This window comes from Nelumbo nucifera, chromosome 1 (assembly GCF_055504915.1).
Source record: "Nelumbo nucifera cultivar China Antique chromosome 1, China Antique-T2T, whole genome shotgun sequence".
NCBI classification, from domain to species: domain Eukaryota; kingdom Viridiplantae; phylum Streptophyta; class Magnoliopsida; order Proteales; family Nelumbonaceae; genus Nelumbo; species Nelumbo nucifera.
In genome coordinates this window covers 37553698-37625786 of record NC_142649.1, presented here as the reverse complement: position 1 = coordinate 37625786, position 72089 = coordinate 37553698, and the positions used below count along the sequence as shown (strand labels likewise).

The 72089-nt window shown below is 43.3% G+C and overlaps 1 protein-coding gene across 1 annotated transcript; it reads left to right on the top strand.

Annotated features, from left to right (window-relative positions):
• Positions 1-24765: 24765 nt before the first annotated feature.
• LOC104608309 (uncharacterized) lies at positions 24766-62249 on the top strand. Its single transcript, XM_010274258.3, has 3 exons — positions 24766-26853; positions 26956-27099; positions 61774-62249. The coding sequence occupies exons 1-3, from the start codon at positions 26677-26679 to the stop codon at positions 61912-61914; spliced, it is 462 nt and encodes a 153-aa protein (XP_010272560.1). The 5' UTR covers positions 24766-26676; the 3' UTR covers positions 61915-62249.
• Positions 62250-72089: the final 9840 nt, after the last annotated feature.

Here is a 72089-nt window from a genome sequence, read left to right as displayed (position 1 = left end):
ATGGTCAGATGGGGCAATAATATGTCTCATTTGGACATGTATATGGTTAAAAACTTTTCTTGGTTTTTCAAAAACAAAAGAAAAGTTCTTGACCCTACGAGTGTCTTGTACAAAAATGAACAATATCTCTAAACATGGTCAGATGAAAGCTTATCTTAATACTTGGGCTACTATAATGTATAATTGGACATTGATGGCCAAATTGATCAAAATTGGATCTAAGATTTTGATGGCTAACGACAAAGTTTGGAGGAGATCGCCTGCGCGAGAGATGAGTGGTTCAAGGAATAAGAATTTGATGTACCTCTATGTTACGTAAAGTTGTATGACTTTTTTAAATGAAAGGAGAATTTTGTTCATATCTGTGTGTTTCTTTGAATTTCTTGTGGTTGTTGTCCCCCTTGTCTTTGCGCGAAACATGAGAAGAAGAGAAATGGTGATGGTGGGTTTGTTAGGCTAATCGCGGCACTACTAAGCTTTATTGGGTTGAGCATGATGCCAATAAGATGTTCAGGCCTAATGTATCATTAGATGGTTTGGGTTCTTGTTTAGTGGTGATAGGGCCCATGGATTCGCATTGTGTGTGAGATTGAGACATTTTTTCTTTGCGATGAGTAAAGTGCACACAGTCAATGTAATGCGTAGTATCTTTAAGGTAGTGGCTAGGCGTCTCTGCCCAGTCCATATTTATTTAACTGTGGTAGTAAGTTGAGTACTAAACCTATCTTGTAATAGATTGTTACTTGGAGTATTGCCACTTTGTTGTTGACAAATTACTACCTTGGCGTAGCAGGTAGTTTATCATCGCAATTGCGAGTATTTTGTCGTAATCAAGTCACTTTTGTCACATTTCAGGAATGTTGGTTTTGTAACATTACATCTCCCTTGGATTTGCCGAGGGCTTTCAAGGTCCGTTAGTGTGGTTGAGATTGTCAATGCCTTCTTAGTCCAGCCAGGATAGTTCATTACACATGATTATTCCAAGTGCTAGGATCAATCGGCGTGCTTGTTGTCACCACGATTTTTCTGTTTAACAATGTCTTCCATTGTCCTCGAGATTTCCATGGTCTTTATTTGCCAAGATATTTCATCGCATCTGAGCGAGTTAAGTGACATGGCATAAGAGAAAGCTAAGTTTCATCGCATATGAGAAAATTGAGTGCCATCGCATACAAGAAAGTTAAGTTTCATTGCATATGAGAAAGTTAAATTTCATCGCACCTGGTGTTGCTAGGGTAGTTCGTTGTACTTCAGAAAGCTAAGTGTCAACATATCTCATCGCACCTGTTGTTGCCAGGGTAACGATATGTATTTAAAGAGATAATGTATCGAGGTTTTGTCATCGCACCTGGTAGCTGCCACGTCCCTCCTGGGACTGCCAAGGTAACTTATCACTCCTGGTGTCGCTAAGGTATACACTGTTGCACTTGGGGTTGCCAAGGCCTTCCTAGGAGTTCCAGGTATATATACACTGTTGCACTTGGGGTTGCCAAGGCCTTCCTGGGAGTTCCAGGGAAATATTTCATCGCACTTGGGGTTTCTAGGGCCTTCTTGGGGTTGCCAAAGTATGTATGTATGTATGTATGTATGTATGTATGTATGTATGTATGTATGTATGTATGTATGTATGTATGTATGTATGTATAGTAGACACAGTTAGGAAAAAAACTTCATACAATTTGAGAGTAATGATATGTACAAAAAATAACATGCTTTTATTCAAGATTAAGAATATGTTCAAAGAATCCATAGCATGATCTATTTTGAGTACAACATACTTCGTACGAAAGTACAAAAAACATATGATATGCTTTTTCTTCACAGTTACAATTTAAATCACTAATCATTATAGGGTTTCAACCAGTGACAATTCATTGTCTCATCCTATTCATTTGTATCTACACTCTTTAGTACATAATATCCAGTTGGGTGAGCTTCTTGGATTATGTATGGTCTGACCCAGTTAGGTGCAAATTTTCCAGTTGATTTACCCTGCCTGACATGGAGTGTTGTTTTTAGTACCTTGTCGCCCTCTTTGAATTTTCTGGGCTTTACTAGTTTGTTGAAGTTAGAAGCCATGATTTGTTTGTATTTGATTTGTTTCTGCAATGACTTCTCTCTTGCCTCTTCTATGCATTCTAGTTTGTCGCTGAGCAATTGGTCAATCTCCTTTGTTCGAAAGTTTTTTCCCATTACGTACGCTACTCAAGCGAACACTGTCTATATCTCCATCGGTAGAACAGCTTCCTGGTCGTATACCAAAGAATAGGGTGTTGCCTACAAGCTTTTTCTGATTGTTGTGTGATAAGCCCAAAGCGTTTCGAACAACTTCTCTGCCCAATCCTTTTGGTGATCTACTACCATATTACTCAGGATTTTCAAAAAGGTCTTATTAGTTGCCTCTACTTGCCCATTCCCTTGTGGGTAATAGGTTGTAAATGTGCCTAGTCTTGCCCCACACTGTCCCAACAGGGTTCCAAACTTCCTAATTCTTTATGGATAACCCATTGTCTGTCAAAATCCTCACGGGGACCCCGAACCGGTAGACTATGTGCTGCCTTTGGAAGTTTGCAATGTTTGTTGCACAAATTCTTCTTAGGGATATGGCATCTGCCCACTTTTTGAAATAATCTATGGCTACTATGATGAAATAGTATCCCTAGGAAGGTGGGTGTATTTTTCCTATCAGATCTACCTCCAGGTGTGGAAAGGCCATAGTGTGATAATGGGGTGGAGTAGAGGTGTAAACTAGAACATGTCAGGCCAGCACGACATGGCTTGCAGGCGGCCCGTGCCACGCAAAGTGTGGGTTGTGCCGTGTTGGCTCGCAGGTTGTCATGAGCCATGCAGCCCTCCCCTGTGAAAAGTTTGGGGGTCGGTCCGACACGGCCCACGGCCCAAGCCTGTGCGAGCCCGTGCCGTGGTTTCACCCGAAACTAACGTCGCCGCCGGATGAGCTGGGGAAGATGATGAACGCCGGACGAGATGGGGAAGAAGAAGGTTTCGGATTTTGAACAGAGCTTCCGCGTCGAGAGTTCAACGGCTAGACTAATTTCGAACAGAGGGGAGCGTCAATGGCCATGGCTTCACTTGAAAATAACATCGCCGCCAGATGAGCTGGGAAGAAGACGAACGCCGAATGAGATGGGGAAGAAGAAGGTTTCGGATTTCAAATAGAGCTTCCACGCCGAGAGTTCAATAGCTAGATTAATTTCAAACAGAGGGCAGATTCAACGGCTAAAGCTTCACCCGAAAATAATGTAATCGCTGGACAAACTGGGGAAAAGACGAACGTTGAACAAGAAGGGGAAGAAGAAGGTTTCGGTTTTCGAACAGAGCTTCCATGTCGAGAGTTCAATGGCCAGATTAATTTCCCTTTCGAAGACATCTATTTCTTGGATCTAGGGGTATAACGGGTATAATGTTTAAATTAGAGGGAGGAGTCAAAACAAATAGAGCTTCCTGTCGATAAGGGCAACTTTTTGCCCTTAATATCAATAAAAATAAGGGTAAATTTCTTAAACTACCCTTATGGTATAGATAATTGACTAAGTATACCTTTACCGTTTGAAAATTGACTAATGCTACCTATAATTGTCCTTATCGGCTATAATTTAACATCCGTTAGTATTCCGTCAAAACCCATATACACGTAAGACCATGTGACCATTAAAATCCTTTTAAAACCCTGTAGGTGTGTATAACCCGCTTAGACCCTTAAAGAGTACCAGGCACCAAGAATAACACCACAAAAACATTTACAAGCAGTCCACAGTCAATCCCCACGCTATGATTAACCTACGGTCCATTATAACCATCACGATAAACCCGCAGCATACTGAACAGGACCACGATAAGCCCGCGAACCCACTATGGACAGCGGGTCGGGAAGGACAATGGGTCGAGGCCATGGTGAGACCCAAGCGTGTGTGCCCAAACACACGTGAACCCATTACAGAGAAGCACTTTATGGATCACCACATGGCATTAGCGAATATTGACCTCTTGATGGTGATGTCATGGCGCACAAAAGGTAGTAGAACACGAGAGTAATGAGGATCTCGGGAATAAGGAAAGCTAATCCTCGAGAATATCTTCATGGACCACATGGCGACGCTTGGCAGCACGCCCAATAATTGTCGGCAAACAATATATTCCCTTTCCCGGTACAGAGCAAAGACCTTTGTCTCCTACCTTTTAGGATCTCGGTATCTTCTCCATAAATAGAGGATCCTATTCACGTTGGGGATCATCGAGTCCCAAGCATTTTCACTACTGATACCCTCAAACCCCTGCAACCCTCTCATATTTCCCTAATTCCATATCAAAAGTCTTCTATTCTCTTTGGAGGCACTGCTTCGCCTTTCAAAGGGAGACCACTTCCAATCCACTAAAATCCTCCAGTCTTCACCACAAACCACTAAACACTCCTTGTTATATCTCTATGGAATGCATTTACCGCACTCTCGTTGTATTCTAATCGAATCCCACTTCATTGTGGGCCACAAATACCCCAATCGTTGTAATTTGAGGAATAGGAAACTCATGATTGCTCCATAGGTAACCTTGTGAATCTTCTCCAACCTGGCCTTCGCTGCTTCCATATGACAGTGCATATCTGCTATAGACCGCCCGAAAACCAACAGCGAATCCCCGAGACCTGCCCTCCAAAACATGTGCACCAGTCGAATGATGCGTTCCTCGACCTCCGCGACATGAAAACTGATTGTGGAGAGACAATCATAGGCCCTTAACCATTGCACGAGAGTCGGCCACAAAATCTGGTCACAGGGGAGGTTCATAATCTAGGACATCACCGACACGAGTGTATTCAGCGCTGAACTAACAATAGCTGAAGGTAGCCACCCAACCCACACGGCCGCTTCTGCAAAACTCACAATTTGCCTTGACACTACAAACTTGTCCCGCGGACGAGAACCACGGACATACACTCCATCGACAACATCATACCCCAAAGGGGCTGTACCATTCTCCTTACAGTGCCACCTAAGCAGCTGGCGAACAATGGCGTGTTCCAAAGATAACACCGACCCCACCGGAGACAGCAAATTAGAACCCATAGATTCACCGACATGCATGTGCACATCATTTTGATTAAGAGCCATTCTCAATCGCGAATAAAATGATCGAAGATGAATTGTTGCAATACTAAACAAGACACTTCGCACCTTTTTTATAGGCAGCCTACACATCAAAAAGAGGACTAATCGGGCACATCCAGACGAATCGTTGCGAGAGGCACAATAGCACGCCTCACTAGTACATCCACAAGAAGACAGGACACCATGACACACATACCTAGGCGTAATGATACACCTAGCACCGTTACTCAGTCAGCGGAGACCCGAGCGACACACATGGCACTTGTCACATTGGCACAAGGAAAATAATGACTGTCGTTGCCACAACCTAGTCACCAATACATCTACAATGGAAGTAGTCGAATAGTCACACCATCAATCATAAATTTGGTTGTCTTTTGGTGATTTCCTTCCTGACAACATTCAGGGGGGGACCAGAACATGCGGTTTACATAACACTAATTGTTGCTAGAAAACAAATCACCAAAAGACAGGGGGGCAAAACCTTAGGCCGTGATAAATTACCAAGCACGAACACGGGGTATGTGTGATTTATACAAAACCATAAGGCAAGCAAAAACACCAGACCCAATGAAACTGCCACATATTCCAAAAACAAAGGCAACATGCTTATTGATAAGCTCCCACTTATCGATAAGCAGGGGGACTAATGTAGGTGTGTGTAACCCGCTTAGACCCTTAAAGAGTACCCAAGCACCAAGAATAACACCACAGAAACATTTACAAGCAGTCTACAGTCAATCCCCACGCCGCGATTAACCTATGGTCCGTTATAATCATTGTGATGAGCTCGCAGCATACTGAACAGCACCACGATAAGCCCGCAAACCCACTTCGGATAGCGGGTCGGGAAGGACAATGGGTCAAGCCCATGGCGAGACCTGGGCGTGTGTGCCCAAACACGCGAATCCATTACAGAGAAGCACTTTACGGATCGCCACATGGCATTAACGAATACTGACCTCTGGATGGTAACGTCATCGCCTCCACGTAGGATTAGTCACAGTGCACAAAATGTAGTAGCACACATGAGTAATGAGGATCTCGGGGATAAGGAAAGCTAATCCTCGATGATATCTTCAGGGACCACGTGGTGACGCCTCCCAGCACGCCCAATAATTGCCAATGAACAATATATTCCCTTTCCCGGTATGGAGCGAAGACCCTTGTCTCCTACTTTTTAGGATCTCGGTATCTTCTCCATAAATAGAGGATCCTATTCACATTGGGAATCATCAACTCCCAAGCATTTTCACTACTAATACCCTCAAACCACTGCAACCCTCTCATCTTTCCCTAATACCATATCAAAAGTCTTCTATTCTCTTTGGAGGCACTCCTTCATCTTTTGAAGAGAGACCACTGCTAATCCAGCCTAAAATCCCCCCATACAAACCCAATACTACCCCTCTCCCTCGAACCAGCAACCCCTTCCTCCTCAGTGGTCTCCTCTCTCTTACCTATACAACTGCAAGTGCTACAGAGGAGGCAGCTCTAGCTCCACAAGTGCTGTAAGAGGAGAGCCTCCGGCTCCATCACCTGGAAGTGCTCCAATTTCTATCGTCCATTCGAAGCCAAAGTTGTGTCGAGCTGCTTCTGTCCTTTTTTTTCTCCCTCTGTTGATTTCCATGGAAGTAGAAGTCGACGATGACGATGAGGAAAATATGGAGAATTATTTTTCTTTGATTGCAAATTCTCACAACGTTCGTGATCAGTTGAGGGAGAAAAAAGACCAGGCTAAATTTTTCGGCTCCGATGATTCGATTCTTCTTCTTCAGTGCTTCTGGGGCCTTCTTCCAAGCACCATGAACAAGAAAAATCATCAAAAGAGATTGGAAGCTCCGCTAGTTTTGCAATGGCGTCCAAACCCTGCAACACGACTGTCTTCGGTCTAGTTTTCGCATGAGATTTTGAAACTATGTAAATCAACTAATGGGAGTCATTAGTGGATAGCTTCCCACCTGTTTTGCTAAGCCGCCGATGCTTATCTACCACACGAAGATGGGAATTATCTACATGTTTCAAGTTCTTTGATTGATCAGAGGCATTCTTCCCACTAAGGGAGGTCCTTTTCCTCTTAGGTTTGGCTGATCTATGGGCCCGAAGGTTCGGCTGTATCTGAGCAACATTTGTGCGTCAAAACAACAAAGCTGGAGCAACGAGCATGGTTAATGAGCTTCTACTAACTCCTGAACAGAGTACGGGAGCAGTGAGCGTGGTTAACGAGCGAGCGAGGAAACACCTCCATCTTAATATGATTCCTATTCAACTCACGACAGGCGTCCTGGCGGTGAAAGCGGATTCCGATGGGTTTCGATTGTTAGACAGTGTATGCCCTTAGCTCCAATCAGAATGATGTACCTTATGACATTTAATGTAAATGAATAAAATACATATTTAATTCGTGTTATTATGGTGTGTTTCTGTATAATACCCTTAAACTGGACACATATGAGACTCGTGTTAGTTTAGAATCTTCAAAGCCGTTGGATTGATCTAGGGACATTTATCATGCCAAAGCTGACATTGATGTGCCTTCAAGTTGGTTGGGGTGGCTTGTCTCAGCTGCCAGGGTGAGACCTGAGGTACATGCAGTGTAGGTTTTCTTGAAACCCTGAACTGGACCAGAATTCTAGTATTGCCCTGGACCTTGGTGATAGATGGGCAAAACTGAAATGTTACACCTAACCCCTAGACTCGATTATGATACTGCACTAAGTGTCGGATTGGGTTGTCTTTGATATGCCAATAAGTGAGATCCTTAGAGGGGGTCAAAACCTGGGTATGTTGGGACAGTCCGATAATTCATCTAAGTGGATGATCATAGTGATAGGATCAGCCCCTTTGTCGAACAAAGTGAATGATCAAGGATGCACTCTCTTTGATGAAAACCAAAGCTACCAACAGCCGATTTCAACCGTTGAAATTTGTTTTGCAAAATATATTTATATAGAGATATACATATATATTATGGTTTCAAAATGTTTGCAAAAGGTTTTAATTCCTGGGATCCATGTGAGTAGAGAGTGCAGCACTGTACCTTGCAGCCGAGGGAGAGGTCATCTCTTGTCGGGCAGTGTTTAATCATTTTGGGCTGAAAGGTTAAGTGTAGGACCATTGAGGATAATACCTGATGGGCTAACCTTGCATCTACCCACAGTCCTTGTGTTTTTATAAGGTGGCTTGACCCAATGACCATTTAGTGTAAATATTGGGCCCATTAATAGACCATGGTGATGGGCTCAGGGGTTCATTGTCACCTACAGTGAATTCGGCCAGGACTTGTAACAGAGGCTAGGCTGAACCCATGTGGCTGATGTGTTGATCAATGTTTGGGTCCCACGCCATACAAGGATATCCAACTGGGCAGCAGTTTGGAGGATAAGTGAGCACATGGACTTAATGGGCCTAAAGCCCAATTCGAACTGGCTTAATTAGATTAATTAATGAGGGGCGGTTCTAGGATTTAGATCAGCAGATAGTATAAAAGATTGTCCCTATCCACTCAGAGAGTCCAGATCCAAAAGATTTGGATCAAGAAACTCCTAATTGGATTAGGAGGGTTGATCTTTATCTGTAGATAAGATAAGGGATTACCCTTATCTCTTAAAAATAGTCCAGATCCAAATAAAAGATTTGGATTAGGAAACTCCTAATGGGATTAGGAGAACCTCTCTTTAAGGCTATAAATAGAGGAGAAGGGCGAACCCCAAATCATCCTTCAGTTTTACTGATACAACAGAGAAGACAACATACAGTTTGACTGACGTCATCTTCTGCTCTTGCCTTCTCCTACTATTGCCGCCATTACCAGTTCGATCTCCATCTGTAGGAGAGATCAAGAAAGGGTTCTTGTCCTCCATCAGAAAAGGTGATATGAGGTCGTGTTCACTTGTCCTCCATCAGATTTTTGGTGAAGAATCAGGTTCTTGATGAAGAGTCATCCTACTGATTCTGCTCCACCCTATGCTGTGTCATTTTCAGTGGGAACAGTCTTTGGTAATCTCCTTGGGTGTGAACACTTTCATTGGGGGTTACTAATACTTCGTATCAGGTATATCCCTCTCCTATCTTTTGGTTTCAGATCCGGTCTGGTTTTAGTTCAAAGATTGATCCTTGAAAATGCAGTTTTCTAAAATAGGGAATGTGATTCCCACATGGGAGAGGGAGAAATTTTGTGAAATTTCACCCAACCAACTTGCAGGGTTTGGCCATCCATATGATGGATCTCTCATCACTTCAGTGGTATTAGAGCCAGGTTCAAATCTTGAACCAAAATTGGTCAGATCTGAAACTACTCAAATGGGAAGAAGGCGTTCTACCCGATTTGCGTAGATTATTGATTTTTCTAGGAAATCGATTACCAGATTAAGGGCGATTAACCTGAAGTTAAATCTTCTAAATCTGATATATATTTAGAATTGTTCTTTATATTTATCTTGATTTATGGGTTGTTCGTACGGTGAAGATCGTAATCTTGATTGGCGCAAGAAATCTGCGTTTTGTATTTCTTTTACATTCTTGTCTGTAATTAATTTTTTTTTAATTTTTAGACAGAATGTATATGAATTCGATTTGATGTAATATTAAAAGGAATTAGGGTTTTCTATTTTATTCCATTCAAAATCGATGCTGATTGCATAGAAGAAGGATCTTCGCAGATTAGGGTTCGGCTATCTACGATTTGCAGTTGAGAAACTACAAACTGTGAACTAACATCTGTTTTGCAGGTAGCAGATCTACGAACAGCCACTGTACTGATTCTTGAGTGTCTTTTATCAGTAATTTAATTTCAGATCATAATCTTGAATTAAATCTTGAATTAAAGATCAACCCCTAGACCCATTCGAACCAGATTGGACCAAACTGGTTGGACCGAATCTATGGTTCGGTGGGGGCTGTTCTCAGCCCTAATTTTTTCATTCTTGGGTCCAAGGGTTGATGGTTAATTACAAGATGTAATTCGGCCCACATCTGTAAAACTCAGTTTTAATGTGTTAAAACTGCTTTAGCCCATTAACTGCATAAAAGCTATATGGGCTGAACTGCTCTTTGCAATTCAGCCCATATACCTAGATAATATTAATCAGTAATATGATGGATTATTATGGGCTTTAATAATGGCTTTTACAGATATTAATTGATTGGATCAATTTTGTTTCTGCATGTGATGTGCAACGCTCATGGGCCATAAGTACTTGGCCCATGCTGATACGATAGTGGCTCTTGCGCTCACTCACCATGGCTGAATGCACATCATTGCCATGGTGTCCTTAAGATCATTGGATGATCCTTCCTTTGTGGTGGGCCCCACATCATCTTTTTCCTCAAGAGGAACCGTGCGGAACCCTAGCTGTTTAGGGCCCATCGAAATCTGGCTTTATGAAAGTCAGTGGGAGCCACTTTGGTTTGACCTAAATTAAACTAGGCCATAATTTTTGTTCCCTCTGCTGAAATATGACTGCATGTGATAGGGAGATTCATATTATGAACTCTCTAAAGGCCTTCCATCATTAGCATGAAGATGGGTCATTCAGTAATGAGGAAACACACCATAAAATTGGGCTATCCATTTACTATTGGATCTGTTGAATTGTTTCATGAGATGATAGGGGTGTCATAGACCGATGTGAGGGGCCTATCCTAAAATGGAAGATTCTCTCATGGTACATTGACGTTCACGAACATGATGGGTGAGCACTCACTGGACAGAAAGGTTTAACCTAAAATAGCAATGAACCTTGTCTGACAGATGCCAAAGGGAAATCTCATAAGATGAGTGGATATGATCCTTTACAGAAAGGTGGTGGGATTATGCAGTTAAAACAGTTGGCTCCATGCACCCTATGTGATTTCCCACATTTTCAGAGACATAATTCGTAGTCTCTGTCACTGAGATAGAAGGGAAATCTTAGAGATGAACAAATGGGAATGGAATATAGATTAAAAGCCATATCTATGTAGATAACATGAATCAAATAAGGTTGTTTACTCGTCAAAAGGTCTTCAAACAGTTCATGACTGCGCAGATGTCCAAGAACCAGCAGGTTCATGACCATTGTCTTAAGATGATGGGATATATCAATGAACTTGAGGCTCTTGGATCCAGGCTTGACCATGTTACTAAGGTGGATGCCATCCTAAATTCTTTGTCTCCTTCCTTCAATCAGTTCATCATGAACTATAACATGAACAAGCTAAATGTTAGCACCTAGGAACTCAGCAATATGTTGTAGAGGGCTAAGGAACTGATCAAGAAGGATGAGCCCATTGCCATGCTTGTTGAAGCTGGTAAATCGAGCAAGAAGAAGAGGAAGGCAAAGAGAAAGCCTCAGAAGAAAGCTGCTAGGTCCAAAAGATAGAGGAAAGACAAAGCAGTTCGAGGACATCAAATTTCATGAATGGTGCCAAGATATGGGGATTCGGTAGAACTTCACAGCGGTCGCGTACTCGCAGGCAAACGGACAAGAAGAAGTTATGAACAGAGCTATCCTCCGCGGGCTGAAAGCACGACTAGACTGAGTTAAAGGGTTGTGGGCGGACGAGCTACCAAGTGTTCTATGGGCTCACCGAACTACGAAAAAAATCGTCACGGGAGAGACCCCCTTTAACCTCACCTACGGCACTGAAGCGGTAATCCCGACGGAGATCGAAGTACCTTCACTGCGACTAGAAGCACACGACGATCAGACAAACAGAGACGAGCTACGTGCCAACCTCGATCTACTCGACGAGGTAAGAAACCACGCGTACATCCAGACCACAGCTTACCAGCAAAGAGTAGCTCGATACTACAATGACAGAGTAAAAAAGCGGAACTTCCGCGTCAGCAACCCGGTTCTCCATAAGATCATGGCACCCGAGCCCGGCGTGGACAAACTTGGACCGAATTGGGAAGGGCCCTACCGAGTAAAGAGAGTGCTCGGGGGAGCATATGTGCTCGAAACCTTAGAGGGCAAACAAGTACCCCGAGCGTGGAACATCGTTAACTTGAGACAATACTACCTATAAATCACCGAGCGAGGTGGACTAAGTCACTACCAAGAACCTCGGCGTGGGCAAGCAAAGGCAAAATGCTAGCACCAAGCTGACGAGGCAAAGCGCTAACAGCGAGCTGATAAGGACCTTGGTATCTCATCATCGGGGGCCAAGTGTTGATGCCGAAAGCGGCCATACGGGTATGGTTCTCAACAGAACAATATAGTCAGTTCAGGCATATAGCCATATTATGTTAATCTGCCCTAGGCCCTAATTCCAGCAATCCGACAATATAATCAGTTTGGCAAAGAAGGAGAAGACGACAACACTTAACCAAAAGAACATGTCATAACAAAATACTCTGTTTACATTCCAAAAAAAAAACAACAACAGAAGCGAGCTCACAGGTCCGGAACATCTTTCTCAGCCTCGGAAGGCACTTCAACGATACCCGAGGGTCCTGCCTCGTCCTCAGAATCCGGTTCACCGTCAGCCGCGTTGGTCATCCCCTGAGTAATGCACGAAGTGGTTATGGCGCTGATGTCGAGCTCGAGGTACGTGTTCCTGATCATCCACCGGCTCAGATTAAAACCCCTTCTGTACGAGCCCACCATCAGGTCGTCAAAGCGCGGTGAGGCGATATAGTCATCAACGACCTTCTTCTTGGCATCCTCGATGCCCTGAGAAAAGATCTCAGTCCTCTCCTTAATATCCTCCTGAAGATATTCGACCTGATGCTGCAAGTACAGCCTCAGGTCCGCCAAGTGCTTCACCACCACTACTAGGGCCACGGTGTCTCTCTGAGACCTCGCCAGCCTGGCCTGTGCAGCGCGAGAAGCCGCTTCGGCAGTGCGGGAAGCCTCTTCGGCAGCTCGTGCCCGCCTCGAGCTCCTTTCCGCTTGGGCCGCTAAAGCATGGATGGAGGAGTTCACCTGCCAAAAGGAAAAATAACGACAATGTTAAAAGAGTAATAGTGAGAAAGGTAATGACAAGGAGCCCGACAAGAAGTTGCTGACTTACCACCATGGCATAAGAGGCAGCACGCCCAGCTACGTGGTTCAAAGGAAGCACGGCCCACGCCGCGACCTCCTCAGGGTAAACGGCCTCCCTACTTTTTTGAAGAGCGTGGTTCGGCAACAGCACACTCCTGAACTCGCCTTGGCCTCCCGAGCTTGAAGGCCCAGCCCGGGTATAAGCAACCTCAGCGTAAGGGGCCCCTGCCGCTTCTTGTACTGGAGGGGACATCTCGGGCTCCCTAGGCAGACCCATTGGTGGAGAGCTCGGTACCTCAGGCTCCGCATCTTGGGGTAGTTCGGCACGAGTCCGTTTGGCAACTCACTTCCTCCTCTTCATAGCATGAAACAGGTTCCCACCGTGAGTCTTTTCTACGTCCATCACACCTGCAAAAACAGCTCGGCATCAGGAAAACGAAAGAATGGAAAGCAAGACAAAGGCAAGCCTCTGAGCAAGGAACCTACCCGAACTCAGGCCGGCCTGGATGAGCTTGGCCTCCGTCAGATAATGGTGGCATTTTAGCCCGAGCTGGGCCCAGTCCCGGAGGCCCTTTGCCGTCTCCTTATCTAGCGTAACACCGGGGTCAAGGGCAGCCAACCCCCACCCGGTTTGGAACGCCACCCCGTTGCACTTCGTACCTCGAAATAGTCCCGTTTCCACGCCGGGACCTTGTTGGGAAGATCGTGTAAAAGCTTGAACCCCAGGCGAGGAGACAGGTAGTACGCCCGCTTGCTTCTTAAGCATGAGAATAGAAGAGAAGATCTTTAAGTCTAAAGGCAGAATGTGTTCGCAAAAGAGGGAGATAGTCCCAACCAAATTGCGGATAGAATTCGGGTGGAGCTGACCGACGGTGACGCCGAAGTGGTTCATAACCTCGACAATAAGGGGGTGGAAAGGTAGGCGCAGCCCGGCGACGAGCTGCTCCCAGAATATCACAATTTCGTCAGGACTGTGTTCCCAAGGGAAGTCGCCCGAGGGTATAAAGTAAGTATACTCCCCGGGCATGTTGAATTGAGTGAAAAGGGAGTAAAGCCCCTCAGGCGTCATGGTTGAGGACCCGAACTTGTCTAACGTCCGACCTTGACGGGAGGAGGACGCCAAACTACCCGAGACGACTTGGCCTACGGGTTCGAACTCTTCCTCGAGCTCTACCTCGGGCTCACTAAGGCTGTCGGGGGATGCAGCTCGGTTCGTGGAACTAGCATCTGACCCCCTCAAGAAGTTGTCTAAGCTGTCCGAGCTAAACATCAGGAGGAAAGGAAAACTAGGAAGAAAGTACTGACTCACCCGAAAAAAGCTAACGAACTACGGAAGGTTGACGCGAGCTAAAACTTGGACGTGAGCTCAAGAAGCGAACGCAGGAGAATGACGATGGAAAGCGACTGGGGGTCCTCCACTATTTATACTCACAGTGGCCGAAAACCGACGGCTCTGATCGAGGCAAATCCAACGGCCCACGATCAAGCTAACCGCACGCCTCCTAAGACCAAGACGTGACTGGCCGCACGTCTCTGGAAAGTGAAGCATCACCGGCGCACGTCTCCCAACATTGAAGGCAACTGTGGCGCGTTTTTCAAATTTGAAATAACACCTGATGATGGCAGATTTGGCCCTCCAGTGAAATTGCGACACGTGGCACCTCGTGACAACTAGGCAAGCCCCCAGGCAACAACTTACCAAGTTGGTCCCCCCCCCCGGGCACCGGTATGGCTGGCCTGCGCGCGACTTGGAGCGACCTACGCGTGACCTGCGCGGCCTGCGCACGACCTGGCCGGATCGGGCCCGGACACAGGCGCCGACCTGGCAATCTGGCCCAGACACAGGAGCCAACCTGACAACATGACCCGGACACAGGCGCCAACCTGATGACCTGGCCGGACACCGACCCGTCGACTGACACAGGCGCCGACCTGGCAACCTGGCCGGACATCGACCCGCCGACTGACACAGGCGCCGACCTGGCAACCTGGCCCAGACACCGACCCGCCGACTGACACAAGCGCCGACCTGGCAACTTGGCCCGGACACCGACCCGCCGACAGACACAGGCGCCGGCCTGGCAACCTGGCCTGGACACCGACCCGTCGACTGACAGGCGCCGACCTGACAACCTCGAGGAGTTCATCACCGTACCCCAGTTCTGACGGGATATGACGTCTTACCATTTGAAGGCTTTTTACCCACCTAACCGCGAGGGCACCACTATATAAGGACTCCGACCCCCAAAGCCAAGGGAAGAAAAAAGAGTATGGTAACCCCCGCTCTCTAGCTCTCTCATTTCTCTCCAAGCCCTCTGTAATCAGAATGCTAACTTAGGCATCGGAGAGTCCCCGCCGGGAAAATACCCCCAGGTCCTCTGATTCAGTTCCCGCAGGTCCCTCAGCTCCCGCCGTCTACAAAAGAGAGAAAATCACCTCACGCGGGGGGTAGTCGGGTAGCGCTGCACCAGGGAGCTCCACCATCCCCTGAGTTGCAGACCGCCTAAGAGCAAGTCAAGTGACGAGTTCGCCATCAGGGAGCACTACCAGGTAGTTCGCCACCAGGCAGTTCGCCATCAGGCAGTTCACCACCAGGGAGCACTGCCGGGCAGTTCGCCACCAGGCAGTTCGCCATCAGGCAGTTCGTCACCAGGCAGTTCGTCACCAAGTAGTTCACCACCAGGCAGTTCGCCATCAGGCAGTTCGCCATCAGGCTGTTCGTCACCAGGCAGTTCGCCATCAGGCAGTTCGCCACCAGGGAGCTCTGCCGGGCAATTCGCCACCAGGCAGTTCGCCATCAGGCAGTTCGTCACCAGGCAGTTCGCCATCAGGCAGTTCGCCACCAGGCAGTTCGCCATCAGGCAGTTCGCCACCGGGCAGTTCGCCACCAGGCAGTTCGCCATCGGGCAGTTCACCACCGGGCAGTTCGCCACTAGGCAGTTCGCCACCAGGGAGCATCACCAGGCAGTTCGCCACCAGGCAGTTCGCCACCAGGCAGTTCTCCCCCGGGAAGTTCGCCACCAAGTAGCTCATCACCAAGGCACGTCACCACCAGGTCAAATACGAGGTACTTAGCCAAAAAATTTTACACATCCCAAAAAATGGTACGTGACAAAAAACGGTTACATCAATTGGCGCCGTGTGTGGGAATACGCTACGAAAAGCTAAGTTCTCATCCTACAAAAGCTAAGTTCTCATCCTACCAAAGCTAAGTCCTCACGTTTTTGAAGATATCACTTTATAGTTTACATTTTTTATGAACTCAAAAACTATGCAGGGGGCTAACAGACTAAGTAGCTCTACCAACCTTACTTTCGATTCGATGATGCCTCATCAGTCCTCTCCGCAAGGTACTCCTACAAAGATGAGCTCTTCGTGGCTTCTGCGGGAATTGACGGCCAACAGACTACATAGGCGCCCTTACCGGTTGAGCCTTCCAAGGCTCCCGTGTGAGCTGGCAACCTAAAGTTAGTAGTGCTGCCCCCGAAGGTCGAGCCCCTAGTAGCTTCTTGTAGGAGTGGGTGACCGGCATTATGAAGCTGATGCAGCACAATCATAGCTCGACACCTCACAGGCAAAGCCTACGGGCCACATTACTGCTTAAGACCCGGTCGCCTCTCCGGCACGGGCAAAGTCAAAAAAGAGTAGACCACGAGTCACTCCCAAAAGCCTACGGGCCACATTACTGCTTAAGACCCGGTCGCCCCTCTGGCACGGGCAAAAGTCAAAAAAGAGTAGACTACAAGTCACTCTCAAAAGCCTACGGGCCACATTACTGCTTAAGACCCGATCGCCTCTCCGGCACGGGCGAAAATCAAAAAGAGTAGACTATGAGTCACTCCCAAAGCCTGCGGGCCACACTATTGCTAAATATCCAATCGCTTTCTCAACAGGAACAAAATCAGCAAAAGTGAACTATAAGTTGCCCCAGAGCCTAAGGGCTACACTACTGAAACCAGCGGAGACCCCCTCGTCTTACTGGCAGCTCGCCACATACAGACAGCTCCCAAAGCCTAAGGAATTGGATCAAAACTTACTAGCTCGTCGACTTACGGGCCAAAAGAAATCTACTCCCTTCGCTGAGTTACTCTCAGCTCGGGAGTGGGGGGCAATTGATGAGGGCAGATTTGGCCCTCCAGTGAAATTGCGACACGTGGCACCTCGTGACAACTAGGCAAGCCCCCAGGCAACTGAAGGGATGAGAGATCCATCCTATGGATGCCCAAAGATTGCGGAATAAGGGGCGAATTTCAAAAAATTTATCTCTCCCTTCAACTGGGAATCGTATTCCCTATTTAGAAAATCATATTTTCAAGGATCAATCTTGAACCATAAACTGAACCAGATCTGAACCAAAAGGAGTGGGAGAGGATTATACCTGATACGGAGAAATACTATCTCCCAATGGAGGTGTTCACGCCCAAGGAAGGATCCAAAATCTGCTCCCACTGAAGATGGCGCAGTGAAGGATGGAGCAGAATCAGCAATGTTCTTCAAAAGAACTTGACCCTTCGCAAGAATCAACTGGACGGCTTGTGAGTACAGTTCCAATCAATCTTTTCCCAAAAGATTGAAATCAAGATCCAATCTTGATTGCTCCCAAGAACTGGAGATCGAACTGAAGGAATGGCAATGGCAGGAAGGTGGTGGCAGAAGAGAATTCGCAGTATGCAGGAAATCTCTTAATCTCTCTTTCTTAAAGAGAATAATGCTATTGATGTTATTGTGTTTTTTCAAGGCTGCCGCCCCCTTCCCCTTTTATAATTTTAAAGGGATCAGCTCCTAATCAGATTAGGAGTTGCTAATTCCAAATCATATTTGGGTTAGAAGTCCCTTGGTGATAAGGGATAATCCTTATCTTATCTGCAGATCAGATCAGCTGTCTTCTAATCTAATTAGGAGGTTTCCATATCTAAATCTTATTTAGATCTTGGACTCTCTGAGTGGATAGGGTCTAAGCCCAATCCTTTTAGCTGACCCACTTCAGAATTCGCCCCCTTTAGATGACTGATCAAATCATCCCAGTTCGAAATGGGCTTAAGGCCCATTAAGGTTATGTACTCAAAAAAACTTCCAAATTGCTGCCCAGTTGGGCTTCCTTGTATGGCGTGGGACCCAAGCATTGATCTACACATCAGCCACATGGGTTCAGCCCAGCCTTTGTTACAAGGCCTGGCCGAACATTCTAAACTAACACGAGTCTCATTAAGTGTCCAGTTTAAGGGTATTACACAGAAACATACCAAGGGAACATGAATCAAATATGTATCTTTATTCATTTACAATAAACTCATAAAGTACATCATTCTGATTGAAGCTAAGGGCATACAAAACTGGCCCACCCCAGGGCAGTTCGGCCCACACTCCTATCCGAACTCAAGACCACCTTGCACACCACTCCGACACTTCGTCTCCAGGCCACCGAACTTAACAACCGTACCTAACAGCAAAGGAGTCTGTATCCTGAGGCGGCACACCTGACTGACTTAGGATATGAAGCTTAACAGCCGCACTTCAACAGCCACCTGCCACTGCCACATCCAGTTACAGAGACGGCTCTGGCAAAGAGAGCAATGGCGGTTGTCTGCCTCAGCAGAGGTGATGACACCCAAACTGGCAGAAGTGCAGAGGTGACGACACCCGAACTGGTAGAAGTGCAGAGGTAATGATACCCGACCTGACAGAAGCTTGGGAGTGAGTGCGCGAAGTGGTTATAAAAAGCACTCTTCCCCCCAATAATGGAGGTACGTGATAACTTTGCGCCATCTGGTTTTTTATCTTGCCTTTGAGAAAATACTAACTTGAGCTTTGGAGCACTCTCACCGGGTTCCTCCCAGGAAATACTCGCTTTCTTCCCCGTTTCAGACACCTTTTGCTCCAGTCAGAGGCAAGATCGTTGACAGCTAGGACTGACCGGATTGCACTCCATCATAATGGAAACGGATTTGCACTCTGGTTCAATGTTGCAGGTGATTGGTAAGAGTATGTTTTTGTACTGACGATGAAAGTAAATTTCTATTTTTTTCAACTGCTTTTGCATTCAAAATGGGAACGAATTGGAAGAAAACTTTGCACTCAAAGTTCACCAATGTAAAATAGGCTGGCTTCTATCACAACCAAGCATGGCACTGCAAATTTATCAGTGCAAAACCAAATCAAGTTTGCATCCTTCTATTTGAACAAATTTGCATTCAGGCCAACATATTTACTACTTAAACTCTTACCAAACACAACCTAATATACCCAGCAATAACCCTTCCACAAAATGACAGAGAGGGTGAGAGACCAAAGGAACTCTCAAGCAAAGCAACCATGATAATAAGGAAACTGGAACAACTAAGAATTTAAGAAGGTATTTTCCAGTATGAATAATTATGAATTAAATTGATGTCTGAAATAGAACCATTAAAAATAGGTGAAGCCAAATTTGGACCTGGCTCTGAGCTCTCAAGAACAAAAGAAAAAATCAATGCAGGATAAACTTCCATGCATTTCTCCAGAGTTGCATAACCAAAAATAGGAATCATTGATTAGTAGTTTCCTAAGTTAGCTGATGAAAGTTAAGCGCTATTTTGCAATTGTTATACCATTCAAGATTGTGCAAAAACAGATGATACATTTTAATTATTCTAGAAGATACAATCTTCCATATACTTCATGCCACGGAGACACCCTCTCTGCTTTCAAGAGCTCTATTGCCACTATTAATAGTCTTTTGAAAAGATCACCAAGCTCCAATATTAGCAATAGGAAATCAATTAAGGGTTTGCTTTTGCCTAGCACGTCAAGAATGTGATAACACTTTATTATCATCGCTTTAAAAAATGACCTAGAAACTGAAGTGTTCTGGTCACCAGTTTTCAGGTCAATGGTTCAACTGTCCAGTTTGAATGCATGGCCCGTTCTTACAAATAAATTAAACATAAAAATAGTCAAAAACCATTGAACAGAATAATTAACCAATGAAAAACAAAGGATGAAAATGTATGTAAAAAAACAAAAGATGGCAACGTGTATGTAAGTACCCTTTTATCATGGATAGATAAAGTAAATAGTAATTTTTCTTTGGGTTAGACTTTAGATTTATTACGCAATGTTGTCAACATGGTTTTTAAAAACAAACTGGTGATCGAATCGGTCAGGGGTCTGGTTACCGGTTCGAACGATCTGACGTTCGACCAGAACGACTGGTCCATTCTGACATAAAAAATTAAAAAAATTGAGAAATGGTCAAAACCGTTCAAATGATTAACCAGCCAGCTCAGTGGTTTACTGACCAAAATCAACGGTTTTAAAGAAAAAAACAGGTTTGGGGGAAAACGGAACCGGTTCTCAGTTTTTCCAATTCAACCATCCAGCCCGATCCGATTTTGAAAACCATGGTTGTCAAAGCAGATTAAACAAGCTTAGTATAAAGTAAGAATAACTCACAATCTTTCAAAGTTACAACAAACAACCAGGTCCATTTCAAAGCATCTGGAAATTGCATTCGGCATTTTTTTTTGTCAACATTGGAACATATCTTAACATGTCATAGTCCCAAAAATTTTCTATTGTAAATCTCATGTCATCTTTTTTTGTCTATTTACTTATATTTAATAGTGAAAATGTGTAAGCATCATAAAAGATGCCCATTGGGGTCTCGGGTTTCCTATTTGAAATATTTCCATTCAACTTGTCAAGAATATTTTTCCTTTGTTAATGCCATTTGTTTAGCGGTGTAAAGTGGGCGCGGTGGCCGTGCGGTCCGCCCTAAAGGTGGGCCGTGTCGTGCTAGCCCACGGGCCACCATGGGCCGTGCTGTCTTTTTTGGTGGAAATTTTGGGGGTCGGCCCGGCATGGCCCACGACCTAGGCCTAGGTGGGCCTGTGTCGTATCGCGGGTCAGGCTGGCTTGTGGGTCAAGCCTTGGCCCAAGTCAGGCCATGGACCGAGCCAAAGCTATTTTTTTTATTTATTTAAAAAAATTAAAAAAACTTAAAATTTTAATTTTATATGAATTTTGATGTATACAATTACTTATATATACAAAAATTAAATAAATCAATATAATAAAATTGAAAAAAATATTTATTTTATTAATATATTATATACTATATATTATTATATATTTATAATTTATATAATATATTATATATTATATATTATATATAAATATTATGTATATATATATACAAATATATAAATAACATATATAAAATATATATAAATAGCATATATGGGCTGTGCTAGGCTATGCCGGCACACGGGCCATAGGCGGCACAGCCCAACGTACTGGCACGTGGACTTCAAACCCCAGGCCCAGCACGGCATGGACCATCGTGCCGGGCCTGGCACGACCCGTGAGCTATCGTGCCATGCCGGGCTGGTCCAAAATCGTGTCGGGCCGTGCTGGGTGGCCCGACTCGATTTACACCTCTGCATTTATTTGAACTTAGAAATCTATTTCTCTACAGTACAGCACACCCATGACCTATCATCAGATATTTTAAGATGCTGATGTGTTTGTGGGAGTGGGGCCAAATTCTATGACCATATGACATGTTGTCACGGGGGTAATCGTTGGGGCCCCGTGTAGCACTCGAAATGGGCGAGTAAGCCTACGAAACAAAGCAAACACACACAAAAAGGCAACAAGATGGCACACGAATTAGCAAAAGGCTATTTGTATTGCATCAATCAGTGGTAAGCACAAGCACACAGTACAGTGTCAAGGGGATCTCGTGCTTGACCTTTACATGCTTATGAGCTCACTCGACTACCTATATCCCCTCAAAGAGTACGTTAAGCTTTTGGGGGAGTGACAAAAGGAAACATCAAAAGGATGGAAAAACATACTAAGTAATTACAATAACGCCATTGGCGGTCCCCCCTTACAAAATACAAGCAAAGCGCACCCATGACACACATGTTGACACCATGAAGGCACGCGGTTGGCACTCTGATGGCTCACTGTAGGTGCTTGATGGCGCGGCGAAGGAGTCACCTGTGACATTCTTCCCCACTCAATTCGATCTACGTCCTCGGAGATCGGCTTCGGCTGATCCCTTAGAGTCACTATTGTGGAAGGAGGGTTTTTCTGCTGCTCCCCGAACCGGCTGTCGTCCAAGGCCGAGGTTTATATTTTGGTGGCATGGTTGAGTTGGCTCATTCTATTGGGGTTTCCTATGGCTAAGTCCTTTCTTGGCAGCCTTAAGGTATGTTAGTGGCTGGTTTAGTTTGGCTGAGGGGTAGGTTTGGGCCAGGTAAGGATCAAAATGGTGTTTTGGATTATTAAGGTGTGGATTCCCATGCATTTTTCCCCAAGGGTAACTCACAGGGCTACTACGAGAACTAGCCTTAGGGATGATGTGAATGTGGCCCCGATATGGCTTGGGTGGCACTCGCTCTCCCCGGTGGTTGTGGTAGTAGATGTGGGCAAGGTTTGACACGGCCTTGGGTCTTCTTCTATTGGGCCCACCAATTGTGGGCGCTTGCGGTTTCTGCTGCGAAGTCGACTTCCGCTAATGTGGTTGGTGTTGAAGCTGATGTTGCTGTTGATGTTGACTTGGGCGCTGGCATTGGCGTTGGCGCTGGCATTGGCGTTGGCGCTGGCATTGGAATTGTCTTGGGGGTGACTTCTTCCTGGTGACGACTTCGCAACCAGTTCCAGTGTCGATGTGAGGTACTTGACAGGGGTTCTTCCTTGTTGACGCAGCACTGTCTTCATGGTTGCTGGTTTCTTGGTACAACTGCAAGGCTGAAAGCTGCTTCCCAAGTATCTGCAAGGCTTATGAGACAGGAACCATGCAAGGGGAGTGTTCGTCCAGAATAAGCAAACTGTTGATGTGTGGCATAAGTGTTGCTTCCGCCTGCTTGAGGAACTCCACTCCAAGAACAACCTGAAAATCATCAAAGGGAACCACAGATAGATTGATGGGTCATTTCCATGGTCCAACTCGAAGTTCTACTCCACGGGTCGTGCCCTCTACTGCTTTGGCCCCAGAGTTGACAGCCTTGACCCACCTAGTTTGTTTGGTGGTGGTCAAGCCGAGTCGCTTTGCCTCCGCAAGTGAAATGAAGTTGTGGGTGGCCCCAATGTCCACCAAGGCTTGGGTCGGCCTCCTGCCGAGGGTGATGTCAACATAATTCAGCCCCTTGTGGGCTATGGTGGGCCGCTTTGATGTGGCATCTTTCTTGACCATGGCGTTGATGAGTTGGAGGGCGCCTACTCTTGGCGCCGCTGTGGGTTTCTCCTCATCGTTCTCTTCACTATCGCTGAGTTTGGCGATGGGGGCAATTATTTTCTTTCGGGTTGGACAATCACTCGTCCAATGCTTCCCGTTACAAAGGTAACAAGGCGCAGGAGGAGGTCTCCTAGTGGATTGGTAGCCCTGATAGCTTGGGCCTCCTTGTGGCTTCTTCCCTTGTTGGTAATTGTAGGGCTTGTCCGCGGGAACTGGCTTCTCCTTTGTAGGAGTTGATTGTGGATCTCCCCCACTCAGACTCATGGTACCTGGGCTAGGTGGTCTTTGCACATCTTCCTTAGGTGTTCTCAGATCAACAAGCTGCTCAGCTACGACCATGGCAGTGGCGAGGTCCTCAACCCCGCGTCGCTGGAGTTCGAGCTCGGCCCATGGCTTGAGACCGTCCATAAAATTGAACAGAAGATCCTTGTCTGACATGTCAGTGATCTCCAGCGTCAAGGCCGAAAACTCCTTGACATAGTCATGTAGTGATTCTTGATGTCTGAGATTCTTCATTCTTCGGCGCGCCAAGTACTCCACATTTTCTGGGTAGAACTGCCGCTTGATCTCACGCTTGAATCCAACCCAAGTGTCGATGGTGCGGGTTCCACGTTGAATGTCTTGGCAACACCTACGCCACCATAACATTGCGATATCAGTCAAACACATAGCAGTTGTACGTACCTGAGTTTGGTTGTCAATGATGCCAGTGGTGAAGAAATATTGCTCCAATTGCCACAAGAAGTTGTCAAGCTCCCTAGCATCCCGAGCACCCGAGTAAGGTGTTGGCTCTCGGATCTTGATGTTCATGGAAGCTAGGGTGGAGGGAGTGCTAGGTGCATTGGTCACTGCCCTCTTTAGGAGAGTCATCTCATCTCTCATCTCATCTAATTGCGCTTGAAATCTGTCTAGCAAGCCTTGTAGGCTGTTTTGGGAAGGCCTAACTCCCGAATTCTGTATGGTGGTGTGCATGTCTCTGAAGGCGCCATTGAAACGTCATTCTAGTTCCACCACTGCATTCTCAACCGTCTCTAGGTTGAGGTGGAGTTCATCAACCCGATCTCGGGTTTCTCCCACTATCACCTCGCAACGTAGGAGGCACATGTCCACGGTAGCTAGTTGGTCGACTGATTTGTCGTGCTTGCTAGCCTTAGTTGTACGCCCCTTTGGGGCTTGTGTCTTGGTATGTTCGTCAAGTGGAGCGTCATCAGAGTCGTGGGCTTGAAGCCGCCCATGCGATGTGTCATCGGCAATACCTCGATTGCTCTTCATTGTGTTGATGTAGGGACGAAGACAAGGTTCAGAGTGTGTGTAGGAGTTCCTGCTCTGATATCAACTGTCACAGGGGTAATCATTGGGGCTCGTGCGGCACTCGAAATGGGCGAATAAGCCTACGAAACAAAGCAAACACACACAAAAAGGCAACAAGATGATATACAAATTAACAAAAGGCTATTTGTATTGCATCAATCAGTGGTAAGCACAAGCACACAGTACAGTGTCGAGGAGATTTCGTGCTTAACCTTTACACACTTATGAGTTCACTCAACTACCTACTTCCCCTCAAAGAGTACGTTAAGCTTTTGGGAGAATGAGAAAAGGAAACATCAAAAGAATGGAAAAACATATTAAGTAATTACAACAATACCATTGGTGGTCCCCCTTACAAAATATAAGCAAAGCAAAGCCCACTCATAACACACATGTTGACACCGTGAAGGCATGCGATTGGCACTCTGTAGCAAGTTGGCAAGTTAAGAGAGTAAGGAGGAAGTAGTTCCAATTAGTCAAGATAAACAAACCGATCTAAACCAAGATTTATTTTGTTTGAGAATGATGCAGGAAAGGAGAAGAGCTTGCGTCTTTGTGAGCTGAACGTCAAGAAGACGTCTCTTCTCTGCTGCTGCTGCTACCACCCATCAAATCCACACGTTCTGAAAACGATGGCTGATCTGCTTTCTGTTGTTTATCTCCTTCCTCCGCCTCTCGTTCATTCGTCCACCAATTTGCGCGAGAATTGAGGGCAGACCAGACCAGACAGTGATGGGGCCGCCTGCAGACCTAACCAACTACCTTCCTGTTGACGCTTTATCTCTCCCTTTTCTTGTTTTTTGTTTTATCATCTTCCTCATGTGGATGTGGGGAGCCCGAGCTCCGGAGAGTAGATGAAAGAAAGATAGAATGAGGCGAGAGAGACTCTCTGAGTTTGAGCGTGACAGGCTTCAACTTTCCGCCATGCTTCCTGCTCCCTCTTAAATGCACCCTCATCATCACTATCACCTCGTTTTTCTCCACGAGTCCCGATCCAACGGGTCCAGTCACGTCGGCACGAAAGCCAACGTCAGTAGTCAAGACTTTGCTCTCTCTCTACTCTACCTCCATTCTTCATCAACCCATCAGTCCGGCAGACAGAAGAAAGGAAAAGAGTAAGAAGGAAGGAGAGAGAAAGACATTCAGATTCAGTCATACGCAATAAGGAGAGAAGAACTGAATGTAACCGAAAGAGATCCTCACCCAACTGAAACCAAACCAGATAGTTCGTTTTGGTTCCTCATTTCACCATAATGACCAACCTGCCCTTAGTCTTTGAGTGGGGCGCATACCAATGTGAGAAGCATCGCAGTCTCTAGAGCTGAGAAACGGTGATCGAAAGAGCCGAGAATAGCGACCATGTTGTCTGTAATGGTCTGGCTCTTCTGGAGTGTCTCTCTGGTCTGGTTCTTCTGGAATGTTTCTCTCATGAAGGCCGTTCGTTTTTTTAGGGTTTTATGGGCAGAGGAACACCTATCTGATCTCCATCTTTCTCCTCCTCCTCTTCTTCTTCTTCTTGTATCAAGACTCCATTGCTTTGAACCGATGAAAACTATGAGATCTACGAGGCAGCATGTATTACACGGCCAGGATCGTCTGCTTTTGCTTCTCCACGCCGTTGAAAGGTTTTGCCGCAGTAGTTTTCTGAGCGTGAAGAAGAGGATGGAGAAGGCGGGGTTTCAGAGCTAATGACACGCGTGTCATAATCTCGATGGTGTATAGTCTGTATTGGCACGCGTGTCATTATAAGTAAGATTCCGATTTGCGAACTTTAATATATATATATAAGATAAGATATAAATTATTATTTTATTGATATTAAGGACAAAAAGTTTTCTTATCGGCTTGAGCAAACAAATATTCAGTTCATTGGCTGCGACTGGCGGGGTTTCATATTCGGCCCATTGAAATTTCGATTTCGTAGGGGGAGCTGGCCGAAGAAATCCTTTATTATTATTATTGTCCACGGAATGTCGGAATGAGCTGATTTTCTGTGAAGCTTTGCTCGAGGAGAAGCAGCCAACTCCTCGGTGGTTAACAGAGAGAAATGGACTTGGAGTCAGTGAAGAAGTTTTTAGAGAGAGGAGGCTACGAGAGCGAGAATGCTTCAGTCGATGGTTTGCCTCTCCGATTCTTCGACCTATTTATCATGCAAGGTATTAAAGTTGATCTCATCGAACCAGGTCGAATTATCTGCACCATGGAAGTCCCTCCTCGTCTTCTGGTGAGTCTCATCCGTCTATACATATGCGTGATAAAATTTTCGAGCTCTTAACAATTTTTGAGTTTGACGTTCTGTGTTGTTTCGTTTGCTTGTTGGATTAAGAATTCTGGTAATATTCTGCACGGTGGTGCGACGGCATCTATAGTGGATTTGGTGAGCTCGGCCGTAATCTTTACAGTTGGCCGTGTAAACACGGGTGTTTCAATAGAGATTAACATCTCCTACTTGGATGCTGCGTTTGTCAATGTGGGTACCAACTAATCCGATTCTTTATCTTGATTAATTCTATCTCCCTCCCTCCTCTAATTTTAGTCTTTGTGTTTGATTGATTGTTTGTTATTACTAATTGAATTTGGGAAGAAAATGAGTTTTTCTCCGTTCAATGTTTATTTGATCCCCAAGAGCTTTCAATTTGACAGTGGCAAAAATTGTTATATCTAGTAGCCAAAAATCCCTAGCTGAAAAATGATTCTTGTTGTTCAAGAATGTTTAATTCTGGTATAAGAATTGGGGGGGGGGGGGGGGGGTTGATAAATACACCCTACCGGCTGCTTCTTGTTTGGAATATGGGATTCTTCGTCGGAGCTGGATGGATCATGCAAATTGGGTCATGTGGAAATTACTTCTATTCTAGTGACACTGTTTTAAAGTGTTCTTTGGGTATTTGGGAGGGGGGGCAGTATGCATTATGATAACATGCTAATGAATACAATACTGATATTGTGGATTGTGACTGAAGGGAAGGGAAAGAGGGTTATGGCATCTTTCTTTACTTGAAGGAAGAGATTAGAAGGATGAGAAATGTTATTTTCAACAAATTCAGTGGTAGGTTATCTTTGAAATAGATGTCTCTTTTGATTTCCTGTTTATCATGTCTACCATACATTCTGGATGAGTTAAGCTTGATGGTTTTAGTTTGGAGTGAGATGAACCAGTGAGAATTGGATTTGGTAGTACTTTTATTATAATGATAACACTTTGAAATTGAGAAGTAATTCGTTGCAAGTTGAAGGGGCTGGAAGAGCTAGGGACAAGCTTTAAGGACATGAGTTGAACTAGTAAGAAATGATTTAAATGCATATAATTTAGCGATGGATATGGCACTAAATAGAATGGAACTTTGAATTAGGATTCATGTAGCCAACCCCATATAGTGGGGACAAGACTGATGGGGATCGGTCTATGCATAAGGCCTATTCTCGTAAGAAGAAGGCCAACAAACAGGTTCTGATTTGGCATGGAGAAGACTCTTGGGAATTGGACTGATCTGGTCAGGGGTATTTTCGTCATTTTGACCATCTCAATGTGGACTTGGGCTATAGCATCTTGTTCTTATAGCTTAGTAGTGCTTGTCTTTCAATTTTCAGTTTATTTGCATTAGTAGATATAAAGTTATTGTGTTTCTTGATGCACAAGACAAAGAGTGGCACTTTTTGTAATTATGCTGAACAGTGTTTCGGGCCACACAAGTCACTCTATAAATAGATGTATTCTCTTCTTTTTGAGGCTAATGAATGAATGAAGATTTCCTAAGAGCTCTCTTGCTGTATGGAGTGATTCCTACAAACCCTAGAGTGATTCTAGGACCCCTTGGAGTGATTCCTTGGGATTTCTCTATCTTTTCTCTTTCTCTACCCTTTCTACTCTCTCTTCCTCTCTCTTTCTGTCTTGTGTTAGTTTGTTCCAACCCTATTGCATTAGTTTTGGTATCAGAGCATCAGGTTTCAAATGGCTCATTACCATGGTAGAAACATGAGAGGAAGATTAAGTGAACAAGCTAAAGAAGAGTTGTTGCTTGCACTTATTAATCGAGTGGACATCCTAGAAGCTCAAGTCAAAGTGTTGATGGAAGAACAAGAAGAGAAAAACAGCACTGGTGTTCCACATAGAGGAGCTGAAGTAGAGGGTTCTAACAACAATAACCCTATTGGTCCACATGTGAACCACCCACTAAGGATTGCCATCAAGCCCCTAAGGTCTCGAACTCTACAAACTCAAGGTACTTTAAGTGATTTATATGATGAGTTGGTGGAGCATTCTAAGACTAATATAGATGAATATCGGGATGATATTACTAGTAAAGTGAAGATAAAAGTTCCTAGTTTTAGAGGTGACATCAATCCACCAGTTTTCTCCAATTGGTTGGCAGAACTAGAGGAATACTTTGATTGGTTCGATATGTCAGATGAAAAACGGGTTAGATTTGCTAAACTTAAACTTGTAGACCATGCAAAAGTATGGTGGAGGAGTGTGGAGAATAGCTTACAGAATATGGGTAAGCATCCTATTACCTGTTGGGAAGATATGATGCATTACTTGGAGGAGAAATATATGCCTAATGACTTCCTAGATGCTCTTCATGTTATGGGCCCGGGAATAGGATCTTGTCACGGGTTGATCTGCGGGGAAAGCCTCCTATTTTCCCTTGTTCCTCCCTGCTCTTGATGAACCTATCTTGGCGCCTTAATGGTGATTTGTCCAAGAGATCACCTAACTCTCTCCTTGCTCTCTTTCTTGACTGAAATTTTCGATGATCTTATTCAATATTCTCAGCTCCTTAAATAGGAGATTACAAGAGATAAGAGTCCTCCTTGTGGGAAGACTCCCTGCTAATCTATACTACTTACAAATAAGATAGATAAGACTCCTTACTTAAGATAGATAAGACTCCCTAAGATAGATCAGACTTCCTACTAATCCTTACTGAAACAGATAAGATAAGATAAGGATAATAAGATAAGAATAAATAAGATAAGAATAAGATAACATGGACTGATCACTGCTGCTGCCGGCAGCAATAAGTCTTCCCAATAAATGCGTCCATATCATTACTCCCCTCCTGGACTAAGAGCTTGTCCTCAAGCTCGAAACTCGGATATGTGTCTTGGAACTCCGTCAAGGGGATCCAGGTGGCCTCGGCTGCTGGCAAGCCATCCCATTCCACAAAGACTTTGAGAACACCCCGATTGATTCTAGAGCGAACAAGAGCCCGAGGTTGGGGGATGAGTCTGCCATCCTTCAAGGATGGTAAGGGGGGAACTCGGTCAGGAGGAATACTCGTGAACGGCTTGAGCAAGGAAATGTGGAACACATCATGGATTCTGTTGTGCTCTGGCAGTTCCAGCTGGTATGCAACCTTACCGATCCGCCGCAAGACCTTGAAGGGTCCATAGAATTTAGGAGCAGCCCTGTATCTCAAGGAGTGTTGCCGATAGGGCTGAAGCTTCAACCACACAAACTGTTCCGGTTCAAATGACAATTCCCGATGATGCTGGTCATAGGCGTGCTTCATGCGTAGTTGTTCTTGTTGTAGGCAAAGAGAAACTTCAGCGAGAAGGGCATTGCGCTCTTGTAGGGAGCGATCAATCTTCAAACGAGTGGAACTGGGTTCATAGGATAACAAACGAGGAGGGTTACGGCCATAGACGACCCAGAATGGTGTCATTCCGAGGGAAGAATGATAGGCAGTGTTATAACAATACTCGGCCCAAGGGAGCCAATCAGTCCACCGTATCGGTTGATCTCCAACAAAACAACGGAGGTACATTTTGATCGTACGGTTCACCACCTCCGTTTGGCCGTCTGTTTGAGGATGATACGCGGAGGAAAAAGCTAAGGCGGTACCATGTAACCAAAACAATTCCTTCCAGAAGGCACTAGTAAAAACTGGGTCCCTGTCGCTGACAATAGATTCCGACAGTCCATGTAAACGGAAAACATGCGTAAAGAAAACGTGGGCGACCGATGTAGCACTGTACCGATGTGACAGAGGGATGAAATGGGCGTACTTGGAGAAGCGATCCACAACCACGTAAAGAACTGATTTTCCACCAATCTTGGGTAGGCCCTCAATAAAATCCATGGAGATATCAGCCCAGATTTGTGCTGGAATCGAGAGGGGCTGAAGAAGGCCAGCTGGGTGAAGATTCTCCCATTTGTGCTGTTGACACGTGGAGCAGTTATGGATAAAGTCCCGAATGGAAGTTCTCATACCTTGCCAGTGGAAATCCGCTTGGACGCGATGCAGTGTCTTCTGAACGCCTTCATGGGTGGAGTAATGGATACTGGAGATAATGGAAGGAATTAAAGAGGAATCTGCTGGAAGATGTACCTGTCCTTTGTATAGCACCAGCCCGTCCTGAAAGGACCAAGTGGAGTCGGCGGCTCCAGACTGAATTTTCTGAACAAGGACTGTCCACTCTAGTGATTGTGGCAGCTCCTTCTTGATGTCGTCTAACAAGGTGATTCGGGGTTGGGAAATCCCACAGAGGAGCATAGTGTCTTCGTCACGCCCAGACAAAGCATCCGCGGTGCGATTTAAGGATCCCGCCTTGTAGTCTACCCGGAAATCAAAACCTAGCAACTTGCTAACCCAATGTTGTTGAGGTGAAGTGGTAAATCGCTGCTCCAACAAGTACTGGAGGCTATAATGATCGGTTTTGACGACGAATGACCGTCCCCACAAGTATGGTCTCCAGTGTTGGACTGCTCTAGCCAACCCAATCAGTTCGCATTCATAGGCAGGTAATTTTAAATGTCAGTCAGCAAGTTTGCAGCTAAAGAAGGCAATCGGGTGCCCTTGTTGCTGTAATACGGCTCCAATACCTATTCTGGATGCATCACACTCGACTGTAAACTCGAGGTCAAAGTTTGGCAATTGCAGAACTGGGGTGGAGGAGAGGGCATCCCTTAAACTTGCAAAAGCTACATCGGCTGCGTCATCCCAATGAAAGGCATTCTTCTTTAGCAGATTGGTTAATGGGGCAGCCAACAGGCCATAATTTTGTACAAATTTGCGGTAGTATCCTGTCAGACCCAGGAACTCGCAGAGAGCCTTGGCGGATTGGGGTTTGGGCCATTCCTTGATATGCTTGGATTTTGGAACCATCCACCGTGACACCTTGCCCATCGATGACATGCCCCAAGTAAAGAACCTGACGTTCCCCAAAAGAGCACTTGGACCGTTTAAGGAAGAGCTTGTGTTGGCGTAGGAGTTCAAAAACAGTCCGTAGATGATGCACGTGTTCTATCCATGATTTGTTGTAAACTAAAATGTCATCAAAGAACACTAAAACAAATTTGTGAAGGTGGGACTGAAATACCTCGTTCATTAGAGACTGGAATGTGGATGGGGCGTTGGTGAGACCGAATGACAACTAAAAATTCGAAGTGGCCATGATGAGTTCTGAAGGCAGTTTTCACTACGTCCTCGGAAGCCATTCGGACCTGAAAGTATCCTGACCTGAGGTCTAATTTGGAGAAGTACTGGGCACCATGAAGCTCATCCAACAGCTCGTCCACAACGGGAATAGGGAATTTATCCTTGATAGTCTGGTTATTGAGCTCTCTGTAGTCCACACAAAACCTCCAAGTCCCATCTCGCTTTGCCACCAACAGAACTGACGAGGAGAAGGGAGAACGGCTAAGGCGGATGATCCCTTGTTTCATCATTTCAGCACATTGCTTCTCTATCTCATCTTTTTGCAGATGTGGGTAGCGATAGGGCCGAACCACGACTGGTTCTGAACCCGTCACCAGAGGGATCCGATGATCGCATGTTCAGGAAGGAGGAAGCCCCTTGGGTTCTTGGAACACATCGGAAAAATCGGTGAGGAGTCTTTCCATATTCGCTACTTGCGTCGATTCGCCCTGAAGCGCATGAACCTGTGGTTTTTTTGCCTTTACCTTGGTTCCCTGCCAAGTAACTTGTTTCCCATTCAAGCGGAATGTCATCCTCAGGGCGCTGAAATCCCATAGGATTGGGCCTAGGGTGATCAACCATTTTACCCCAAGGACTATATCAAATTCATCCAAGGATAGCACAAATAAATCAGCAAAGAAGGATTCAGATTCGACCTGTATTTGGATGTCCTTACAGATTCCGGGACTGTGAACCTTTTCACCGTTTGCTACGGCTACCTGCAGTCTTGGTCTGATTTCCGTAGGTAATTCCAATTGGAGGGCAGCTTGCTCACTTACAAAGTTGTGTGTGCTTCCTGAGTCAACGAGGATCCGTACTGGTTTTCCTGTCTCCCGTACCCGCAACTGCATAGTCTGAGAGGTCTTTATTCCGGTGATTGCGTGGAGGGAGATCTCGGGTTCAAACGTTGCGGGTTCATCCTCGTCGTCCTCTTGTTCGTCCACCAGGAGGCAGAAAAACCTCTTGCATCTGTGACCTGCCGAATAAAGATCGTCGCAGTTGAAGCACTGCCCCCTTGCCCGGCGATCTGCCATCTCGGCTCTGGACAGGCGTTTAATGGGGGGTGCCACCATGCTGCTTCCCGTACTGGATGCCGACCTAGGAGCGTTACTTGTTGGAGGCTTCTGTTCTCGGCTGGTTGCAGTAGAAGGGGCCATTCCGGTTATTTTCGGGGGTGCCCATGATGTCGGCGACCACCCCATGCTGAAGGTTCGGTTGAGCTATAACTTGCGTTCGAAGGCGCGAGCTAGATTCATGGCTGTAACCAGGTTGGGGGGTGTTGCATCTCCACATCCACCCTCAAGGGTTCTGCTAACCCTGCGGTGAACATGTCTACCTGCTAGTCCGGTCGTACCGAAGCTGCTCTGGCAAGGAGGGTCTAGAATTGGCGCTGGTATTCAGCCACCGTTCCCGTCTGTTTGAGGTTGATCAGTTCACCTAACGGGTTGCTCGTCAATGGGGGCCCAAACTGAGTAGGCAGGAGGACTTGAATTGGGTCCAGTTGAGCCTGGGTTCCTCTTGTTCCAGTCGATACAACCAGAGCTGCGCCTCCTTCGTCAGGTGGAATGCGGCTAGGCTTACCTTGTCTCTGTCCTCCGTCCGCTGGTTGCGAAAGAACTGCTCACATCGATATTGCCACCCCAAAGGATCTCCGGTGCCGTTGTAAGGAGGGAACTCCAGCCTGCTGTACTTGGGAACGACCGTGGATGTCGGGGCGACGACCTGCTGTTCGCCGGGCGACTCTGTCAAATTTGGTCGAAGGCTGTTTGTGGTTGCAGCCCCTTCCGGATTCCTTTCCTTGTTGGAGAAATACAACTTCATCAAGCGTCGTAACCCTCGGACATCGTCCTTGATTTCGCGCACCTCCGTGCTGTTCTCCACAAGCCTGTGCTCCAGTTCGTGGACCCTAGACGTCAATTGCTCCAGATCACCCATGACGTTTGGCTTTGATACCAAAATGTTATGGGCCCGGGAATAGGATCTCGTCACGGGTCGGTTCACGCGGAAAACCTCTTGTTTTCCCTTGTTCCTCCTTGCTCTTGATGAACCTATCTTGGCGCCTTGATGGTGATTTGTCCAAGAGATCACCTAACTCTCCTTGCTCTCTTTCTTGACTGAAATTTTCGATGATCTTATTCAATATTCCCAGCTCCTTAAATAGGAGATTACAAGAGATAAGAGTCCTCATTGTGGGAAGACTCCCTGCTAATCTATACTACTTACAGATAAGATAGATAAGACTCCCAAGATAAGACTCCCAAGATAAGACTCCTTACTTAAGATATATAAGACTCCCTAAGATAGATCAGATTTCCTACTAATCCTTACTGAAACAGATAAGATAAGATAAGGATAATAAGATAAGAACAAATAAGATAAGAATAAGATAAGATGGACTGATCACTGCTGCTGCCGGCGGCGATAAGTCTTCCCAATAAACGCGTCCATATCACTTCATGATGAGATGATGACATTGAGGCAAGGCAGCTTATCTGTGTCTAAGTACATGCAGAAGTTTAATGAGCTTACTATTAGATGTCAGTCTACAGAAAGTGAGAAGCAAAAATTAGCCCGATTTTGGAATGGTTTAAGGGCTGATATTCCAAGGGAAATGATGACTACATGAGTTTATGATGTAGATGATACTTTTCAAATAGCTCTTAAAATAGAGATGAGCTTGAAGCAAGTGAATAGTAGGAGGTTTGGTATTCAAGTTGGGGTGGCAGCAGCATGTAAAAGTTTAGATGAGGGTAGAGTCACTAGACCTACATCTCATAATGTGGTTCCAGTAAGGTCTAATGGTTCCAAGTATCAGGGAGCTGATAACAAGGGGAAGAACATCATGATTGATGCGAATAAAAGGGGAACAACAGAAAATACTTGTTTCAAGTGTGGTGGAAAGGGCCATTATGCATTTCATTGCCCTAATAAAAATCTACACATAGGGTGTGAGAAGGAAGGACAAGTGGAAGATGATGAAGGAGGCCTTGGTGAAGAGGAGTACACTAGGTCTGAACATGAAGAAGATGACAACAATCTTGTTGGAGTTGTTTGACACATTTTAACATCCTCTAAAGAAGAAAAGAAAGAAGATTGGCTTTGTACAACGATCTTCCTCACCTTTGTCAGGAGCGGAGACAAGCTTTGCAAGCTAATAATTGATGGTGGTAGCAACATGAATGTGGTTTCTACAACAACTATTGAAAGGCTCAATCTAGTTGCACAACCTCATCCTCAACCATACAAGATTGCTTGGTTAAACAAGATGACTCTTCAGGTAGAACAAAGAGCTCTTGTTTTTATTTCCTCTGGGTCTTATATTTGGTGTGATGTTGTTCCTATGAATGTTGCACATATTCTATTAGGCTAACCATGGCTTTACGATAGGGATGTATACCATTGTGGGAAAGAGAATACATATTACTTTCTATTTAATGGAAAGAGAATTGTTATGATACCTATGTCACTTGATGAGATCAATAAGCAAACTAAGACCCCTCAAAAAGCAGCTCTAGCCCAAAAACAAGTAGTTGAACAAAAGAAGCAACCTTCTTGCTGTCCAAGAAGCAATTTGAGGAGGAAAGCAAAGAATCATGCCTTGTTTATGCCCTAATAGTGAAAGAAGTGAATAAACCAGCAATGTCTTCGACATTGGCGTTGTTGTGCAATTGAAGGGGTGAGAGATCCATCATATGGATAGCCGAACCCTGCAGGAAGGTAGGGCGAAATTTCAAAAATTTCTCTCTCCCATATGAGAATCGCATTCCCTGTTTTAGAAAAACTGCATTTTTCAAGGATCAATCTTGAACCAAGAACTGAACCAGATCTGAACCAAAACAGTAGGAGAGGGATATACTTGATACGAAGATGCAATATCTCCCAACGAAGGTGTTCACGCCCAAAGAAAGACTCCAAAGACTGCTCCCATTGAAGATGACACAGTGAATGGTGGAGCAGAATCAGCAGGGTCCGTCCAACGAACCGAATTCTTCAGCAAGAATCTAATGGAGGCAGTGAGCACGACTTCTGATCAACCTTTCTCCAAAGACTGATGTCAAGACTCTTCTTCATCGCTTCTACAATGGATGGAGATCGAACTGGTTGTGGCGGCAACTGGAGGAAATCGCAGGGAGAAGATGGCGCAATCACACTGTTGTTGTCTTTTCTCTGGGTGCTCTGAGATCTGATCTCTGAGAAGCTTGGGATGCTGAGGATGATCTGAATGGTTTGCCCCCTTCCTCCATTTATAGCCTTAAAGAGAGTTCCTAATCTCATTAGGATTTTCTTAATCCAAATTTGTATTTGGATAAGGAGTTCTCTTTAAGAGATAAGGATAAGCCCTTATCTTATTTGCAGATTAGATCAACTCTCTCCTAACCTCATTAGGAGGTTTCAGATTTGGACTCTCTGAGTGGATAGGGTAAGACCCTATTCTATTTTCTGATTTAATCCCAGATTCGCCCCCTTATTTAACTAGTCATACTAGGCCAGTTCGAAATGGGCTTTAGGCCCAATAAGTCTAAGTGCTCAAACTGCTTCCAACCTGTTGCCTAGTTGGGCTTTTTTGTATGGCGTGGGACCCAAACATTGATCTACACATCAGTCACATGGGTTCGGCCCAGCCTTTGTTACAAGGCCTAGCCGAATTCACTGAAAAGACAGTGAACCCCCTGAAGCCCATCACATATACTCTTAATGGGCCCAACACTTAAACTAAGTGGTCCCTGGGCCAAGTCACCTTATAAAAACCTAGGGACTGCGGGCAGATGCAAGATTAGCCCATCAGGTATTACCCTCAATGGTCTTACACTTAACCTCTCAGCCCATAATGATCATACACTGCCTGACAAGAGAGGACCTCTTCCTCGGCTGCAAGGAACAGTGCTGCACTCTCTACTCACATGGATTCTGGAAATTAAAACCTTTTGCAAACATTTTGAAACCATAATATATATATATATATATATATATATATATTTATATCCGCATATAAAATATATTTTGCAAAACAAATTTCAACGATTGAAATCGGCTGTCGGTAGTCTTGGTTTCCATCAAAGAGTGTGCATCCCCGATCATTACCTTTGTTCGACAAAGGGGCGGATCCTGTCACTATGATCACCCACTTAGATGAATTCTCAGACTGTTCCAACATACCCAGGTTTTGACCCCCGCTAAGGATCTCATTGATTGACATATCAAAGACAGCCCAATCCGACACCTAGTGCAGTATCATAATCGAGTCTAAGGGTCAGGTGTAACTTTCCAGTTTCAGTTTTGTCCACTAATCGCCAAGGTCCAGGGCAATGCTTGAAGTCTAGTCCGATTCAGGGTTTCAAGTAAACCTACACTGCATGTACCTCGGGTCTCACCCTGGCAATTGAGACAGGCCACCCCAACACTTGGCGGCACATCAGTGTCAGCCTTAGCAGGATAAATCTCCCCAAACTTGTCCAATGGCTGTGAACATTCTAAACTAACACGAGTCTCATAAGTGTCCAGTTTAAGGGTATTACACAGAAACACACCACAATAACATGAATCAAATATGTACTTTATTAATTTACAATAAATGTCATAATGTACATCAATCTGATTGGAGCTAAGGGCAACACTATCTAACAACTCACACTTGCACTTAGGTCCAATCTGGTATAAGCCGGAGTCCCAAACTTTCCACGTGTTTTTCAAACACTTTCTGTGTGAGTGGCTTAGTCAATGAGTCTGCTACATTCTCCGCTGACGCTACCTTCTGAATTAGCACGTCTTCTCTACCAACAATCTCCCGTGGTACATGGTATTTCTTCTCGATGTGCTTCGACTTCGAGTGGGCTCGTGGCTCCTTAGCTTGAGCGATAGCTCCATTATTGTCACACAACAACGGGATGGGTGATGTGCTGGACGGAACTACTCCCAATTCGTGAATGAACTTTTTCATCCACACGGTTTCCTTGGCAGCTTCACTCGTGGCTATGTATTCGGCTTCGGTTGTGGAGTCTTCCGTGGACCCCTGTTTGTTGCTTTTCCAGCAAACAACACACGATCCTATCGTGAAAACATACCCAGATGTAGACTTTCTATCATCTGGATCTGATTGGAAATCGACATCAGTATACCCCTGGATCTGTAGTGAGCTACCATCGAATACCAGACAAAACTCTTTTGTCTTTCGAAGTTACTTAAGTATATTTTTCACAGCGGTCCAGTGCTCCTGCCTTGGGTTGGCTTGGAATTTGCTTACCACACTGATTGCCTGAGTAATGTCAGGACGAGTGCCCAACATGGCATACATGATGCTCCCTATGGCTGAGGCATAGGGAACGTCCTTCATGCCCGCAATGTCCTCAGAAGTCTTCGGAGACGTCTTTTTGGAGAGAGTGACTCCGTGCCTGAAAGGAACATTTCCCTTCTTGGAGTTCTCCATGCTGTATTTCTTGACAATTTTGTCAATGTAAGCCAACTGGGATAATCCTATTATCCGTTTCGATCTATCTCTATAGAGTCGAAGACCCACTATATAGGAGGCTTCTCCAAGATCTTTCATGGAGAATTGCTGTGAAAGCCATACTTTCACCGTAGTCAACATTCCTACATCATTCCCAATGAGTAGAATGTCGTCTACATACAGAACCAGAAACATAACCTTATCCCCACTGGACTTCCTGTAAACACAGGGCTCATCCGGATTCTGCTCAAAGTCAAACTTTTTGACAGTGGAGTCAAACCGGATGTTCTAACAACTAGAAGCTTGCTTAAGTCCATATATGGATCTGTTTAATTTACATACCATGTGTTTCTGACCTGCAACTATGAAACTTTGCGGTTGCTGCATATAGATATCTTCAGTAAGATCTCCATTCAGGAATGTAGTTTTGACATCCATTTGCCAAATCCCGTAGTCATGGTATGGTGTTACAACTAGCAGGATCCGAATGGATTTAAGCATGGCCACGGGCGAAAAGGTTTCCTCATAATCGATGCCCTCTGTCTGATTATACTCGTTCGCCACCAGACGAGCTTTGTAGGTCTCAACCTTACCATCGGGGCCCTTCTTCTTTTTATAGATCCATTTGCAACTAATTGCTTTTACCCCGGGGGGCGGATTTACTAGAGTGCAGACTCCATTGGTCTCATTGAGTCCATCTCAGCTCTCATGGCATCTTCCCACTTTAAGGAATCTATGTCCAACATAGCTTCCACATAAGTCACGGGATCCTCCTCACTAGTCAAGGCTTCCACCAGGTAATTATCCTGATCATAGCCAAAACGGACTGGTGGCCTGGATACCCGGGTAGATCTTCTAGGTTGGTCAATACCTGGAACCTGTGGGACACCTCCCATTGCTCCTGAGCTCTCCTCATCAAGAACAACTTCTTGACGATGGTTTTTCAGGATAATCATCATCCAAGAAATGGGCATTTCGACTACAGAACACCTTCTGTTCTCCTGGGTCATAGAATAGGTAACCCACATAGCCTTTGGGGTAGTCTACGAATAGACAACGACTTGTCTTGGATTCCAATTTGTCCGCACTCGTTCTATTAACGTGCGCAAGACAACCCCAAATCTTTAAGTGTCAGACACTTGGTTTCTTTCCGGTCCAAAGTTCATATGGAGTGCTCGGAACCGATTTGGTTTGAACTCGATTCAGCACGTATATCGCAGTTTCTAATGCGTAACCCCAAAAGGATGTGGGTAACTCTGAGTGTACGAGAAGTGACCGGACCATATCTAATAAGGTCCTATTCCTCTTCTCTGAAACACCGTTAAGCTGTGGTGTAGTCGGAGGAACCAACTGTGATACTATCCCGTTGACCTTCAAGTAGTCCCTGAATTCGTCAGAGAGATACTCGCTACCTCGATCCGATCGAAGGGTCTTAATTTCTCTCCCTAACTGTTTCTCGACCTCTTGTCTGAACTCCTTGAACTTTTCAAAGGATTCGGACTTGTGTCTCATTAGGTACACGTAACCATACCGAGAATAATCATCGGTAAATGTAATGAAATACACGTGCTGGTTACGAGTCCTAACACTCAGGGGACCACATACATCAGTATGTATTAGGTCAAGCGTGCCCGTACATCTTTCAGAGTTACCGTTAAATGGTCATTTCGTCATCTTACCCTGAAAGCAAGGCTCACAAGTGGGAAGATCTTCTATGGTTAGAAAATCCAAAGGACCATCCTTTACCAACCTTGTGATACGATCAATACTGATATGGCCAAGTCGGTAATGCCACAGGCACATGGGATTAATTGTATCACGGATTCTTTTCTTGGGGATATTAGCCGACGTAGTTTCGGCTATGCCCTGTCCTTCTTCTGCTTCTTGGACTTGGTGGCTTTCTTCTGTGGAATTCAGAAAAAAATACATTTATGTTTATTAAAAAAGATAAACTTGGAATTCAAAATTTCAAATGAAATTAATTGATTTATTAGGCTCATTAGATAATTTAGATTTTCAATTGGTTAGAGAAGTAGTTTGTGCATTTAAGATATGGAAATGCAATCTAAAGTTCTAATTTCTAAACAATTAAATTATTAAAAAACATAGTATCAATAATTCAAATAATCGAATTGTTTAATATGTTATATGTCAATAAAAATTAAGAGACAAGATCTGCAACTTGCATACAAATTACAAAGCATTTAATATCATAAATAAGAAACAAGAGTACAAATATAAAAGATTTGCAATTTGCATACAAGTTACACCTACTTCTCGAAGTCTCCATGGCTCACACATAACACATTCAATATAAAAATTAGTCATTTAAAATGAATAAGCCAATAAGAAACAAGAATGCAAATATAAAAGAAAAACTAGAAGACAACTTACCTCTCCAAGTCTCCATGTTGTTACGCTTCAATACAACAATCACTAAACCACTGCATCTAGACATCTAGTAAATGGTAATCCACACATGACACATCACATTCACATCATTTTATCAAGACTCGGTATTAATAAAAAACAATTACAACTTAAACTAAAGTCTTAGACAAAAGCAGAAAGAAAAAGAATAGATGTTCAAGCCTTTAAAACAAGGCTGGATGAAATAAATTAAAGTCTTGGTGTCTAACACTATCATTCATCACTTATTTTCCCATTCACTCTGAAGGGATGAGAGATCCATCATATGGATGGCCGAACCCTACAGGAAGGTTGGGTGAATTTCAAAAATTTCTCTCTCCCATCTGTGACTTGCATTCATTTTAGAAAATTGCATTTTCAATGGTCGTTCTTGAATCCAAAACCGGACTAGATTTGAAACCAAAAGAGAGGAGAGGGATATACCTGATACGAAGTAGCAGTAACTCCCAATGAAAGTGTTCACGCCCAAGGAGAATACAAAAACCCGCTTCCACCGAAGATGACACAGTGCTGTTCACGGGTCGGGTTGGGTCGGTTTACTGCGGTTTTTCCAACCGATCCGACCTGGTCGGGTTACTGGACATAGAAACCGAAGCCCACCTAGTGTTAAGCAAAACCGACCTGGTCGGTTTGAGTCGGGTTGGGTCGGTTTCGGTTCTAAGTTCATCCCTGTGATAAAATCTTGCTAATTTTAAAAACAGTCATAAATTGAACATCATTTCAGCCATCTATGATAAAATTTAAATGAAAAGTTGATCACAAAAGTTGTTCATTAATCACTATTCACTAATCCAAAGTTTCTTGCAACCATTCAAAAACTAGGTGGCCTAATGGGCTTTGGAACTTCATGTTTGAACTAGGAACTAAGTCGGTTCAGTTTGGGTCGATTTCGGTTTTCTTGTGTGAAAACCAAAACCGACCCGAATAATCGGTTTAAGAATTTGCACAACCTGAAACCGACCGATGCTGATGAAAACCCGGCCGACTCGGGTTGGGTCGGTCCGGATTGGTCAGTTTGGTCAGGTTGGGTCTAATTATGAACAGCCCTAGACACAATGTGTAATGAAGTAGGATCAGCAGGATGGCTCTTCAGTAAGAACCAGGATCCTTCAGCAAGAATCGAACAGGGGTTGGTGTGCACGACTTTAGATTGTTTCTTCAGCCAATAAACAATATCAAGAACCTTTCTTGATGAATTCCTCAAGAGGAGATCGAACTGGGTAGGGATGGCAAGAATAGGAGAGAATTCTGTAGATTGCTGTGTTGTTTTACTAAGGGATTCGCCCCCTTTATTTAGCCTTCTTAAGATCAACCCCCTAATCTAATTAGGAGAGAGTTCCTTAATCCAAATCTGATATTTGGATCTGGACTCTTGAATGGATAATACTTATCTTATCCTAATCAGTTTATAAATCCTATCTTTCCTCTTTTTAATTAACTAACTTAAGCCCAATTCGAATTGGGCTTTAGGCTCGTTAAGCTTATGTGCTCACTTAACCTCTTAACTTGCTGCCCAGTTGGTTTTCTTTGTATGGCGTGGGACCCAAACATTGATCTACACATCAGCCACATGGGTTCAACCTAGCCTTTGTTACAAGGCCTGGCTGAATTCACTGTAGGAGACAGTGAACCCCTAAGTCCATCACCATGGGCTCTTAATGGGCCCAACATTTACACTAAATGGTCATGGGGTCCAACCACCTTATGAAAACCCAATGACTGTGGGCAGATGCAAGATTAGCCCATCAGGTATTACCCTCAATGGTCTTACGCTTAACCTCTCAGCCCATAATGATCAAACACTACCCGACAAGAGAGGACCTCTCCCTCGACTGCAAAGTACAGTGCTGCACTCTCTACTCACATGGATCCCGGGAATTAAAACCTTTTGCAAACATTTTGAAACCATAATATATATGTATATCTTTATATAAATATATTTTGCAAAAACAAATTTCAACGGTTGAAATCAACTGCCGGCAGTTTATGTTTCCATCAGAGAGAGTGCATTCCTCGATCATTCACTTTGTCCGACAAAGGGGCTGATCCTGTCACTGTGATCACCCACTCAGGTGAATTCTCGGACTGTCCCAACATACCCAGGTTTTGACCCCTTCTAAGGATCTCACTAATTGGCATATCAAAGACAGCCCAATCCGACACTTAGTGTAGTACCATAATTGGGTCTAGGGGTCAGGTGTAACATTCCAGTTTTGCCCATCTATCTCCAAGGTCCAGGGCAATATTGGAATTTGGTCCGGTTCAGGGTTTCAAGAAAACCCACACTACATGTACCTCAGGTCTCACCCTGGCAACTGAGACAAGCCACCCCAACCAACTTGGCAGCACATTAGTGTTGGTTTTGGTAGGATAAATCTCCCCAGATCTATCCAACGGCTGTGATGATTCTAAACTAACACGAGTCTCATAAGTGTCCAGTTTAAGGGTATTACACAAAAACACACCACAATGACATGAATCAATTATGTACTTTATTCATTTAAAATAAATGTCAAAAGATACATCAATCTGATTGGAGCTAAGGGCATAACTGTCTAACACACTCTTCATTTCTATAATCTTCCTTGTCATTTTCTTCATTTGGAAGTTCAACTTCATCTTCATCAACATTGGAGTTGTAGTCCCCAATGGCCTCTTCTTAAAAAAACCTTCTTCTTCAACCTCTCTATCTTCCAAACGAAGTTGAGAACTTGAACCTCCTCTAGACCTTCTTGCATAGGTTGATGTTGTTGCTCTTACTTGAGAAGTTGAAGCTGGACCAAAACTTCTATTTCTTGTATTCCTATTGGCTCTTCAACTCTCTTGATGTTAAAGAATCATCATCAAATGCTAACTCATTTTCGGCTTCACCATCTTCACATGCCATCTCCCCCAATAACCATTTATTACTCTCATCTATATCTTTTAAAGATATAGGGTTGGTGAACTATGTGAGTCAAAGTTTTTCTGATCAATAATAGTAAATTTCATTAAAAATTCAAGAGAAAAGAAATACAATAAGAGGAGGCAACGTTTCTTAACTCTCCTCAACAAACTTAATACAACAATTACAATTGAGCCCAAAACAATTGACTTCTTCCCACCCTTTGTTTTGCTAGAACATCAAAAAAAGCATTAGCAATTCGTTTGACCAACTAAATTTCACCTCCATATTTTGTGGCAGCCACTTGAATTTCTTCTTCGCACCATTGAAAATCTAGAAACCATTTCCCTCCTTTTGCAACCAATCCCTACTAGCTTTGAAACACCTTCTATTATCAGCTTACTCAAGTTCATATCCTTTTCCTTTTGCACTGCCTCCATAACAGCCAAAATCTCTGCCCTTAGTGAGTCACCCACACCAATTGGACCTGAGAATAATAGTAGAAGGACGTGGGTTACCTGCACTACTCCCATCAATATTTACCTTGATGTAGTCATTAATTGGCGGAGATCATAGGTGCAGTGGCCTTGTGACAATCTAAACTATCCACTTCCTCTCAGTTTTTCATAATATCACCTGAAGAGAAATCAGCAAAAAGCTCCAAAGATTTAACCCAATGGACCACTTGAATCATGATAGTCTCTACAATTTCCTAATTGCTTCTTTCCTTATCTGCAAAACTTCTTGAATTTCCTTTTTCCTAAATGTTCCAACTCACTGCAACCCTTAAGCACTTCCACAATACTCTTCCCCTTTTCTTAGGCCACCTAAAGAAAGTAGAAGTAAACAAGCTTTGCACATTAGGCAGAAGTAAACGGGCTTTCCACTAGCCTTGCAAAGAACACATTAGGGGACAAGCACCACCTTGGTCTTTTTCTTTGGAGTAGATCACAAGTATTTATTCTGATATGGATGCGTTTATTGGGAAGAATTATCGCCATCGGCAGCAGCAGTGATTAGTCCATCTTATCTTATTCTTATCTTATTTGTTCTTATCTTATTATCCTTATCTTATCTTATTTGTTTCAGTAAGGATTAGTAGGAAGTCTGATCTATCTTAAGTAAGGAGTCTTATCTAGGGAGTCTTTATCTATCTTATTTGTAAGTAGTATAGATTAGCAGGGAGTCTTCCCACAAGGAGGACTCTTATCTCTTGTAATCTCCTATTTAAGGAGCTGAGAATATTGAATAAGATCATCGAAAATTTCAGTCAAGAAAGAGAGCAAGGAGAGAGTTGGGTGATCTCTTGGACAAATCACCATTAAGGCGCCAAGATAGGTTCATCAAGAGCAGGGAGGAACAAGGGAAAATAGGAGGCTTTCCCCGCAGATCAACCCGTGACAAGATCCTATTCCCGGGCCCATAACATTTTGGTAATAGAGCCAAACGTCCAGGGTCCACGAACTGGAGCACAGGCTTGTGGAGAACAGCACGGAGGTGCGCGAAATCAAGGACGATGTCCGAGAGTTACGACGCTTGATGGGGTTGTATTTCTCCAACATGGAAAGGAATCCGGAAGGGGCTGCAACCACAAACAGCCGCCGACCAGATTTGACGGAGTCGTCTGGCGAACAGTAGGTCGTCTCCCGGGCAGCCGCGGTCGTTCCCAAGTACAGCAGGCTGGAGTTCCCTTCTTACAACGGCACCAGAGATCCTTTGGGGTGGCTATACCAATGTGAACAGTTCTTTCGCAACCAGCGGACGGAGGACAGAGACAAGGTAAGCCTAGCCGCATTCCACCTGACGGAGGAGGCGCAACTCTGGTTCTATCGATTGGAATAGGAGGAACCCGGGCTCAGCTGGACCCAATTCAAGTCCTACAACCTCCTCAGGTTTGGGCCCCCATTGATGAGCAACCCGTTAGGTGAACTGATCAACCTCAAACAGACAGGAACGGTGGCTGAATACCAGCGCCAATTCCAGACCCTCCTTGCCAGAGCAGCTTCGGTACGACCGGACCAGCAGGTAGACATGTTCACCGCAGGGTTAGCAGAACCCTTGAGGGTGGATGTGGAGATGCAACAACCCCCCAACCTGGTTACAACCATGAATCTAGCTCGCGCCTTCGAACGGAAGCTGCAGCTCAGCCGAACCTTCAGCATGGGGCGGTCGCCGACATCATGGGCACCCCGAAAACAACCGGAATGGCCCCTTCTACTGCAACCAATCGAGAACAGAAGCCTCCAACGAGTAACGCTCCCAGGTTGACATCCAGTACGAGAAGCAGCATGGTGGCACCCCCCATTAAACGCCTGTCCAGAGATGAGATGGCAGATCGTCGGGCAAGGGGGCAGTGCTTCAACTGCGACTATCTTTATTCGGCAGGACACATATGCAAGAGGCTTTTCTGCCTCCTGGTGGACGAACAAGAGGAGGACGAGGATGAACCCGTAGCGTTTGAACCCGAGATCTCCCTCCACGCAATCATCAGAATAAAGACCTCTCAGACTATGCAGTTCCGGGCACGGGTAGCAAGAAAACCAGTACGGATCCTCGTTGACTCAGGAAGCACACACAACTTTGTAAGTGAGCAAGCTGCCCTCCAAGCAATCAGGGATTGGCCCAAACCCCAATCCGCCAAGGCTCTCTGCGGGTTCCTGGGTCTGACAGGATACTCGCAAATTTGTACAAAATTATGGCTTGTTGGCTGCCCTATTAACCAATCTGCTAAAGAAGAGTGCCTTTCATTTGGACGACGCAGCCGATGCAGCTTTTGCAAGTTTAAGGGATGCCCTCTCCTCCACCCCAGTTCTGCAATTGCCAAAATTTGACCTCGAGTTTACAATCGAGTGCGATGCATCCGGAATAGGTATTGGAGCCGTATTACAGCAACAAGGGCACCTGATTCTTGGGCCCATAACATATTCTTTCCAGGAAGACTTCCCAACAAAAACCTCCAGTTCTTGGAGGGATAGGTTTACACTGAACCTCCTTAACAGGAAAAGGAAATCCCAGACTATCAAAAGGTTGACGTATAGCCTTGAAGAATGAGGCATAAGAAAAAAATACCAAAGGACAAAGTCCAAATACAACTGTCAGAATTTGAGGGATCCAAAAAAAATCCCATCAAGGACATGAAATAAATCCACAACATCATTTAATTCTGAATCTCTTACACCCTTCTCAAACTCAAATCCTAATCAAACCCAATTCTTGAAGCAACTTGCAAGGTCAGATTATCACGGTCTCGTGAGGTGGCTCGCAAGATTCAACCAATGCTGGCCTCACAAGGCAACTCGTGAGGTTAGAATAATTGCATCTTTGCAAGGCCAAATTAGTTCCGCTTCATCTGCAATCTTCTGTTGCGTTGGTTGTGAGGCCTTCATTTTGTCATCCAGTCTAGGTCTCATTATGCATATCAGTGAGGACTTGCTTCTTTACCCTTAGATATATACTTACTGTCCTAAAAGAGGTTTGCAAATCTGATCGGATTTCAGATCAAACTCAGATGTAAGTTTTCAATAATTGGATTGGATTTGAATTTTGCTGAATCCAATCCATACCTGATCCGATTACGGCCCTACTCGCATTCCCACCACTTGTTTGCTGAATCCAATCCATACCTGATCCGATTGCTGAATCCAATCCATACCTGATCCAGTCCATACCTGATCCGATTACGGCCACTACTTTAAGATCTATCCCATTCCCACCACTTGTTTGTTTTAGTAGGTTCACCACTATTAACCTGGTTCGGGTCTCCTCTTTTCATTGCCTTAGAGGTCTACTGGTTCACCTTCCCTGAGCTTAGAATATCTGACCACTTAATAAGGTCCTTAAACACCACCTGTGCATAGGACCTGCCACACGTCATTTTTTCTGCCCTTGGGGGTTTCTCCTTTATGATATAATTGAGGCTCTCCTTTTGCTTTTTTCTACATTCATCTCCCCTGAAGTTGTATAAGTTCTTCTAGGAATCTGACCTGTATCTGTTGGAATTCTCAGCTGTTATTCTAAAATTGTGGGAACAACCAAGCCCATTTGAATTGTCCATTCCCAAGCTGCAACATAGCATTTGTTCATATTGTTTGGACTGTAAAACACCCATAAAGGTCGAACCTTGCTAGGGTTTCATTTCTGAAAATGAATTCTTTTAATAGTCCATGTACATGAGAATCAAAATTCTCTTTGGAGAACGCAATTCTCGTAGGGACGATCTAGCCCTAGATGATCCAATTTTCTTTTCAAAAATTAAACAGTGCACATCTGATACGGAGACCACAAAATGCAGCTCCCAAAGTGATTGTTCATGTCCCAAATCCAAGCCTAAACCAATCTCCAAGCTGAAGATGGCACAACTATAATGGACAATTTGACTTTGCAACATTATGTGTGCCAAATTTCACACCAACTCCTTGGTTTATGTACAACTGTGGACCACTTTAATTATCTGGGTTTTTGCTAGAAAAACACAAAGGAAAACAAGAGAGAAAGGTCTTATTAATGGCCTGGTCAAACTAGGGTTTTGGTGCCAAAAGAATGCAAGAGATGTTGTAGTTGATCTCTCTCTTTCTTTTGTCTTTTATAGAGTTGCTAATTCTATTTCTGATGTGGTTAGGAGTTTCAAAATTTGACTTCTCATTAGAAGTTCTCTAATTTGGCAATACTTCTAATTACATTAATAATAAGAGAGATCCAAACCTAAACCCATAACCAATTCAACCCAAATAACCCATATGCACTTGACAACTTAAGTAGTCATGTGACTAATCTTACTACTTAATGGGCTAGGCCCATAACTTAAGTGGTTCTTTAATTACATTAGTTGCAAGTCAATTAGGCTTGAAATTGTATGGCATGGGAGCCACAAAATACATGGGCCGAATTTACTAGGTAAACCTAGTGAATCCCTAAGCACGTCGAATTGGGCTTAGTATGGGCCCAACACTTAAGTGTAAGTGATCTTTGATTTCAGCCACCCTTTGAAGCCCAAAGATAATGGATCGATACAAGATATAAACTCATCAGGTTTTAGCCCTAAATTGTCTTTTTCTCTTAACCTCTCAACCCAAAATATTCAAACACTACTCATAAGGAAGGACCTCTTCCCTGATTGCTAAATGCAGTGTCACACCCTCTACTAAAATGGGTCTCAGGATTAAAACCTTTTGCAACTTTTCATAAAATAACTTATTATAAGCCTAGTTTTTAAGGCGACAGGTGCCTAGTTGCCTAGGTGATGGATTTTTTTTAAGTAAAACCATATAACCTAGGGTAGTTCCCTAGATTCCATAACCATCTTTTCTTAACAATTATCCATAATTTTCATAAGAGAACTATAAATTTAATGTTTTAAGTTTAGAAAATCAACATTTTATGAGAAGAAAAGGAACAAAGGAAAGAAAATTCAAAAAATGTAGGGGCTGAACTCCTACTTTTGCTATAGGAAAAGAAGAAAAGAAAAGGTGGAAGAAGATCTGTAAGAAGAAAATGTGTTGATTAGACAAAAGTTTAAGTTCTTCCCTTGCTTATTGGTTCGGGTTCTGAAATCTTTGAGGATTCAATCAAGTATAAAACTTCAATATGATATGCCCCGTATCGGGTGTATGGTATTGTATCTTTGGTGCCCCAATAAACATGTTTACAAGTGTTTTCGAGAACCCATTTTTTAAAATAATATATATATATATATTTAAAAATGAAACTGAAAACCAAAGAAATAAAGAAATAGGAGGAGTATCATTATAAGTATTGATACACCTCTGCCGATACACAGAGGCGTATCGATACTTTGAACCATGGGTTCAATACAACAGTTAGAAATGTTTGTGTTGATTAAACCCTAACAAATAAGAAAATAATAAAAAGAAATTAGTACATAAACACGTAAAATGAGTATTATAGTTTAATAATGCCTATTTTATAATTATAATGTCAAAAAATAAAAATATAAAAGTATTTTATAACATAGTGCACAGAGCTACTTGGCAACTGGGCGAGGTGAGCCTCCAAGGGCACCTTGTCGCCTAGGCGTCGCCTTGACAACTATGATTACAAGTATAAATACATTTTGCAAGGTGATTTCGAAAACATGTTAAAACCCATTGCCAAATGTTTAGGTTTCCATCAGAGAGTGTTAACTCGAATATTCTCTGTTGAGCAGAAGAAGAAGAAGAAGAAAGAAAGGAAGAAGGAGAAGAGAAGAGGGTTCAGACTTAAGGCCTCACTAGAACTGCTTCATGCGAGTGAATCATTTGTGTTTATACTATACTGGCCGTACAACACAAGAGGTCTACAAAATTACAAAAATACCTCTGCGGGCACTAAACCTATGTACAGTACATACAATACATTTGTCAACACTCCCCCTCAAGTTGGGGCATATATATCAATCATGCCCAACTTGTCACAGAGATCTTGGTGTCTAGAATGGTTTAGCCCTTTTGTAAAGATGTCTGCTAGTTGGTCTTCAAAGCTGATGTATGGAGTGCATACTTTGCCTGTGATGATTTTCTCTATGATAAAGTGCTTGTCAACTTCAATGTGCTATGTTCTATCATGTAGTACCGGGTTAGCAGCGATACTTATAGCTGCCTTGTTGTCACAGAGTAGAGTCATGGGTTTGTCCACTGGAAAACCCAACTCTCAATAGATTCTTTATCCACATACCTTCGGCTACTCCGTGTGCTATTGCACGATACTCAACTTCAGCACTGGCTACCACGGTTTGCTTCTTACTCCTCCAAGTAACAAGGTTCCCTCCTACAAAGGTGCAGTAACCACTAGTAGACCTTCTATCACTTTGAGATCCAGCCCAATCCGCATTTGTGTAAATTTCAACTCTCAAATGTCCATGTTTCTGGATTAATAAGCCAGCACCCGGGAACTTCTTGAGATACCGCAATATTCTCTCCGCTGCTTCAAGATGAGTGGACAGGTGCATGCATGAACTGGCTGAGGACACCAACAACATATGCTATGTCTGGACGAGTCATAGAGAGGTACAACAATCTCCCTACAAGCCTCTGAAATTGCTTCACATCTTTGAGAGGTTCACCTTGGCTGTCACTTAACTTATGGTTGGGGTCAATGGGAGAGTCAGTTGGCTTAATTTCTTATTTCATGGCATTTGTCCATTCTGGTACTGAGAGAGCTTCTGCCACATTCTTGGGAATAGGGATACTGTCAATGGAGGTAAGGAAGGCACGAAATGAAGGTGAGATGTTTTCATAGGAAACAAAGTTGGAAATGGGGTGTTTAGTGGTGCACGACCTAACACCTTTCCTGTGGGCAATAGGAAGGTCAAGATCATTAGCAACAGGGAGGTCAGGACCATCATTGGGAGTCAAGTTACCTGAGTGAGTATGATTTTCCCTCGAGGAATTTGATGGCACTTGAGGTACAGCTTTTGGATTCTCCACAGCTCTTGAACCTAGTTGACCTTTACGACGACGAGAAAAAACACAGAAAGGTGGAGGATCAAAAGGAGAAGGGGAAGGAGGAGAAGGATTAGGAAGAGGAGGAAGCTGAACTAGTTTCTCCTCATGTCTACACTCCCCCTGAGGAGAAACAGGAAAGAAGGTCTCATCTTCAAAGAAGGTAACATCCATGGAGACACAGAATCTCCGAGAAACAGGATCAAAGCAACGATACCCTTTCTGAGAGATTGAGTAGCCAAGAAATATGCACGGGATAGCACGAGAGTCAAATTTCTCTCGGGTGGAAGATAGGTTTTGGACAAAGCACCGACAACCAAAAACACGAGGAGGGATAGAATGAAGGGGGGCCTTAGGAAAGAGAAGCTGATGTGGGGTTTTGTATTCTAACCAACGAGAGGGCATTCGGTTAATGAGGTATGTAGAACAAAGGACAGCTTCAAGCCAAAATCATTTGGGAACATTCATGTGGAGTAGTAGACCCCGTGCCACTTCATGGAGGTGTCGGTTCTTCCGTTCAGCCACACCATTTTGTTGTGGCGTGCGGGCACAAGAGCTTCGATGAAGTGAGCCATGTGAAGCAAAGAACTCCGTGAGGTCACTATGAAAAAACTCTTTTGCATTGTTTGACTGAAATATTTGATTCTCGGTCTGAAATTGGGTGAAGACCATCCGCTGAAAATCTTGGATAATTTTTGGTACTTCCTCACAGGTTCGCATTGGATATACCCAAGTGTATCTGGAATAATCGTCAATGAAGGTAATGAAGTACTTGTAGCCACTCTCAGAAGGTAAAGTAACAGGGCCCCACACATCAGAATGCACAATGTGAAAAGGAAACTCAGATTTACTATTTCTTTGAGGAAATTGAGTTCTACAATGCTTACTTAACTGACACGTTTGACAAGAAAAATTAGAAACAGACACCGACTTACACAGTTCTGGGAAAACAACTTTCAAGGATTCGAAGGACAAATGACCCAGACGACAATGCCACAAATATATTTTACTCTTTCTGAACTGACTCATAGACTCTGTTACATGAAGGCCAGCCGTATTCTCTAGCATGTAGAGTCTATCAACCATATGTCCCCTACCAGTCATCCTCCCCGAGGCCAGATCCTGAATCACACAATAGGAAGGGAAAAAGGTCACAGAACAGTTTAAGGAATTTGTAACACTACTGACTGAAAATAAATTCATAGGGAATTTTGGAACATGAAGAACATCAAAAAGAGTAAGGCCGAGGGGAAGAGAGAGAGTTCCTTGACCAGCTATGGAAGTGTATGATCCATCAGCTAGTCTCACTTTATCTCTTCCAGAAAGAGTGTGATAAGTTTGAAAGTAAGAGGACATACCAGTCATGTGTTTTGACGCTCCAGAATCAATGATCCAAGGAGAGTCAAGGTTGTGAGAAGCAACATAGAAAGCTATGGCAGGATTACCTGATGTGGATGCAAAAGAGGTGGTGGAAGGAGCATCCACTTGGTGAATTGCTCTACCATAAAGCTCCAAATGGTCACGGAAGGAGTTTATAATATCCTCCCTTCGGTCAAATCCAGAGTAGCTATGTTGGCCATGTGGTGTTTGAGTCACAGTAGAAGTGGAGGGCTGATTCTCTCGAGTAACCATGTTGTCCATGTGGTGTTTCTTGGTACCTTGTTGCCCGAGCCTTCTAATTACATTTGAGCCTTGCTTCTTAGGTAGATTCTGAGCCCACTTTGGTTTCCCATGGAGATCCCAACAAGTATCTTTGGTGTGCCGGGGCTTCTGACAATTAGTGCACCACAATTTTTCCTTATCTTCTGCTTTCTTCTGGAGATCCCCTCTCTTGGAAGAAGGTCCACCACTAGTAGAGTTTCCCCCCTTTGCCGCCAACACAATTGCATCCCCTTTGGTGTTGTTCATCAAGTTTCTCCTTCTCTCTTCAGACTAGACAAGAGCATAGACCTCCTGAATTGAAGGAAAATCCTTAGAACTTAGAATTTGTACTCTGATGGATTTATAGATAAGATTGAGACCATGTAAAAAAGCAAACACTCTTTGCTGTGAGACAAGTTTCTTATACAGTTTTGCATCTTCATCACACTACCAATCAATATTCTGGTAATGGTTCAACTCCTTCCAAACAGTGGTCAAGTCAGAGTAATAAACTGATAAACTTCTATCCCCCTGTTGACAAGTAGATGAGGTTGCTTGTAGTTGATAAATCTTGGCATAGTGTCGAAGTTCAGAATATGTGGATTTTGCCTGTTCCCAGATCTCATTTGCAGTTTCAGCCCACATGAAGTTCTTCCTTCTTTGCGGTTGCATGGAGATCAAAAGCCATGACATAACCATACTATTCTCCTGATCCCATCTATCATGTTCTGCATTTCCAAAAGGTGGTTCTTTGATTCTTCCATTTATGTAGCCTATTTTTCCCCTTGCAGTTATGTATAACTTGATCCCTCTTGACCACTCTTGGTAATTTAACCCATCAAGAGGAACAACAGCCATAGGGAACGATAGGTCACTGCTCCCACTCATTCCATTCTGCATTGTGGAGATTTCGGATGTAGCTGAATCTTCAGTGTTCTTGATTCTAGGTTTAGAAGTACACAAAACCAAAGGCACACTGCCTTACAGAGCTGCTACAGTCCACAACTAGGCACTTGCTGATTTTCGGTTTCATAGAAAACCAAGCACAAACACTGCAGCTGCAGTACTAGTTTGTATGACCTACACTTTGTAGGAGTCCACAGAACAATATACGAACACTGCACTTGCAGTGTAACCAGGTCTGAATGACCTACAGTTTTACAACTTTCATGAAGCTCTCTCAATAGGAACAACAATACATGTGGTGGTTCACCACACCTAATCGGCTGATATCCACTTTCCAGGGCAGCCGAACAGTCACTTAGGGTTTAGGGTTCATCAACAGACCCTTAGAGAGCTGAATAGAGCAACACACAATCGGAGGAGGGAAAAAAAACAGCCGAACAGTCCCTACTCAGATTTTAGGACATTAACAGTCCATCGAAATAGTGCAAGAAGAGAACCATAAACAGAGAAACTTCAGTTCAGTACCTAGGTCACCCGAACTGTGAATAGGCAGTACACTCATGGACTCAATCTTCTCTGTAGGCCAGAACCCTTCTTCGTACATCTGGGATGGTTTCCTACAGTCTTCTTAGCCGAGCAACTCCAGTCACCAGCACCTGGGCTGGAGGATAAAGAAGAAAAAACTTGTAGCAGAACCCTTTTCTGCGCTTGGAAGTTGAACAGTCTGCTTTCTTGTAGCAGAACCCTACTCGGCGGTGGAGACTAACCGCAGCACTAGAGATTGCTTCCTCTTGTCTTCGAGCATCAGGACTATAGCTTCTACACAGCACTGGAGAGGGACCTCAGCTGGTTGTTTTCCAAGCTTGGTCGGTTCTGCTCTGGTACCATGTTGAGCAGAAGAAGAAGAAGAAGAAGAAGAGAAGAGGCTTCAGACTTAAGGCCTCACTAGAACTGCTTCATGCGAGTGAAGCATTTGTATTTATACTATAATGGCCGTTCAACACAAGAGGTCTACAAAATTACAAAAATACCCCTGCGGGCACTAAACCTGTGTATAGTACATACAATACATCTGTCAACATTCTCTTTGTTTGACAAAGTGTCTGATCATTTCACAATGATCACCTAGTTAGGTGTATTCCAAACTATTCCAACATACCAGGTGTATTTGACCCTTAGAGGATCTCATTGGTTGGCATATCAAAAGCAGCCTAATCCAAACTCTAGTGTAGTATCATTATCCAATATGGGGTTAAGTGCAACTTTCTAGTTTTGCCCATCTGTTTTTAAGGTTCAAGGCGTAAATAGAAATTGGTCCATGTTTAATGTTTCTCATGTTTAGTGTTCCACCAATTTGGCAATACGTCAATATTAGCCTTGTTGGGATAAACTCCCCAAGGTTATCCAAAGGATGAGAACAGTCTAAGCTAACATAAGTCTCATAAATGTCTATTTTAAGGGTAATACACAAAAAACATACCAAACACAAACATGAAATAATAATAATAATCTGATTTCATTAAATAATAAAAGGTAGAATACATCAGTCTGATTGGAGCTAAGGGCATATACTGTCTAATACTTCTTTTACCCTTTCATCTTCCATCCTACACCCCTCTAATGGTGTAGCTTCAATAGATCTTGACCTTTCTAGTTATTTCCTCTAGCTTCACTCCAATAAGCTTCCTTGATTCTGAATGGAGGTCACCCAGAAAAGGTGCTTCCAAATGACCACCAGAAGCTGCTACAATGGAGAAAAAGGTTCCTTACCGCTACAAATGAAATGGCAGGCCAAGGACCCTAACTGCCACACCCATCTTCAGGTTCATCTCTTTTGTATTGGCCCTAGGCCATCATTTAGTGTTTGTCAGATTGCTGAAAGGAGCTTGTAGAGATACTACTGTTATTTCTGGCCTGTCCTCCACCAAATCAAGCAGAGCTTTATGCTTCTCAAAAGGAGTGGTAATCATTGTGCCCTTCGGCTTCAAGTTGTTAATTCAGATTGCTGAAAGGAGCTTGTAGAGATACTATTGTTATTTCTGGCCTGTCCACCAAATCAAGCAGAGCTTTATGCTTCTCAAAAGGAGTGATAATTATTGTGCCCTTCAGCTTCAAGTTGTTAATAACAATATCAGCTATCTCATACCAATCCTTCACATTGAAATTAGTGGAGTCCCAGTTATCCTCGTTATAGCTAGTTACTAGATTGCATTTCCCACTATAACTCACCAGAGTCATTGCCTTTGCTGTCTCATGAACCTCCTTTTGCTTAATGATCTTTCATCCACCTCTACCCCAAAATTATCTGCAACAGTGGCTTTTTCCAACAAAAGCATAAAATCCTTGAGTAGGCTTGCAAACTTCTCCAAACCCTCGCTTATTTTCCTTCAGAGATACAAACAATTTATTTTAGTCCACCAAAATTTTCAGCAAGATCTATGAACCATCCTTTAGTGTTGGTCTTTCTTTCTGCAATGAACCTTCTATCGCCTTCATCTAGAGAACTTATTCCAAACTAACTCTTTTTTTGGTGGTGATGGTGTTGTCCAGGAACTTGTTAAACTAGGGATGTAAATGGATCAAATTTGAATCAAAATGAGCAATATCCTAATTCTAACCTGGTTAGAAAATTCGATATTCGAATTCGAGTCAGGTCATATCTGAATTCGATTTGATTATGTTGACTCTTGAATTTGAAATCTGATTTCTGAATACCATTTGATAGCCACCAACAAAACCATTGCCATCTTCACTTCTCTAATCTTCAAAGAAGTCGTCCTTTTCACTCTAATCTCCTTAAATAGAAATCTTTTGGCCCTTTGCCTCCATAAAGGCCCCTTGAGACAAGGCCAAACAAGTCTATGGTTTGGGGAAATTCCCTTGACCTAAATTTTGGGCCCTATATATTAAAAGGTTGATTTTGTGATTTTATTTGTAGTTCATTTTATATTAGGTTTAGGGATAAGATATTAGTTATTTTGTAATCACTTTTTCTAATGGAAACTTTGATATTTGAGATCCTATTTGTGAAAACTAAGGGTCCATTTGGTTCATGGTTCGAATTGGAATCAAAATCCCTCGGAATTGGAATCAGAATGGTCTATTTCCATAGTCTGTTTGGTTCAGATAGGAATCGGAATGAGAGTTGGAATCAGATGGAATGGGATTTCATTCCCGAGGGAGGGGGAGGGAATGGCCATTTCACCAGGAATGGAAATGGGATTCCAATTCTGCCCAACCAAACAGTTGGAATCAGAATGGCCCATTCCGATTCTAGTTCCAGTCTTCTAGACCTCTATTCCCACAAACCAAATGGGCCCTAAGGCTTCAGGTATTTGAAAGGTGTTTGATATTGTTTAATTTAGAAGTTAATAGACAGAAACCTAGGAATGGCGGGAATAGGTGAAGGGAGCAATTAGGAATTCAAAGAGCAGGATCTTGGCTTTATATTCAGGGCCAATTGGCAATACAAACTCTGTGAAGATTGAAGTGTTGGCATTACTGAATGGGCTCCAGTTGATAAAGCATTTGGGTTTTAGACAGGTGGAGGTGGAAGGGGATTCAAAAGTGGTTATTACATGGTCTACTTGTAATAGACATATTTCTTTGACTCTTAAACATATTTTATGGGAAGTTGAAAGGATAGCAATGGATTTAAGTGCTGACTTCAAGTGGGTTAGAAGGAATGGGCTAGCTGATGTCTTAGCAAAACAAGGTGTTGCAAGGCAGCAATTCTACTGGGCTTCATTGTAATCTAGATTGTGTAATTGGGGATGACATCTTGTAATCAATTGTTCTAATCCACTTATAGTCATTTTAACAAAATAACTTTTTGCTGATAAAAATAATTAAAAGTTAATAGACCACTACTAGTATACGAACATAAAAAAAAGGCAATTTAGAAACTTTCAACTTGGAAAGTTAAGCATCCAAGGGAGGTAAACTAACTTTACTTAAAAGTTCTTTATCCCCAGCCACTATCTCTCATTGTTTTGGGTCCTTTTGAAGGTTGCAAATAACTTGGAAAAGATTGAAAGAGACTTTCTTTAAAAAGGGTGGTGGGAAGACAAGAAAATCCACCTTGTTTACTGGGCTAGTGTTTTCTCCCCAAGCACATGGGTGGATTGGTAACCTATCAAATTAAAAATCTGAATACTACCCTGATGTGTGTGTAGCATTGGAGCTTTTGTTAGACAGTTATGCCCTTTAGCTCCAATCAGATTGATGTACCTTTTTGACATTTATTGTAAATGAATAAAGTACATAATTGATTCATGTCATTGTGGTGTATTTTTGTGTAATACCCTTAAACTGGACATTTAATGAGACTTGTGTTAGTTTAGAATCTTCACAGCCGTTGGATAGATCTGAAGAGATTTATCCTGCCAAGGCTGACACTGATGTGTCGCCAAGTTGGTTGGGGTGGCTTGTCTCTGTTGCTAGTGTAAGACCTGAGGTACATGCAGTGTGGGTTTTCTTGAAACCCTGAACCGGACCAAAATTCCAGTATTGCCCTGGACCTTGGAGATAGATGGGCAAAACTGTTAAAAAATAAAGGATGGCTAACACAATGAAAAGAACAGTAACAAGGCAACGAAATTAGCAGAAAGGGCATATTTTATTCACTGCATAACCAGAATTTAAATAGCAAGAAAACATAACAAACTATCAGAGATTCTAGTACCAAACACCCCTGATATGACTCCTAAACAATAGCAAATACAACCCAACTGAAAAGACTAAGTCATTCTCCTAAACAATAGCAAATACAGTTCAACTGAAAAAGACTAAGTCATTTTTTGACTAACTCAACAGTAAATAGTTTCTACATTAATCTTTAACAAAAACTTGATTGTTACACCTAACCCCTAGACTCGATTATGATACCGCATTAGGTGTCGAATTGGGTTGTCTTTGATATGCCAATCAATGAAATCCATAGAGGGGGTCAAAACCTGGGTATGTTGGGACAGTGCGAGAATTCACCTGAGTGGGTGATCATAGTGATAGGATCAGCCCCTTTGTTGGACAAAGTGAATGATCGTGGATGCACTCTCTCTCATGGAAACCTAAATTGCCGGCAATTGATTTCAACTGTTGAAATTTGTTTTGCAAAATATATTTATATAAAGATATACATATATATATTATGGTTTCAAAATGTTTGCAAAAGGTTTTAATTCCCGGGATCCATGTGAGTAAAGAGTGCAGCACTGTACTTTGCAGTCGAGGGAGAGGTCTTCTCTTGTCGGGCAGTGTTTGATCATTATGGGTTGAGAGGTTAAGTGTAAGACCATTGAGGGTAAATACCTGATGGGCTAATCTTGCATCTGCCCACAGTCCTTGGGCTTTCATAAGGTGGTTGGACCCAAGGACCATTTAGTGTAAATGCTGGGCTCATTAGAACCCATGGTGATGGACTTGGGGGTTCATTGTCTCCTACAGTGAATTCGGCCAGGCCCCACAATCCTTTGGTTTTCATAAGGTGGCTGGACCCAAGGACCATTTAGTGTAAATGCTGGGCTCATTAGAACCCATGGTGATGGACTTAGGGGTTCATTGTCTCCTACAGTGAATTCGGCCAGGCCTTGTAACAAAGGCTGGGCTGAACCCATGTGGTTGATGTGTAGATCAATGTTTGGGTCATACGCCATACAAAGAGAGCCAACTGGGCAGCAGGTTAAGAGGTTAAGTGAGCACATAAGATTAATGGGCCTAAAGCCCAATTCGAATTGGGCTTAAGTTAGTTAATTAAAAGGAGGCAAGATAGGATTTATAATCTAATTTGGATTAGTTGAAGGATAAGATAAGTCTTATCCATTCAAGAGTTCGGATCCAAATATCAGATTTGGATTAAGGAACTCTCCTAATTTGATTAAGAGGCTGATCCTGAGAAGGCTATAAATAAAGGGGGCGAATTCCTCAGTAAAACAACACAACCATCTTCCTTTGCAGATACTTTGGCAGCAGGGGGTGGGAAGGGATCAGATGTTTTGGGCTAATTTGTAATCTCTTTTTCTTGTTCTCTTGGGGAGAGTTAAGTCACTTTCTCTCCCCAGAATGCTGTATGTAATCCTGATTTTTAATAATATAAGTTTCTGTAATTGATAAAAAAATAGCAAACCATCTTTTCCTGCACTCTTCAGTGAGAGCAGACTAATTTGGAACCATTTGCTGGCTAACATGCACCTGAACTGGGTTTTCCCTGGCACAATTCTTGATTTCTTAAATAGCTGATTCATTGAGGGTCTTTCAAGTAATGGTAAGACTGTTTGGAGCATGCTCCCTGTGGCTGTTTTTTTGGTCTATATGGATGGAGAGGAAGAGCAGAACTTTTGAAGGACGACCCTCTCAAATTGATGAAAGCATACACATGTCAGCTAAAATCTTTTGTTGGCCAAAAGCTTCAAATCTTTCGACTGATACTCTCTTTTTTGTATTTACTTCATTTACTGATATTTTGTGTATTCTCTCATTACTGCCAGTCTCTTTAATGGGTTTACCCATTCTAGAAATCAAATACAATATACTTCTCAAAAGAAAAAAAAAACATAAGAATCTATAAAAAATAACAAAAAGGCATATTTTAGAAAGGCACATGTGTTGTGAAAGGTGCTATGCATGCGTTCAGGTGTGGCGCATGCCTTAAAATGCACCTTACCTGCGTCCCTAGGCACACCTTTTTAATCACAAAGTGTATGTTTGAATACAAATGCAGATTCAGAAGAAAAGTGGTGGTTGATATATGTATATTGGTTGTAGAGTGGGTTCTTAGTCGCTTTGAATCCAAAGAGAAAAGGTTTCCACTAGGTTCAAGAATACTTGGAACTGGATGACTGGGTACTTAGTTTTTCTAATGGCCTTTTTTCTTTTTCATTTTGTATAAAAATTGATTGTTATTTCATCCATCTAAAAGGTTCATTGTAATTTCTGTTGTATATGGTGAAATCTTGTCACCAACGGCGTTTTTTTTTCCTTTTAATTAAATTTCTTTTGCTTTGTTATTAAGAAGTGCTTAATGAAATTTCTTTTGCTTCGCTACCAAAAAAATCGATTGTAATGTTCTAACATCATTCATCTGAGGATTACCATCTAGAATGCTTCTCTTTTTCTTTCCCTCCTTTTCATAGCTTCCCTATTGTATGGACTTGAATGAAGGGTAAAGTGAGTCCAATCTAGTGAGCTCTTCACTCTTCACAAGCCCTTTCCATCCTCTCCATCCTTTGATGTGTTAACTTGGTTAAATTTTCTTGTTTTTATTATATTTCGTTGTTTACATACAGTAGATACATCTACGTGACTGCTATATATTGTTTTGTTCTGTGGTTTAGAGTGGTTATTCATGTTATAGACTCGTATTACTCCTAATTCAGGGACATCTATTTCCTGTGGACAAGGCTTTTGTGTCTAAAATCTCCAGTTGATTTCAACTGGTTATGATTCTCATATTCAATTTTTCTGATGTCATGCTAAAATACTTATTAACATGATTAATATTGGAAGTTGACCTATTCCATAGAAGGAATATCCAAGTCTTTGATGTTCTTCCTAGATCATTCTATACTGGTCTTGTTTTGTTTTGTTAATTATTTTGTACCATTGATACATTTATCTTAGCAGTCTCTGTAGAAGCATAACTAGACTAACATATACCTCAGATTTTACTTGTTATTTATTGATATTAGTGATGTGGTTCAACTGGAAATGACACTCCTAGACACAAGTCTTTTGTTCATTATTTTTATTGGTTGATCTTTTTCTTTTGGCTGGTTTTTTATAAATTGTGCCATGAAATGCTGATTCTGTTGTTTAATAGCATTCGTGCATGTTATTCTTTTCTTTGGTGTTTCGGTGGCTTGGATTATTTGCTTGTTGATTTTTTGTATTTTGGATTTTTTTTCTAGACTTGGTTTCAAGGTTTACATATACTAATTTTGGAGTTTGTGGCATGCAAAATTTTATATGATTATTGATCTAGGAACCGATTGAGATCGAGGCAAAGGCTTTACGTATTGGAAAGGCAGTTGCAGTTATTAGTGTGGAGCTGAGGAAAAAGAGCACAGGGAAGATTATTGCTCAGGGACGTCATACCAAGTACCTTCCTGTCTCTAAAATGTGAAGGGCCTTCTACTTTGCATCTTCCATAAACTTGAAACCTTACTTCAGATGAAGGTGCTGCCAACCTTACTACATTTGTTAATGTATATATAAAACGACTTGGAGGAGATGCGAAACCACTACAACAAATAATCTAGTACATAAATTATCAGATTCGAGAACATGAAAGGGTAGGGGGAAGTACGAAAATCCCTAGCAATACCATAAACTGAAAAATTGTTTGCATAGTAAAAGGCCCTAGCCATTCCACAGAAACTTGGGAAAGAATCTGCAAGGAATTTGCTTCAACTCTACATGTGGCTCTTAAAGTAATATCACGGTCCTTTTTTACCTCCATGATCCGTTGTTATTGGTGTTGTCTTCTTTTTTCCTCTTCTTGAGCTCTATGATAGGTTTGAATCATGGTTTTCGAACCGTTGTTGACCCAGATGGTTGGACCGTTTAAAACTGCACAGGCAACTGGTTCCCTTTCACCCATGACCCAGTCTTTTGCCAAAAACTGTTGATTTAGTCAATTACCCGCTGACCCAGGCAGTTGAATCGTTGACCTGTTTGATGCAGACAACAGATTTTGACCATTTTTGTTTTAATTATTTTTTTATTTGTTAAATTGCAATGGACTGTTCTTTTAAACCAGACAGGTGAACCACTGACCAGAAACCGGTGGCCAAAGCGGTTCCGGTTTTGGGTCAGTTTTCAAAACATTGGTTTGAATTGTTATTAGATGCTTCCTTGGGGCAATGCTCCAAATTCAAGTGATGAGCATTTCGTTAACTTCTGACTGGTATATTCTACATTATATAACATTTCTCGTACGGTACAAGTAATTATTCTTACTATGCTCAAATTGTTAGATGCAAAAGTTTGGCCTATGATATCTGTGCATTGTTTTGAATATGCTTTATTCAAATGCATTTGGATTACAAATTGCACTATATTTGTTGGTTTCCTTTTCAAATATACCTGAAATGCTTGGATCATATCAGGAGGAATGAGAAAGAGGACTTCCTACACAATTAGCAAACACTAGGTAAATAATAGGGGAACTTTTGTTTTTAAGTTGTCTAACAATTCATTTTGTAGGTAGCCTTGATATAAGTTTATTTTTCTTTGAAAAGATGGACCAAGAAGAGTGCATACTTTGCAATTTTAGTAAAAATAGTAGTAAAAAAGGTGGTGCAATCAAAACATATAGTAAGGAGATGCTCCATTTAACTACGGTATCTTGGATCAATCATCAACGATGGGAGAACAATGAAATAGGGCATTGCCTATAAAACTAGAGCATCAATGATAATAGAAAAAATCAAATAAATATTAGATTGGTTGAAGTAGAGAGGTGCACCTAGTATACTAGGTGACTGTGTAGGTAGGGTAAGGCTTGGTGCTGAATGAGTTTCAATACGAGGATGATCTCTATTTATGGGAGAAATCTTGGGATTTTAAAATGTAGGAGATAAAGGTGCTTGTGACCTATTGGGAAAGGGAATATTACATTTGTTGTCAATCATTGGGTGCACCATTGGGGTTTTACCACATGTCTCATGGGGATCTTCCTAAGGATCGGCTTTCTTTTCACTCGAGAGTCTTCATTATTCACGTGTGCTTCTGCCTCTTGTGCACCCTACTTAATTGACATGGCATTTGTGACGTCATCGCTTGGTGGGCAATATCTTGTTAGTCACATGTGGTGCCTTGCAACATTTGTCCCTTTGGAGTCATGCGCGTAGGTGTCGTCTAGGTGTGGTTCTTTAATGGGTCGTGAATTTATCGCATGTCTGAATAGGTGTTGGACCCTATCGTGGGTTTGGCCATGGTTTCCTTTGGCTCAAGCTATGAGTGGGCTCACTGAGGGCGTGCGGTGAACTGTAGGTTTATCGTAGTTATGCGATGTGCGCTGTGAGTTCATCGCAGAACTTGTAGTGAATTGCAGGTTCATTGCAACAAGAAAGTTGACTATAGGCTATTCGCATAAAGCCTCGTGGTATTAATTTAGTGTTTGATGTTCTCTGAGGATCTGAGCAAACATTATATACCTACCTTAGCCCTTGTTTATTAGTAAGTGGGAGTTTGTTGATAAGTACTTGCCTTCTCGTTTTTGGGTTTTGTAGTGAGTTCGCTTGTGTGCGTTGGGTCTGGGGATTTTTCATATTTTGTAGTTTTGTATAGATCTTGCATGCCTTGTGTCTGTGGTGGTAGTTTCTTACATTTACGGTTTAGCCCCTTGTCTTTTGATAATTTGCTTCCTGTCAATGGTCAATGCCATGCTTTATTTGTGTGTTCTAGCCCCCCTGACTGTTGATAGGAAGATAATTGGACCAACTCCCCTTGCTAATGGGCGTACTCATGTTCGGTTTGTAAAGATTAAATCACCTGATCATTTGCGGAGGGTGTTTGTTGAAATGTTAAGCCCCTTAACTCTTTTCATCAAGAAAGGGGTTGGCGGAGGGTGTTATTATTATTGATGACTTGTTAGGGGTGAAGCCCCCCTGTCAATGGTGGCTAACATAACTGTTGGCGTGTTATGTTGCCGATGAAAGTTGGGACGATCGTTGTTTATTGTCTGCGTGGCGGTCATGATTAGCGACTTCATTGTTAATTAAACCGCAATTAATGAGGCCTGACTACTCGTGTGGTAGCATTTTGTTACCCGATATATTTTAAGATTACGGTTGTTGACGTGGCGCTATATTTGAATTAATGTGTCGTTTTGTCCTGCCTTTTAGAGGGTGTTTTTGTAAATTACATGGGTTGCTTTTTCGCTAAGCATCATTTTAGAGGGTGCTTTTTCGCTAAGCTTTCCTCACACATGCGTTGTTCTGTCTTGCCTTTCGCATGTGTGAGGAAAGCTTTATAATCATGTAAAGAAATTGTGGCCGCTCCTTGTTTTACCTTCTTGTTGTCATCTCTATAGTGCCCTTTATGTCTCTTGTTATTTCTTCTGTGTTTCGTGTTTTGTCATTCTTATTGTTTGTTAGTCATGGCTCCTAGCCAAAAGAAGGGAGTAAAGGGGGTTGGGTGTCCCTTCTACGACTTCGTTAGGGAGGTGGACACGACGGAGTTATTGTTGGAAAGAAAGGCGACTATAGCTGTCGAAGGGGAACAAGGCTTTTGGCCTTCGGTCTTGGTTTCGAGGGGTGTGGAGGGCATATTCGATCCATCCGTGGGAATGAGTTGCTATGTTTGTGTGGTCAATCAGACCAGTCTATGTCCTACAAATGTCAGGAGTCCAGGACTGATAGCGCAAAATCCCCTAATAGCTATACTGCTTGGGCGTAATACATTCTCGAAAATCCTATGTACTGCCGAATGTTGCAGGATTTTGGTCTTCTTAGGTTCGTAGATTGTTATATGGGTCTTTCTGGGAGGGAGGGTGTAAAGTATGTCGGTCGCTTGTTGGAGAACTGATGTTGTTGTACCCACACATTCATCGGGGCTTTTGGGGAGTTCACTGTTACGGTTGAGGATGTGGTTGCCCTGTTGGCCTTACCTGTTGGGGGTGCCGTATCTGCCCAACAACTTCAACATATCGAGTCTATTCCTGTGGACTATAGGGAGCTTTATGACGAGCTTCTCCACGAGATCGCAATGTTCAAAGCGCAGGAGGATCGGACCACCTCTCGGGGGAAGATGTCTTTTGATCACTGGTTGGAGTTCTGGTTTGAGTCTCACAGTGTGCGAGGTGTAATGGCGAGGGACGCAAATAGTCAGTACCATCTCGTAGCCTTCATTCTTTATGTTTCTTCCCGGTTTCTTTTTCCTGGTCCTCCCGGCTACGGCCTGCGCATTTCTTTGGTCCCTCTTGTTGTCCTTGCTGCGACTGGCCATCAGCTTCCTCTGGCCTCGATGTTCTTAGGGTATCTCTACGAGCAACTGGACGACACTGTCCATCAATTAGTGGACCCGAGCTATAAGAGGTGTGGCAGTTATGTGTGTGCACTGTTTCTCTGGATGTTCTTGTGTGAGTGCTTCGATCTCAGTGTCACTCCATGCCATATTGCGTGCATGCGAGTCCCCGTTGCCACTCTGCGGGGGGAAGAGGTCGAGGAGAAGGTTTTTGATGTTTGAGGAAAATGTTGGCTTTAAGCTGCCCGACATAGAATCTTTAAGATGGTTGAGATCAACATGAGGTTGGCTTCACTAGACAGTTTTGTATGGAGGTCGTATGTTTGACCTGTTCGCAATGCGATTCCGTTTTGCATCAGCGTATCTGTTCCTAGTGACAGCGATCAGCAATGCGTAATAGATATTGATAATCTAGCTGTGGGTATCGCGCAACTGGTGACATGGCCTGAGGTGGTGGCTTATCTTAATCGCACAGGTGAAGCACAATTAGCTACCTAGCGCCTAGACCGGGTGATGCGTCAGTTTGGGTGGTCAGTCACTATAGTCTTTGGGGGAGGACATCTTTTGGGTTTGACGCCATGATCATGCTTTTTCGGGTTGTTCGCGTCTTTCAGTTGCGGGGTTGTCAAGGGAACAGGGTTGTAGGGCACTCCATTTTTCTTATCTTTGTGCATTATTCGGGGGTTTCCAGGAGTTGGTCAGGAGGAGCCCCCAGCTCCATCATTCTTTGGCTCCGTCGAAGGGTCATACCACGAACCGGGGAGCCATTCCATCCTTCATTGTGCTATGACCATCAGAGAAGGTCGGGGCTAAACGCGAAAGGAGGCCCCTAGTTTTAGAGGAGGGGGAAAGCGGTCGTCCCCATGTTGCAAAGAGGGTGAGATCAACGAGGTTGGTGCGCTCCTTCCAGCCTTCGACTATGGCGGCGTCTGTGGATTCAGTTGCGACTTTATCGCATGCGCGAGAAGCCTATGTTGAGGGTGGTCAAGATTCTACGGCGTCACCTCCTATGGAGAAGACTGCCTCGGCTATGGAGCTGGTGGGATTGATAGTAGCGACGCTCTCTTCTGGGGGTGCCATCGTTCGCTTCTCAAGCGGGCGACTGAAGAGGAAGGCTCCCCCTCGCTCGAAGCGAGGTCCTACAAATAGTCCTTCGGTATGTGAATCCTTCTGCTAATTTTTGTCTTTGTTTTGGGTCCCCTGAAGGAATGGGAAATCCATCATATGAATGGCCGAACCACGTAGGGTGGCTGGGTGAAATTTCAAAAATTTCTCTTCTCCCTTCCGGGAATCGTATTCCCAATTTTAGAAAAACTGCATTTTTCAAGGATCGTTCTTGATCCAAATTGAACTAGATCTGAAACCAAAAGAAAGTGAGAGCAATACATGATATAGTATCCACATGTGTAGTTCCCAAAGTAGGTGTTCACGCCCAAAGAGGGTACCAAAACCCGCTTCTACTAAAGATGGCGTAGCTTGAGATGAAGCAGGTTCAGCAATGTAGTTCTTCAGCAAGAACTGCAATCCAACAGCTTGGATCAAGCAAGGGAGTCGAGCACTAAATCAGATCTTATCTTTCTTGAAAAAATCAGAATCAAAACTGATCTCTATCAGTTCAAGAATGGAGATCGAATTAGGGTTAGGGTGGCAAGAGTAGAAGGAGAGAGGGAGAATTGAGAGCAATGTGTAAAACTGGAGCAATTCTCCCTCTTCTATTTATATAGCTTAAAGAGTTGCAATCCTAATCCAATTAGGAGCTTCTTGATCCAAATATTTATTTGGATCTGGACTCTTTAAGTCGATAAGACTTATCTTCTTATCCTTATCTACTGGTCCAAATCCATATCCCTATCCAAATTTGCCCGTACTGATTAATCCAATTAATTTAGTTTATTATGGGCCTTAGGCCCATTAAGCAAACAGGCTCACGTCCCCTTTTGATTGCCGGCTAACTTGGCTCTCTTTATATGATGTGGGACCCTAACATTGATTTTCACAAAAGCCATATGGGTTCAGCCAAACCTCTGTGACAAAGCTTGGCCGAATTCACTGCTAAACACAGTGAACCCCCGACTCCATTAATATGGGCTCTTAATGGGCCCAACATTTACACTAAACGATCATTGAGTCCAGCCACCTTATGAAGGCTCAAGGACTATGGTCTTAAGTGAGATTAGCCCATCAGGTATAAAAGCTCTAAATGGTCTTACACTTAACCTCTCATTCTCTTAATGATCAAACACTGCCTGACATTAGAGGACCTCTCACTCGACTGCAAGGTATAATGTCACATTATTTGCTCGGGTGGATCCTGAGAATTAAAACCTTTTGTAAACCTTTTTCATAAAACATAATATATATATTCATATAAATGTATTTTTGCAAAACAAATCTCAAACACAGTTGAAAATGACTACCGGTAGTTTTGGTTTCCATTAGAGAGAGTGTATTCCCCGATCATTCACTTTGTCCGACAAAGAGGCTGATCCTGTCACTTTGATCACCCACTCGAGTGAATTCTCAGACTGCCCCAACATACCCAGGTTTTGACCCCTAAAGGATTTCATTGATTGGCATATTAAAAACAATTTAATCTGACACCCAATGTAGTACCATAATCGAGCCTAGGGGTTATGTGTAACTTTCCAATTCTGTCCACCAGTCTCTAAGGTCCAGGGCATAATTAGAAAATGGTTCGGGTTCAATGTTTCAAGCAAACACACAGTAAATGTGCTTCGGTTCTAACCTTGGCAGTTGAGACAAGCTACCCTAACCGACTTGATTGCACATTAGTGTCAGCCTTGGCAGGATAAACCTCCCTAGGTCTTCCAATGGCAATGAACATTCTAAACTAACACGAATCTCATAAGTGTCTAGTTTAAGGATAATTACACAGAAACACACCAGATATAACATAAATCAATTATGTACTTTTGTTCATTTACAATAAATGTATCAGTACATCAATCTGATTGGAGCTAAGGGCATACACTGTCTAACATCCCCTTCATCACAAGTAAAGTTGAATGAGGTCTGGTTTATCATTTTCGCAGTCTGTGGAGAGTGATGGGATTCGGTTGGACACGAAAGTTCCAGCAGCTCCTCGTAGGGAGGCTGGTCTAGTAAGTTGATTTTATTCTTTAAGCTTGTTTTGCTTGTTGTCGTTATATTGGTTTTACTATTGTCGTTATTAAATCGTTTATTAGTTTAGAATCTTCACAACCGTTGGATAGACCTGTGGAGGTTTATCTTGACAAGGCTGACACTAATGTGCCGCCAAGTCGGTTGGAGTACCTTGTCTCAACTACCAGGGTGAGACCTGAAGCACATGTAGTGTGGGTTTACTTGAAACCCTAAATCGGACCATTTTCCAGTTATGCCTTGGACCTTGGAGACAAATAGGCAAAACTGTAAAGTTACACCTAACCCCTAGACTCGATTGTGGTACTGCATTAGGTGTTGGATTGGGATGTCTTTGATATGCCAATTAGTGAGATCCTTAGCGGTAGTCAAAACCTAGGTATGTTGGGGCAGTCTGAGAATTCACCTGAGTGGGTGATCATAGTGACAGAATCAACCCCTTTGTCGGACAAAGTGAATGATCGGGGAATGCACTATTTGATGGAAACTAAACTGTCGGCAATTGATTTCAAATTTGTTGAGATTTGTTTTTGCAAAATATATTTATATAGAGATATACATATATATTATGGTTTCAAAAAATGTTTGCATAAAAGTTTTAATTCCAAGATCCATGTGAGTAGAGAGTGCAACACTGCACCTTGCAGCTGAGGGAGAGATCTTCTCTTGTCGGGCAGTGTTTGATCATTATGGGTTGAGAGGTCAAGTGTAAAACCATTTAGGGCTTTTAACTAATGGGCTAATCTCACTTAAGTCCATAGTCCCTGGGCCTTCAAAAGGTGGCTAAACCCAATGACCATTTAGTATAAATGTTAAGCTTGTTAAGAGCCCATACTAATGGGCTCAGGGGTTAACTGTCTTCTGCAGTGAATTCGGCCAGGCCTTGTAACAAATGCTAGGCTGAACCCATATGGCTTTTGTGGAAATCAATTTTAGAGTCCCACGCCATACAAAGAGAGCCAAGACAACTAGCAATGAAAAGGAAGTGAGCTTGAAAGCTTAATGGGCCTAAAGCCTAATTCGAACTGGGTTTAATTGGATTAATTAAAATGGGTGAATTTGGGTTTATACCTGGATAGGGATCAACAAGAGGATAAGATAAGTCTTATCCACTTAAGAGTCTAGATCCAAAAAATGATTTGGATCAAAGAACCCTTTTCTAATTTGATTAGGAAGTTGATATTGAAAGGATATGAATTAGAAGGGAAAATTCTATAGAGAGATCATTCTTTTCTGCAATCTGCTTTCTCTCTTTGTTCTTGTTGCCCTACCCTGTTTAGTCTCCAGTTCTTGGAGTGATCAAGATTGGATCTTGATATTGTTTATTGCTAAAAGAAACAATCTTGAGGTTGTGTTCACATCCCTACGTGATTCTTGCTAAAGAATTGGGGTTCATGCTAAAGAATTTCTTTGCTGATCCTGCCTCACCCTAAATTGTCATCTTCAGTGGAGGAAGGATTTGGTGAACTCTTTGGGCGTGTACACCTGCGTTGGGAACTACTGTTGATTCCGTATCAGGTATATCCCTCCCTTAATCTCGGTTACAAATTAGGTCCAGTTTGTTTCAAGAAACGAACTTTGAAAATACAGTTTTTCTAAATTAGGGAATAGGATTCCCGGAAGGGAGAAAGAATTTTTTGAAATTTTGCACAGCCACCCTGCATGGTTCAACCATCCATATGATGGATCTCCCTTCCCTTCAATCTTTATATGCGTATGTTTGTTGGGTTTTATGCTTGGTATATTTGTGACTTAAGTGGATGTCGTACCTTTGCATCATGCTCAGAGATTAGTTCATTGTCCGCTGGCATTACTGCAACGACATCGATTTGCGAGGATGGTGCGATGAAATAATGCTGGTTGGAACATTACTTATAGTTCTTTGTTAGATGATTATGACGACTTTTTGGTGGAAAAGAGATAACATGTATGTGTATTAGCAAATAACTACACAAATATATTTGGAAGGGGGAATTGCAGTTCATTATGTACTTTCTTGGAGGATGATCTTGCAAGCAATTAGAGATTGAAGAGAAACTAAAGAGGATCATACATCAGGAATGGGCTTTTTTGAAAAAACATTTGGAAACGATTACAAATTGCGATAAAGTCACATTTTCATTCTTAGCAGATTTAAGTGTCACAGGATAAATCATAATTTATAAAGTCATACCTCAGGGATGGCCTTCTTGGCCGTTGGTGGTTTATCGTCCTCGTAATTCGCGACGATGGTGTAGTAATCCTTTCCATCGGTCCCCATCACCTAGATGCACCTACTTCTTTTCTTTTGCTCAGTGGTCTCCGTAGGTTTCTTTTCTTTCGCTCAGTGGTCTCCCCTTCGTACGCCAGCTCCATGAAGTAGATAGCATCTTGTAGGTGCATTTCTGACTTATCAAAGGGGGCCCTAGTGGCTGGGATTCTGATTGATTGTCCTTGATGTTTGGCTTTAATGCACTGGTGGTATGTTGAAGGGACGAGGGCCAAGGCATGTATTAGCGGGTGTCCCAAGAGGGCATGGTAAGAGGTCTTCCCTGGGATCACCTAGAACTCCTGTGTGATGCTGAACGGGCCGATCGCTATTTGTAGTTCAATGGACCCCTCTGTAATGGATGCATTCCCAGTGAAGTTTGTCACCTCTAACGGAAATCCTTTGATATCTTCTTTTTGGACATTCATCAATTCCAACATGTAGATGGAGATGAGGTTGACGGAGCTTCTTGGGTCGACCATCGATCTTCTCATTTCAAAATCGCCTATTTTCGCCAAGCTATATAGTGGTCTGTTGTGGTGGGGGTTAGCGGCTAACATCCATTGTGAACTCTACGTTGTTCCGGTTATGGCTATAGGGTTGTAGTGGATGCTTGAAAACTTCCGCTAGCGCTCTGATGGCCAGTTTTGTTAGACAGTTTTGTATGCCCTTAGCTTCAATCAGAATGATGTACTTTATGAGTTTATTGTAAATGAATAAAAGTGCATATTTGATTCATGTTCCCTTGGTATGTTTCTGTGTAATACCCTTAAACTGGACACTTAATAAGACTCGTGTTAGTTTAGAATATTCACAGCCAGTGGATCGGTCTGGGGAGATCTATCCTGACAAGGCTGACATTGTGGTGCCACCAAGTCGGTTGGGTGGCCTGTCTCAGCTGCCAGGGTGAGACCCTAGGCACATACAGTGTAGGATTAATT

What these genes read in the sequence shown, in the direction of transcription:
- LOC104608309 (XM_010274258.3), top strand. Translation starts at nt 26,677, where the DNA reads ATGGACTTGGAGTCAGTGAAGAAGTTTTTAGAGAGAGGAGGCTACGAG. An exon ending in AAGTCCCTCCTCGTCTTCTG is followed by an intron (nt 26,854 to 26,955) that starts GTGAGTCTCATC and finishes TGTTGGATTAAG; the next exon opens with AATTCTGGTAATATTCTGCA. An exon ending in TGGATGCTGCGTTTGTCAAT is followed by an intron (nt 27,100 to 61,773) that starts GTGGGTACCAAC and finishes TTATTGATCTAG; the next exon opens with GAACCGATTGAGATCGAGGC.